Source organism: Coregonus clupeaformis, unplaced genomic scaffold, assembly GCF_020615455.1.
Source record: "Coregonus clupeaformis isolate EN_2021a unplaced genomic scaffold, ASM2061545v1 scaf1392, whole genome shotgun sequence".
NCBI classification, from domain to species: domain Eukaryota; kingdom Metazoa; phylum Chordata; class Actinopteri; order Salmoniformes; family Salmonidae; genus Coregonus; species Coregonus clupeaformis.
The window spans coordinates 34,634-106,722 of record NW_025534846.1 but is presented as its reverse complement, the minus strand read 5'-3'; the positions used below and the strand labels follow the sequence as shown (position 1 = coordinate 106,722).

The following is a 72,089-nucleotide window of genomic DNA, read 5'->3' as shown; positions in this document are numbered from 1 at the left end:
CGTGTGTGAACTCCCATGCTATTGTGAAACATTCAAACTAATTTGATTTGTAACAGGGCCCATTGTCAGATATTAAAGTCTCTACAATGCCATGCCTGGCAAAGGCTGCTTTCAGCTTGTGTATCACAGCTGCAGATGTGGTGCTGTGAAGCTTGTCGAGTTCTAAGTATCTGTTGTAGTAGTCCACTGTTATAATGTAGTCCTCGTTGTTCCAGGTGAACAGATCGGTTGCCACGACCTGCCAGGGTCGGTCTGGGATACGGTGAGATAACATTGGCTCTTTGGTGTTTGAGGGGCGTCGTACAAGACAGGTGGGGCATTTACCAACCATGTCCTCTATTTGTTTGCACATTCCGGGCCAAAACAAAATGTACTGTCCAGCATGGATCTTTGTCAAAATCTCTTCTCTGAGACTGGTAGGAATTATGATTTTCTCTCCTTTGAAAAAGATTCTGTTGATCTGTGATAGTTCGTCACGATGGTTCCAGAACTCTGAGACGCTCTGAGGGCATTTTCTCCTCTCCTCAGGCCCATCCTGACTGAATGACTTTCCTCAGCTGTGTGAGTTTTGTGTCTTTTTCTGTTTCTGCTCAGATTTCCTTCCGTTTTGTGTCACTAACTGGTAAGTTGCGGTACACAGTGTGCACCTGCATGTCCATGCCTTCACTGAGGCTGCTGTCCTTGTAGGTAAGAAACTTCCTGGAGAGTGTGTCTGCGACAGGGATTTCTTTGCCTGGACGGTGAGTGATTGTGAAGTCGTATTTCTGTAGTTGAAGGATCATTCTCTGTCTGCGGCTAATGGTTTCCTCATGATTGACTCGAGGGGCTTGTGGTCTGATTCCACAATGACTTGTCGTCCATAGACATACTGATGGAAACGCTTACATCCAAACAGAATGGCGTACAGCTCCTTTTCGATTTGAGCGTAGTTGATTTCACAGTCTGTGAGAGATTTGGAAGCGTAGCCGATGGTTTTCCTTCTTGTAGTAGCACTGCACCTAGTCCATACTTCGACGCATCCACCTGGAGTCTGAGCTCTTTGTTGGGGTCGTAGTAGGCAAGGATTGATCCTGATTCTCTCATGATCAAGTCTTTCACTTTTTGGAAAGCGATGTCATGTTGCTTGTCCCAGAGGAACTCACTGGACTGCTTTAGCAGCTGACGCAGGGGTGCATTAGCATTGGAGAAGCTGGGTGCGAACTTGGCTAAGTAGTTCACCATGCCAAGCACTGTTTCCAGCTCTGCGATGGAAACAGTCTCTTTTGGTGGCTCCATTTATTTTATGGCTGAGATCTTCTGCGGATCTGGCATGATTCCATTCGCTGTGAGAAGATGTCCGAAGTAGCTGACCTCTGTAGCGCCGACTGTGCTCTTCACGGGGTTGAGCCAGACTCCTCTCTCGCGGGACCTTTGCAGCATCGCTCTGAGGTTTCTGTCGTGTTCCTCTTTGGTTCGACCATAGACAAGGATGTCGTCCACAATTGCCACAACTCCATCGAGGCCTTCGTACACCTCGTCAATCTTTTGCTGAGATAATCCCAAAAGGCAGGCGACGAAACATGTGGCGTCCAAACGGTGTGTTGAACGTTGTGAGCTCAGATGACTCTTCTGTGAGCTTGATAGCCCAGTAGCCTGATCTGGCATCCATGACACTGAAGTAGCGTGTTCCCGCTAGCTTGTTTGTGATGCCATCTAGCGTCGGTAAGGGGTTTTGATAGCCTTGTTCAAGTCTCTTGGGTCGAGACATACTCTGAGCTTGCCTGTGCGTGGTTTCTCCACCACCACTAACGCGTTGACCCAATCCGTCGGTTCTGTAACCTTGGTGACGGTGTCAGATTGCTCCCTGCTCTCCAACTCTTTCTTCAGACGGGCGCGGAGAGCAAGTGGAATCTTTCTAGGTGGGTAGACCACAGGGGTTGCATCTGGGTCAAGGTGAATGGTACATTCTCCTGGGAATAGTCCTATTCCTGTAAAAACATCAGCAAACTCGTCCATGACATTCTCCATCTCTACTGGTGCTGTCACTGATAAAACTAGCTTGATGAGGTCCATGTCTAAACATGCTTTAAGACCTAGCACTGCAGGTGCTCGAGTGTCAACAATGTAAAAGTCCAACATCATGTCACTTGTATTTGCATTTGAAAGTGCATGGGCCTTTTACTGGGAGCTGTTCACCACCATAACCAGTCAGTCTGCATGTGGTGGGCTGTAGCTCGCACTCAGATGTCAAGCTTTGGTACTTATTCAGAGGAATAATGTTTACTTGTGCACCAGTGTCTAGTTTGAACTTTAGCTCTGCGGCTTGTGTTCCTATGTCAGCAAAAGCTTGCTTTGTCTCTATCTGACTTTTCTGTGTCACTGAATCAATAAACAGTTCATCAGCAATTGACTCTTTGATTGACATTTCATCCTCACTCACTGTATGTACGGTTTTTCCACGTTAAGCTCTGCACACTTTTGCAAAGTGATTCCATTTCCCACATTTAGTACACTGTTTGCCTTTAGCTGGGCAATTTCCCTGTTCGCCATTTTATTTAATTTTTATTTCACCTTTATTTAACCAGGTAAGCCAGTTGAGAACAAGTTCTCATTTACAACTGCGACCTGGCCAAGATAAAGCAAAGCAGTGTGATAAAATTTCGTATTAACACTGGAATGATAGATGTGCAAAAGATGATTTGCAAATAGAGATACTGGGGTGCAAATTAGCAAAATAAAAAACAATATGGGGATGAGGTAGTTGGGTGGGCTAATTTCAGAATGGCTGTGCAGGTGCAGTGATCGGTAAGCTGCTCTGACAACTGACGCCTAAATTTAGTGAGGGAGATAAGAGTCTCCAGCTTCAGAGATTTTTGCAGTTCGTTCCAGTCATTGGAAGCAGAGAACTGGAAGGAATGGCGGCCAAAGGAGGTGTTGGCTTTGGGGATGACCAGTGAGATATACCTGCTGGAGCGCAGACTACGGGTGGGTGTTGTTATGGTGACCAGTGAGCTAAGGTAAGACAGCGATTTGCCTAGCAGTGATTTATAGATGACCTGGAGCCAGTGGGTTTGGCGACGAATATGTAGTGAGGGCCAGCCAACAAGAGCGTACAGGTCACAATGGTAGGTAGTATTGTCACGATCGTCGGGAACAGAGGAGGACCAAGGCGCAGCGTGGAATGCGAACATATTTACTTATAGATGATCACACGAACAAAACAACAAAACGAAAACGTGACGTCCCTGGTTACATTCACAAACCAACACGGAACAAGAAACCACAATGAATGAATGCCTAACGGCTACCTAAGTATGACTCCCAATCAGAGACAACGAGCTACAGCCGTCTCTGATTGGGAGCCACCCTGGCCAACATAGATATACAACAACTAGAACCAACACACATGAAAACTCACACCCTGGCTCAACATACTAGAGTCCCCAGAGCCAGGGCGTGACAAGTGTATGGGGCTTTGGTGACAAAACGGATGGCACTGTGATAGACTACATCCAATTTGCTGAGTAGAATGTTGGAGGCTATTTTGTAAATGACATCGCCGAAGTCAAGGATCGGTAGGATAGTTTTACGAGGGCATGTTTGGCAGCATGAGTGAAGGAGGCTTTGTTGCGAAATAGGAAGCCGATTCTAGATCTACCTTTTGATTGGAGATGCTTAGTGTGAGTCTGGAAGGAGAGTTTACAGTCTAACCAGACACCTAGGTATTTGTAGTTGTCCACATACTCTAGGTCAGACCCGCCGAGAGTAGTGATTCTAGTCGGGTGGGCGGGTGCAAGCAGCGTTCGATTGAAGAGCATGCATTTAGTTTTACTAGTGTTTAAAAGCAGTTGGAGGCTATGGAAGTAGTGTTGTATGGCGTTGAAGCTCGTTTGGAGGTTTGTTAACACAGTGTCCAATGAAGGGCCAGATGTATACAAAATGGTGTTGTCTGCATAGAGGTGGATCCGAGCTTCACCAGCAGCAAGAGCAACATCATTGATATACACAGAGAATAGAGTCGGCCCGAGAATTGGACCCTGTGGCACCCCCATAGAGACGGCCTGAGGTCCAGACAACAGGCCCTCCGATTTGACACCTTGATCTCTAACTGAGAAGTAGTTGGTGAACCAGGCGAGGCAGTCATTAGAGAAACCAAGGCTATTTAGTCTGCCAATAAGAATGCGGTGGTTGACAGAGTCGAAAGCCTTGGCCAGGTCGATGAAGACGGCTGCGCAGTACTGTCTTTTATCGATCGCGGATAAAATATTGTTTAGGATCTTGAGCGTGGCTGAGGTGCACACATGACCAGCTCGGAAACAGGATTGCATAGCGGAGAAGGTACGGTGGGATTCGAAATGGTCGGTGATCTGTTTGTTAACTTTCAAATACTTTCGATAGGCAGGGCAGGATGGATATAGGTCTGTAACAGTTTGGATCTAGAGCGTCACCCCCTTAGAAGAGGGGGATGACCGCGGCAGCTTTCCAATCTCTGGGGATCTTAGACGTTACGAAAGAGAGGTTGAACAGGCTAGAAATAGGGGTTGCGACAATTTCGGTGGCTAATTTTAGAAAGAAAGGGTCCAGATTGTCTAGCCCAGCTGATTTGTAGGGGTCCAGTTTTTCAGCTCTTTCAGAACATCAGCTGTCTGAATTTGTGTGAAGGAGAAACGGGGGGGACATGGGCAAGTTGCAGCGGATGGTGCAGAGCTGGTAGCCGGGGTAGTGGTAGCCAGGTGGAAAGCATGGCCAGCCGTAGCAAAATGCTTGTTGAAATTCTCGATTATTGTAGATTTATCGGTGGTACACTGTTTCCTAGCCTCAGTGCAGTGGGCAGTTGGCAGGAGGTGGTCTTATTTTCCATGGACTTTACAGTGTCCCAAAAGTTTTTGGAGTTAGTGCTACAGGAGACAAATTTCAGTTAGAAAATGCTAGCCTTTGCTTTCCTAACTGATTGTGTATATTGGTTCCTGACTTCACTGAAAAGTTGCATATTGCGGGGGCTGTTCGATGCTAATGCAGTACGCCACAGGATGTTTTTGTGCTGGTCAAGGGCAGTCAAGTCTGAGGAGAACCAGGGGCTATATCTGTTCTTAGTTCTGCATTTTTTGAATGGGGCATGCTTATTTAAGATTGTTCTTTAAAAGTGCTTTCCTCTCAACAAAGCATCCTCTACTGATGGAATGAGGTCAATATCCATCCAGGATACCCGGGCAAGGTCAATTACAAAGGCCTGCTCGTGTTATAGGGAGCGTTTGACAGTGATGAGGGGTGGTCGTTTGACTGCGGACCCATTACGGACGCAGGCAATAAGGCAGTGATCGCTGAGATCCTGGTTGAAGACAGCGGAGGTGTATTTAGAGGGTCAATTTGTCAGGATGATATCTATGAGGGTGCCCATGTTTACAGATTTAGGGTTGTACCTGGTAGGTTCGTTGATAATTTGTGTGAGATTGAGGGCATCTAGTTTAGATTGTAGGTTGGCCGAGGTGTTAAGCATATCCCAGTTTAGGTCACCAAGCAGTACAAACTCTGAGGATAGATGGGGGGCAGTCAGTTCACATATGGTGTCCAGGGCACAGCTTGGGGCTGAGGGGGGTCTGTAGCAAGCGGCAACAGTGAGAGACTTATTTCTGGAAAGGTGGATTTTTTGAAGTAGAAGCTCAAACAGTTTGGGCACAGACCTGGATAGTACGATAGAGCTCTGCAGGCTATCTCTACAGTAGATTTTAACCCCACCCCCTTTGGCAGTTCTATCGAGACGGAAAATGTTGTAGTTGGGGATGGACATTACTGAATTTTTGGCTATATGGTGGCCTTCCTAAGCCAGGATTCAGACACTGCTAGGACATCAGGGTTGGCGGAGTGTGCTAACGCAGTGAATAACACAAACTTAGGGACGAGGCTTTGGATGTTAACGTGCAAGAAACCAATGCTTTTATGGTTACAGAAGTCAACAAATGATAACGCCTGGGGAGTAGGCGTGATACTGGGAGCTACAGGGCCTGGGTTAACCTCTACATCACCAGAGGAACAGAGGAGGAGTAGAATAAGGATACGCCTAAAGGCTTTAAGTACTGGTCTTCTAGTGCGTTGGGTACAGAGAAAAAAAGGGGCAGGTTTCCGGGCGTTGTAGAATAAATTCAGGGCATTATGTACAGAAAAGGATATGGAAGGATATGAGTACAGTGGAGGTAGAACCTAAGCGTTGGGTAACGATGAAAGAGATAGCATCACTGGAGGCACCGATTGAGTCGGTCTCCGCGTGTATGGGGGGTGGGACACAAAGGAGCTATCTATGGCAGGTTGAGCTGGGCTGGGGGATCTACAGTGAAATAGTACAATAAGAAATAACCGAAACAGCAATAAGCAAGGCATATTGACATGGGAGAGAGGCATAAAGCAATCACAGGTGTTATTCGAGAGAGCTAAGACAACAGCTGGTAATGGCGACAAAGTTTGGGCTGAGGCTAAACATAAACAGTATGCGGTACCGTATAAAGGAACAGTCCAGCAGGCATCAGCTGTATAGCTGAGTTATCATAAGGTCCGGTGAACAGCAATAGGAGAGTTCGGAGGTAGTTCGAGGGCTGCTATAGCACTGGCGAGCAAGAGGCCACGGCTAGCGTGTGCTAGCGGTCCGGGGCTAGCAGATGGATCTTCGTGGTCGACGTCGTAACGGGAAACCTGTTGTAATCGCATCAGACGATTTCGTCGGCAGACCAGTCGTGTTGGATTGGCGGGGCTCCGTGTCAACACTAGGAGGTCCCGTCTGGTTGACAGAGAGGTAGATAGCCGGGAGAAGGGCTCGCGGCTAGCTCAAGGCTGATTAGCCAACAACAACATCCATTTGATTGCAGCTATCTAGCTACGATGATCCGGTGTTAAAGGTCCAGTGAATCAGTGATTCCGGCAGAAAAACCGATATGTTCTGGGTCGATAACGCGCTGTGCAGACAGTGCAGACTGGCCGATAATAGTCCAGGCTAGAGCTGGCTGGTAGGTAGGTAATGCAGGCCACGGACAATGGTGAGAAACCGCTAGCGGTGGCTAATGGCAAGTAGCTAGTTAGCTGGCTACTCCCATCCGGTAGACAGAGAGGTAGATAGCTGGGATATGGGCCTGGCTCAAGGCTAACAGGTGCTTGCTTCAGGGGCAGTGGTGATTAGCCAATAAGCAACATCCAATTCTGTTGCAGCTAGCTAGTTGCGATCCGGTGTTAATGTCCAGTGATTCAGTTATTCCGGCAGAAAATCCAATGTTCTGGGTGAAAACCGCTAACGGTGGCTAATAGCAAGTAGCTAGTTAGCTGGCTAGCTGGTATCAACTGGAGATTCTAGATAAAAGGTAAGTCAATATTAGAATCCGTTCCACATTGAGTGAGGCGGGTTGCAGGAAAGTATATTTTGTAGAAGGATGAAAAGTGTGATAGTGAAATATGTACGAAAAATACAAACAATACAAAAAACAGGCTATTTACACAGACACACAACAAAGAACACGATCGCACTGCTATGTCATCTTGGAATAGGATGCATGTCAGAAATCAGCTCAATGTAATTGAAGAATCCATACACTAACGACTTCTGGGAAAATTGGAAAACACTAAACAAACAACAACACGAAGAGCTATCTATCCAAAACGGAGATGTATGGGTAAATGCACTTTGTATCCACAATATCCTAATTTTTTGGGGCATTTGGAGACTGTGTCGCTCTGTCTCTCTCCATTCTGAAACATGCTCTCTAAGCACCTGAGTTGTGCTTGGATGTCTGCGTACACTGCTTGTTCACGTGATGCGCTCGTGCTGCTGCCCGAAATGGTTTTCATCTGAACTTGTGCTAGCTCGTGAGATCTGGCTATGTCGATAGCTTTGTCCAGCGTTAGCTCATACCCAACATTCAAAGGTTTCTCTCTCACTCGCGGTGAATGTATTCCAAATACAATACGGTCCCTGACCATCTCATCCTTATTTGCATAATCACAGTCTTTCACAAGCAGACACAGCTCAGTGACAAACTGTTTAAACGATTCGCTAGCTCCCTGTACTTTCTCATGGAATTTGTACCTAGCGGAAATTGTATTGGTCTTTGGCACAACATATGCTTCAAAATGATCGTAGTATGTTTTCAGTACCTTTGATTCAGCCTCGGTAAGTGTCCATGTGTTGTAAATGTCTCTCCCTTTTTCACCAATCCAGAGGAGCAGGTAGCTGCACTTTTCCTCCTCTCCTCTTTCCTTCAGAGGACCCGTGAACATTAGCTCCACATGCTGTTTGAACTTACGCCATGCATCGGGTAGATTTGTAGACCCCCAATCCATTTGAGGTGAAGGAACTCCATCTTTTAGTCCTTTTACTCTGACACCATGTCTTGTTTTGTATGCTTTGTACAAAATAATCAAATGCAACACGACAGGCTCTTTATAAACAAAGCTCTTTATTAGCTAGCTATAACTAGCATGTTCATGTGTCTCCGGCCATGATCATCTTGAAGAATGACCTCACCACCTGGGTGGTCTTAACCAATTCTAGCGCAGTATGGTACGACGGTAGAATGCATCCAATTACAATTCAGTATGCTGACACATTAATATTACAGAGAGGACATTTCTTACAGTAAATAACAAGGTATCTTAACAGGGACCAACTCTACTCTCATACCATTTGTTAATCACACATTCTCTATCGAAGCTCTCAAATGGGCAGCAATACGAAACATCGCAGAGAAGCGGGGGAAATGTTAGAGGTATTTTGACATGCATATAGTGTTACGTTCCCCAGCTAGAAAACCAAAAATGTCACTCAACTTGAAGGGGGAACTAACAAAGAGTCACTGACCAACAACCAAAACGAAACAGGTGGAGTTTTAGGAGGAGTTCTGAAAGACACTCATGGGGGTGTCCACTGAAAGTTGACTAGCAACAACAACTGGAACCTAAGACACCCACCATGAGCGCACACTAAATTTGACCAAGAAGCAGCAACCAAAAGAAAAACCCACACCAAACTTAAAGACAGGAAGCAAACCAAAAAGGTTGCGTACAATGAAATCAGATAAAGGATTGTTTTTCTAGAAATCAAAATAAGGTACGCCAACTAAAGGTGTTGACTCTCACATCACTCAAGACAACTGGAGCACTGGGCCAGCCACTCTTAAATAGCACCTGGGCCAGCACAGGTGAAACACCTTCCCACTAAGGAGATGGCAACCAGCACATGTGTAACAAATACTGACTAATGAGTTGACACCAATCGGTGCGCCCTACGTGCTAACGAGCTATATGTGCTAAAGTCCAACCCCAAAACGTAAATGGAAAAACCAAAGCCTGTAGCAATAGACAGCGCAGAGAAACGGGGGAAATGTTATAGCGGTATTTTTGACATGCATAGGCGAGACTTGCTTTGATAATGCAACCTATGGGTTAAATAATACAGTTAGGCATTTTCATGCTAGACAGGAGTCAGGATTTTGGGTTTCAGTGGGATTAGGATGATAGGAAAATAGCCTGTGACCCTTCCCCAGCCTCCCTACTCAGTCCGGGCTCAGACATGAAAGAGCTGTGCTCCAAAGGACTGTGGCCAGAGTCCACCATAAATCGATAACTCAGAATATCGGCAGAAAGTCAAAAAAAAAGTCCATTGTGTTCAAATCAATCATGGTTGACAAGACAAAACGTCTGTTTCTAATGACGGCATAGAAAGAACAGGGGTTCTTGTAAACTTCTGAAATATGTTGACAAATTATAATTATATAACAGTTGAGAGGGGTGGTTTTACTGGATAAAATGCGCTTGAAAATGGATGCAATTTATGAAATATTTCAGGGAAGAAATGCCTGTTTTTAGGAAAGGTTGAAAAAAGTTGGACTGCCAAAGCATATTGCATGTCTAATTGATCTCTATTCATTCAGATCTCCCTACTCCCAAGAGTGACACACAGTGTCATTAGAATATTGTAAGCTCTCAGTGGATAATTGGCTGATTGGCCACCCATACAGGAGCATGAAGGAAGTGCATAGTAGCAGGATACCTCCAGTGTGTCTGTCAAACAGCCAATTAAGCTTATTGTGCAGGATCCTCTGTCTTACTCAATAAAAGAGCTCACTAAAGGTAAAGAGAGGGACAAGAAGATTAATCCAAACACTGCACTGTTAAGTGGCCCCCTATCTTACTGTAGGCATAACTCCTTATTCGTTTTTGTCACTGGTATAAAAGATCACCACAGGTAAGACAAATTAGGGGGTGGTCTATATGTGGAGTTGCTTCCACATACACTACATGACCAAAGGTATGTGGACACCTGCTTGTCGAACATCTCATTCCAAAATCATGGGCATTAAAATGGAGTTGGTCCACGCTTTGCTGCTATAACAGCCTCCACTCTTCTGGGAAGGCTTTCCACTAGATGTTGGAACATTGCTGTGGGGACTTGCTTCCATTCAGTGACAAGAGCATTAGTGTTTGTCAGGCACTGATGTTGGCCGATTATGCCTGGCTCGCAGTCTGCATTCCAATTCATCCCAAAGGTTTTAGATGGGATTGAGGTCAGGGCTCTGTGCAGGCCAGTCAAGTTCTTCCATACCGATCTCGACAAACAATTTCTGTATGAACCTCGCTTTGTGCATGGGGGACCATTATTGTGCACGGCAGACCATTATTCCTCCTCCACCAAACTTTACAATTGGCACTATGCATTCGGGCAGGTAGCGTCCTCCTGGCATCCGCCAAACCCAGATTCGTCCGTTGGGCTGCTAGATGGTGAAGCATGATTCATCACTCCAGAGAAAGCATTTCCACTGCTCCAGAGTCCAATGGCGGCGAGCTTTACACCTCTCTAGCTGACGCTTGGCATTGCGCATGGTGATCTTAGGCTTGTGTGTGGCTGCTTGGCCATGGAAACCCATTTCATGAAGCTCAACCCATTTCATGAAGCTCCCGATGAACAGTTCTTGTGCTGCCGTTGCTTCCAGAGGCAGTTTGGAACTTGGTAGTGAGTGTTGCAACCGAGGACAGATGATTTTTATGCGCTACGCGCTTCAGCACTCAGCGGTTCCATTTTGTGAGCTTGTGTGGCCTACCACTTCGCGGCTGAGCCGTTGTTGCTCCTAGACGTTTCCACTTCATAATAACAGCAAATCCACTAATTTGAAATCCACTAACTTTTGTGTATATATAGTGTACTTCAAAGTCTCCCTGAGGAATAGTGTGCAAAAAGATCAATATGCCGGGACTATTATTATTATTACTATCATTAGCATTGATGATACTGGGGACTGCTTGGCTGTCGTAAGTCAGCCAAAACTCTAATAAATCTGAAATGTATAAAATAATATAGCAACTATTGAGCTGAAGAACAGTGTGTGTCCAAGGACAACCATCATCATAACCAGTAAACGTTAAAGTGTGAGACATGCCCATTGCTGCCAGGGTCAAAACTCTTTGAAAGAAAAAAGTGAGACAGAAGTTGACATATTTAGTTAATGTGATATTCCAATCTACAGGTAACTGCCTAAATAAAGGAATCACCAATATAACGTCCCTTAAAAGTCTCTTAATAGGGCATTGGGCCACCACGAGCCAGAACAGTTTCAATGCACCTTGGCATACATTCTGCAAGTGTCTGAAACTCTATTGGAGGGATGCGACACAATTCTTCCACGAGAAATTCCATCATTTGGTGTTTTGTTGATGGTGATAATAAACGCTGTCTCAGGCGCCGCTCCAGAATCTCTACAAAGTGTTCAATTGGGTTGTGATCTGGGGACCGAGACGGCTATGGCATATGGTTTACATCATTTTCATGCTCATCAAACCATTTATTGACCACTCGTGCCCTGTAGATGGGGGCATTGTAATCCTACAGGGACAAAGCCATGGTAGCCAAAATAATGGCCAAAGTAATGGCCTGCCCAGCATTTTTTTTTATACATGACCCTAAGCATGATGGGATGTTAATTGAGTAATTAACACAGGAACCACACCTGTGTTGAAACACCTGCTTTCAATATATACGTTGTATCCCTCATTTACTCAAGTGTTTCCATTGTTTTGGCAGTCACCTGTATCTCCTGTGACCACTCTGTCAATATACTGTACATCACAATTTAGGAACATTTAGTCATATGGAACGAATGTAGAGAGATCATTTGTGGTTAATGCAAACAGTTACTAGCAAATATGATAATATTTTAATAATACCCACAATGTATGGGTATATGATAAAGATACGTTAAAGATACTGAGGATTTATGTTTGAATTAGATCATCAACCAAGGAAAAGTATGCATCGAATGCCTACGGATTCATCAGTTCAGTTGAAAATGCAGAAATATTCATTACATGGTTCAGGAGTTTTCACTTGTAGCTTGTATTGATCCTGCTTCGCCTGTACCAATGGCTGTATTGATTCCCTTAACTAGTTTTCACATACTGTACTGTGCAGGGATTTTTTGGTTTTGCCGTAGACATTATTTTAGGTGTGTCAGAATTGCATTCAATCAAATTATTACTTATCAAATTTAGTGGCTTGGTAGGAAAGTATCTTAAAGATCCAAACTATCATTGTAGCATTAGTGCATTGCAACATTTTCTACTTTTGTTTGTTTTGGATTTCCTTCTCTCTCATCGTTTTTGTTCCATTATGTTGTTACCCTGTTCAAGATAGCACAAATGAGTGCAAAAAAAGTGTACACTGAACAACAATATAAACGCAACATGTAAAGTGTTGGTCCCATGTTTCATGTGCTGAAATAAAAGATCACAGACATTTTCCATAAGCACAAAAAGCACGTTTCTCTGTTTACATCCCTGTTAGTGATAATTTCTCCTTTGCCAAGATAATCCATCAACCTGACAGGTGTGGCATATCAAGAAGAAGCTGTTTAAACATCGTGATCATTACACAGGTGCACCTTGTGTTGGGGACAATAACATGCCACTCTAAAATGTGCAGTTTTGTCACACAACACAATGCCACAGATGTCTTAAGTTTTGAATTGAATGCTGTTGCCAGAGAATTGAATGTTAATTTCTCTACCATAAGCCGCCTCCAACGTCGTTTTAGAGAATTTGGCAGTATGTCTGACCAGCCTCACAACCGCAGACCACGTGTAACCACACGAGCCCAGGACCTCCACATCCAGCTTCTTCACCTGCGGGATCATTTGAGACCAGCCACCCGGACAGCTGATCAAACTGTGGGTTTGCACAACCAAATAATTTTTGCTCAAACTGTCAGAAACCTTCTCAGGGAAGCTCATCTGCGTGCCCGTCGTCCTCACCAGGGTCTTGACCTGACTGCAGTTCGGCGTCTTAACCGACTTCAGTGGGTAATTGCTCACTTTCGATGGCCACTGGCACGCTGGAGAAATGTGCTCTTCACGGATGAGTCCCGGTTTAAACTGTACAGGGCAGATGGCATACAGCGTGTATGGTGTCGTGTGGGCGAGCGGTTTGCTGACGTCATGGTTGTGAACAGAGTGCCCCATGGTGGTATGTACGACAGCATGCTCCAGTTCCCAACAAATCCAGCAACTTTGCACAGCCATTGAAGAGGAGTGGGACAACATTCCACAGGCCACAATCAACAGCCTGATCAACTTTATGAGAAGGAGATGTGTCGCGCTGCATGAGGCAAATGGTGGTCACATCATATACTTACTGGTTTTCTGATCCACATCCCTACATAAAAAAAAAAGGTATCTGTAACCAACAGATGCATATCTGTATTCCCAGTCATGTGAAATCCATAGATTAGGGCCTATGAATGTATTTCAATTGACTGATTTCCTTATATGAACTGTAACTCAGTAAAATCTTAGAAATTGTTGCATATACTGTATATGTTTGTTCAGTGTATTTGCTTTGTGTACCATATGGGGATCTTTTTAATATCAGCATCATTACTAAGAAAAAGCTTTAAAAGTCAGTCCATCCCCAATTTTTTTTCTCAAGTTTTGGTGATGTTGCGCAGTTAGTAAAATGTTAAAACTAAACAATTGCATTATGTTCACAGGAAAACTCATGAAATACTTTTGCCACAACTTTATACAGTTTGTCTCATAGGAAACCTACAGCAATGTTGTTTGTTTTCCTTTGAGAGCATGGGGTTTTTGGGTGCTCTAGATATTTTTCATAGTTCGCTTTAAGACTTCCTACATTCTTAATATAATTTGCCTACTTACCATCCTGGTATATTTTTGGTGTGTGCCCAATTCAGGTCAAGGCAACCACATAACTGTTATGCCTTATTGATGACGCATTGAGTATCACTTCCATCTAAATTGAGGTAAACTACATAAATCATATCCGACTCTCATATTTAACCTCATCCAACAATCCTAAACATTTTCAAAACATTCCTTTATTATAAATAAAGTATTTGTATAAAAATGTGCATGCTTAAACCATGGCATTAACAGATTTCACAACTCAAGGCTACAATTCAGTTAGCCGACACAGAGACAAACTCATCTCGTAATGCAGTTCAGACGACATGAGACAAGAATGAGAAATCTTTACAACCACAAAATACGTATAATTAGAATAACTAACTAACTAACTAACATGGTTGATCCCAACAATTTCTATTTAAATGATCTAAAATTGTTTAGTGACCATTCATTTAGTTTTGTCCGCTTATAGGAGGCCCATTAGCTCTGTCTGTGAACATGAAAGAGCAGGCATATTTATGTTGACTGCCACGCTCTCAGTCGTCATTTGGACTCTGAGCAATATCAATGTCTCATGCTTGTTGGAACGCCCTGTCATGTGTGAATCTGACACATCCAAGTCTGCAAGTGGAATTCCTCAGTAATCCTCTATTCAGTGCTTCTCTCTTCAGATGGCATGATTGGTGTAGCTGACATACGTTGTTTTGGATGATGGCACTGTAAAGGCAAAGAATAGAGAATATGTTAGTTTCCTGGAGTGTAGTGATTCCCTCTGTACTCAATGTATTGTTTCAGTCCTTCCCTCAATGCATTACCCCATAACTGGACAGTCTTGATGAAATGTTGAGGATACTATGGCTTTCTACCATCAACCTAAACTAGTACAGTTGGCTATGTGGACTAATCACTCACAATGAAGTTACATTTTGAAATGTATTCATGTATTTATTTGAGAAATTCTCCATAATTAGGGAAAAAGGCAACAAATTAGAAAGCAGCTTAGAGGTTCAGTGAAATGAGAAACTGATGAGATATGAAATTAAATAAAGTTTTAGAGATCAAACTGTGCAGTCAGCACAATCATGATAAGTAAACAGCAGGATGCTTGCCTGTATGAAACTTCTGCTAACGGAATCTGAAATGGCTTTGAAGTCTAAATCTGAGCGATGAACAGTTATGCATAATCTGTTCTCAAATTATATTCAACAAGCTGATTTCAACAACAATATTTCAGATACTGTAGCTATAGCTGAGTAACTGTGGTTTATTTTACTGTATGTAGAAAGCCTTTTACCTGTTGCCTGTGGTTGTACCTATCATATGCTACAGTGAGGGAAAAAAGTATTTGATCCCCTGCTGATTTTGTACGTTTGCCCACTGAAAACCATTACCATAATGTAATACCATTAAAATTATAGACTGATCATGTCTTTGTCAGTGGGCAAACGTACAAAATCAGCAGGGGATCAAATACTTTTTTCCCTCACTGTATACTCCGCACAAAAATAAACATATTGGTGAAAAAAACGGGGGCAGTGTTGCGAAGTGAGGGGATCACGTCTTTATACTCACTGCTGGCATCCACGCCCTCGCAGAAAACGGGGGCAGTGTTGCGAAGTGAGGGGATCACGTCTTTATACTCACTGCTGGCATCCATGCCCTCACAGAAAACGGGGGCAGTGTTGCGAAGTGAGGGGATCACGTCTTTATACTCACTGCTGGCATCCATGCCCTCGCAGATTTCGGTCTGCACCTCTCCGTTGGGTCGCTCGGAGGCCAGCTGGGACAGCTTGCTGGTCATGGTGGCGATGGTGACGATGGCCTTGAAGCTGCGGTTGCGCTTGGGGACATTCTGCTCCGGGTGGAAGATGATGATGTAGACCTTGGGCATGTAGAGCATCCCCAGAGAGACGCAGGCGCTCAGGCTAAGGGAGACGGTCAGCGTGGCTGTCTGGATGTACATCTGACGAGAGAGAGAGAGAGAGAGATAAGTGAATGAGTCTGAGGTGCTTCAAAGAGAGTCCTGGGGAGAGGAACCTGTGATCCCTGACACAACACACTTAGAAAAAACGGTTCCAAAAGGGTTATTCGGCTGCCCTCGTAGAACCCTTTTTGGTTCCAGGTAGAACCCTTTTGGGTTCCACGTAGAACCCTCTTTGGAAAGGGCTCTTCACAGAACCCCAAAAGGTTCTACCTGAATCCAAAAAGGGTTATTCAAAGGGTTCTCCTATGGGGACAGCCAAAGAACCCTTTTAGGTTCTAAATAGCACCTTTTTTCTAAGAGCAGATTTAATTTGTATTTTGGCACATGCTCTTTTCTGAGGACACTTATTGTCAGTGAGCTCATAATAGTGAGGTCTATTGAACATACTGGGATCAAACTCAAACCACCAGTACACAACCTAGTTGCTGTTCACTTGTCATGCACAGTGTGTTCCAACCTAGTATCACGGATTATTGTGAAATAGACACAAAATGCTTATTGGATTTTTTTTCTTCTTCGTGTTCAGTACACAACTTTGTATTCAGTGCATTCCAATCACAGATAAAGAGAGTAGGTTACTTAAGACAGAAATGATAGGCCAGAGGTTGGTCGGGGAGGATGGGTGGGCATATAATGCAACCTTCTATCAACGCAAACGTTGCGTGTTAGAATCACATCATGGACAACTTTAGCATTTTAGCTACTTAGCTAGCATGTTAGCTAACCCTCACCCTAAACTAACCCTTTTACTACGTAGCTAGCATGTTACCTAACCCTAACCTTAACCCCTAACCATAACCCCTAAACCTAACCCCTAACCTTACCCCTAGTTTAGCTAACATTAGCCACTTAGCTAACCTAGCTAATATTAGCCACAGCAAATTGGAATTTGTGTAATGTACAAAAATATGTTATGAAGAATGAAAATCGAAATGTGTTTAGAAGAAAATAGTGTAATACACACAAAAAAGTGTGCTTGTTTCGTGTGCCTGTCACACATTTTAAATAAGTAATTTGTGTCTATTTCACAATAATCTGTGATAGTGTGTTGGTGTGTTCACGTGGAACATTCAAACTTGCAGTACACTATTCAGGTTTCTTATAACCACTTAAAACAAACCCATTCCAACCACTGACAACCCAGGTGAGGTACCCCGACCGTCATGTACACACTTCTACTCTTCTCCCACCTGTTGTGCATAACCAGGCATTATAATTTCATGTTTCATTGACTACTTTCCAATGTTACAGTCCCCCCCCCCCCCCGGCAAGGTCTGAGCAAGGGCCCCTTAGCTGTTAACTTCCTACAATTATGTACATGTTGCCATGGGGCAAAGAGAAAAGTGTGCAGTTGTATAGCTAATATCATGCTATTCTACACATTCTGCCAAGAGGCTGAGAGAAAATAACCGCTGACGTGAGCACACCTGCTTAGACACCGCCTGAGTAGTCATAGCAAAAGCGTTTAGAAACTTCAACACAATTAATGGCGCTCTCATTGAGCGGTAAACTGACAGTGAGAATTCTCAGAGGGTATTTGCTCAGCCATATCTGTACATTTAGTATGGTAGAGAATGAAGAGGAACTGGCAACAGGTGGCACATCTCCCTTGAGTCTGAACAATACATTTACATTTTAGTCATTTAGCAGATGTTCTTATCCAGAGCGACTTACAGTTAGTGAGTGCATACATTTTTCATCCTGGCCCCCATGGGAATCAACCCCACAACCCTGGCGTTGCAAGTGCCATGCTCTACCAACTGAGCTACAGTGGAAGCCATTCCATCATAAATCAAGGTATCATTCTGAAAATATATGGTAGACGTTCAAGCATAAAGCCATTTAGAGGGCCTCTAGACAAACATTTAGGAATTATTTATATTGTGAGAGCAAAGCTTATATGACACACTCTCTGTCGGGCATGGATTTCAAGGTCAGCCATATTGGTTCACAAATATAAAGCCACTTATAAAGGTGATATTATTATCTTGTGGCTCAAACCCCTTAAGGTTATCTTAAAGGCCCAGTGCAGTCAAAAACACGATTTTCCTTTGTTATATATATATATATCTTTCCACACTATGAGGTTGGAACAACACTGAAATTGTGGAAATGATGATAATGCCCTTTTAGTGTAAGAGCTGTTTGAAAAGACCGCCTGAAATTTCAGCGTGTTTTTGTGGGATGGAGTTTTGGCCCGCCTGGTGTTTCTAGTTAATAGACCAATAAGAAAGAGAGTTCCAAAGTGTGGCTGCAGAGTGTTTTCCAGTGGGTCTCCAGGTAGGGCTGGTGGCAAGTCCTAGTTTGAACCAGTTCAGCAGCATCTTTAGATCTATAATAAGAGTGAAGGGGTCGGTTTCCAAAGGCAAGAACTGAGGAACAATCACCCTCGCTTTTAGGTCAGCCAGGAATCTGGGGCATGAAGCTCAGTGACATTTATCACCTGAACCTGCTGAGGTGGCTATGGCAGAGATAGGAGAGAATGACTAATAAACACATCACAAGCACATGGTCATATGCACACTGTTTGGAATAGTAGTGGGGGGGGAGGGGTTAGCAGGAGTCTAATTGAATGTACCGGTAGGTAGAGATATACACTGAACAAAAATATAAATGCAACATGCAACATGTAAGGTGTTGGTCCCATGTTTCATGAGCTGAAATAAAAGATCCCCGGAATTTTCCATAAGCACAAAAAGCTTATTTCTCTAAAAGTTTGTGCACAAATTTGTTTACATCCCTGTTAGTGAGCATTTCTCCTTTGCCAAGATAATCCATCCACTTGAAAGGTGTGGCATATCAAGATTAAGCTGACTAAACAGAATGATCATTACACAGGTGCACCTTGTGCTGGGGACAATAAAAGGTCACTCTAAAATGTGCAGTTTTGTCACACACAACAATGCCACAGATAGCTCACGTTTTGAGGGAGTGTGCAATTGGCGTGCTGACTGCAGTAATGTCCACCAGGTATCTGTGACCAACAGATGCATATCTGTATTCCCAGTCATGTGAAATCCATAGTTTGGGCCTAATTAATGTATTTCAATTGACTGATTTCCTTATATAAACTGTAATTTTGAAATTGTTGCATGTTGCATTCATATTTTTGCTCAGTTTGGTATGAGGATGAGATTTGCTTTTGACATTATACTAGACTTCAGTCTTCTGCTGTAAAAAAAACATTATGTTTTATAACTTCCCTATCATAGTCTATCAAAGTATTTACCTCTTAAAACCTCTTAAGGATCGGATCCTTTTTTTCACTTTTCGCCTAAAATGACATACCAAATCTAACTGCCTGTCGCTCAGGACCTGAAGCAAGGATATGCATATTAGTGATACCATTTGAAAGGAAACACTTTGAAGTTTGTGGAAATGTGAAATTAATGTAGGAAAATATAACACATTAGATCTGGTAAAAGATAATACAAACAAAAAAACATGCGTTTTCTATTATTTATTTTGTTCCATCATCTTTGAAATGCAATAGAAAGGCCACAATATAATATTGCAGTTTATGCGCAATGTAGATTTTGGCCACTAGATGGAAGCAGTGTGTGTGCAAAGATGCAGATTGATCCAGTGAAGCTTTGCAATACTGGACTATTTTGTATCAAGTCTGCCCAAATGTGCCAAATTGGTCAATTGATACATTTTCAAGTACATAACTATAGAGAACTATAGGATTCTATTGCTGAATCCTCCTCCTCCTCCCCCTCCCTCCTCCTTCTTTGTGGATGACTTCGTCAACCATTTTGAAAAGAAGGTTGACGACATCCGATCCTCATTTATTAAGTCAAATGACACCGCTGGTCCTGCTCACACTGCCCTACCCTATGCTTTGACTTCTTTCTCCCCTCTCTCTCCAGATGAAATCTTGCGACTTGTGACGGCCGGCCGCCCGACAACCTGCCCGCTTGACCCTATCCCCTCCTCTCTTCTCCAGACCATTTCCGGAGACATTCTCCCTTACCTCACCTCGCTCATCAACTCATCCTTGACCACTGGCTATGTCCCTTCCGTCTTCAAGAGAGCGAGAGTTGCACCCCTTCTCAAAAAACCTACACTCGATCCCTCCGATGTCAACAACTACAGACCAGTATCCCTTCTTTCTTTTCTCTCCAAAACTCTTGAGCGTGCCGTCTTTAGCCAACTCTCTTGCTATCTCTCTCAGAATGATATTCTTGACCTTCAGTCAGGTTTCAAGTCTGGTCATTCAACTGAGACTGCTCTTCTCTGTGTCACGGAGGCTCTCCGCACTGCTAAAGCTAATTCTCTCTCCTCTGCTCTCATCCTTCTAGACCTATCTGCTGCCTTTGATACTGTGAACCATCAGATCCTCCTCTCCATCCTCTCCGAGTTGGGCAACTCCGACGCAGCTCACTCTTGGATTGCGTCCTACCTCACAGGTCGCTCCTACCAGGTGGCGTGGCGAGAATCTGTCTCCGCACCACATGCTCTCACGACCGGTGTCCCCCAGGGCTCAGTTCTAGGCCCTCTCCTATTCTCTCTATACACCAAGTCACTTGGCTCTGTCATATCCTCACATGGTCTCTCCAATCATTGCTACGCAGACGACACACAATTAATCTTCTCCTTTCCCCCTTCTTATAACCAGGTGGCAAATCGCATCTCTGCATGTCTGGCAGACATATCAGTGTGGATGACAGATCACCACCTCAAGCTGAATCTCGGCAAGACGGAGCTGCTCTTCCTGCCGGGGAAGGACTGCCTGCTCCATGATCTCGCCATCACGGTTGACAACTCTGTTGTGTCCTCCTCCCAGAGTGCAAAGAACCTTGGCGTGACCCTGGACCACACCCTGTCGTTCTCCGCTAACATCAAAGCGGTGACCCGATCCTGTAGGTTCATGCTCTACAACATTCGTAGAGTACGACCCTACCTTACACAGGAAGCGGCACAGGTCCTAATCCAGGCACTTGTCATCTCCCGTCTGGATTACTGCAACACGCTGTTGGCTGGGCTCCCTGCCTGTCCCATTAACCCCCTACAACTAATCCAGAACGCTGCAGCCCGTCTGGTGTTCAACCTTCCCAAGTTCTCTCATGTCACCCCGCTCCTCCGCACACTCCACTGGCTTCCAGTTGAAGCCTGCATCTGCTACAAGACCATGGTGCTTGCCTACGGAGCTGTGAGGGGAAAGGCTCTGATCAGTCCCTACACCCAAACGAGGGCATTGCGTTCATCCATCTCTGGCCTGTTGGCCCCCCTACCTCTGCGGAATCACAGTTCCCACTCAGCCCAGTCAAAACTGTTCGCTGCTCTGGCACCCCATTGGTGGATCAAGCTCCCTCATGACGCCAGGACAGCGGAGTCACTCACCACCTTTCGGAGACACTTGAAACCCCACCTCTTTAAGGAATACCTGGGATAGGATAAAAGTAATCCTTCTACCCTCCCCCTACCCCACCCCCCAAAAAAAAAATATATATATATATATATATATTGTAAAGTGGTTGTCCCACTGGCTATCATAAGGTGAATGCACCAATTTGTAAGTCGCTCTGGATAAGAGCTTCTGCTAAATGACGAAAATGAAATGAACATACAAAAATGATATGGTAATACAAAATGTATGTTTACACACTCCCAGGAATGTCATATATGATGGATCATTAGCTTATACACTAACTTTCACACATCTAGATGGCCGGGCAGGGTGGGTGAAGAGCCAGAGACAGCAGGGGTTCAAACTGTAGAACCCAGTTCCTACATTTGAATATAAAAATTGATTTTATCAAACAAAACTATGCTACATTTTATCTCTGGGACCCTTAGGATGAACAAATCAGAGCAAGATTACTTGCTCCCCTTCTCAAAAAACCAACACTCGACCCCACTGATGTCAACAACTACAGACCAGTATCCCTTCTTTCTTTTCTTTCCAAAACTATTGAGCGTGCCGTCTTTAGCCAACTCTCTTGCTATCTCTCTCAGAATGACCTTCTTGATCCAAACCAATCAGGTTTCAGGACTGGTCATTCAACTGAGACTGCTCTTCTCTGTGTCACGGAGACTCTCCGCACTGCTAAAGCTAACTCTCTCTCCTCTGCTCTTGTCCTTCTAGACCTGTCTGCTGCCTTTGATACTGTGAACCATCAGATCCTCCTCTCCACCCTCTCCGAGCTGGGCATCTCCGGCGCGGCTCACTCCTGGATTGCGTCCCTACCTGACCGGTCGCTCCTACCAAGTGGCGTGGCGGGAAGCTGTCTCCGCACCACGTGCTCTCACCACTGGTGTCCCCCAGGGCTCGGTTCTAGGCCCTCTGCTTTTCTCCCTATACACCAAGTCACTTGGCTCTGTCATATCCTCACATGGCCTTTCCTATCATTGCTACGCTGACGATACACAACTAATCTTCTCCTTTCCCCCTTCTGATAACCAGGTGGCGAATCGCATCTCTGCATGTCTGGCAGACATATCAGTATGGATGACGGATCACCACCTCAAGCTGAACCCTGGCAAGACGGAGCTGCTCTTACTGCCGGGGAAGGACTGCCCGTTCCATGATCTCGCCATCACGGTTGACAACTCCGCTGTGTCCTCCTCCCAGAGTGCGAAGAGCCTAGGCGTGACCCTGGACAACACCCTGTCGTTCTCCGCCAACATCAAGGCGGTGACCCGCTCCTGCAGGTTCATGCTCTACAACATTCGGAGAGTGCGACCCTGCCTTACACAGGAAGCGGCGCAGGTCCTGGTCCAGGCACTTGTCATCTCCCCGTCTGGACTACTGCAACTCGCTGTTGGCTGGCCTCCCTGCCTGTGCCATTAAACCCCTACAACTCATCCAGAATGCCGCAGCCCGTCTGGTGTTCAACCTTCCCAAGTTCTCTCACGTCACCCCCCTCCTCCGCACACTCCACTGGCTTCCAGTTGAAGCTCGCATCCGCTACAAGACCATGGTGCTTGCCTATGGAGCAGTGAGGGGAACGGCACCTCTGTACCTTCAGGCTCTGATCAGTCCCTACACCCAAACGAGGGCATTGCGTTCATCCACCTCTGGCCTGCTGGCTCCCTTCCTCTGCGGAAGCATAGCTCCCGCTCAGCCCAGTCAAAACTGTTCGCTGCTCTGGCACCCCAATGGTGGAACAAGCTCCCTCACGACGCCAGGACAGCGGAGTCACTCACCACCTTCCGGAGACATTTGAAACCCCACCTCTTTAAGGAATACCTGGGATAGGATAAAGTATTCCTTCTAACCCCCCCAAATTGTAAAGTGGTTATCCCACTGGCTATAGGGTGAACACACCAATTTGTGAGTCGCTCTGGCTAAGAGCGTCTGCTAAATGACGTTAATGTGCCCTTGAGCAAGGCACTTAACCCTAATTGCTCCTGTAAGTCGCTCTGGATAAGAGCGTCTGCTAAATGACTAAAATGTAAATGTAAATGTACTGAATGTAAGTAAATTATTTACCTCCAGAGGTGAATGTATCAAACAGTTGCCGTGCTAAGTTTTTTGTTGTTGTGCACTCTCCTCAAACAATAGCATGGTATTTTTTTCACTGTAATAGCTACTGTAAATTGGACAGTGCAGTTAGATTAACAATAATTTAAGCTTTCTGCCCATATAAAACATGTCTATGTCCTGGAAAGTTTGCTGTCACTTACAACAGTCATTTCTGAAGATTATTATAATTATTTATTTCATGTGATTAGTGATTCATTTACATCTGTCCCTCATTTTAATGTCAACCCTGTTATGTGAACTGAACTCTCAATTTAATATGGTGTTTCAATATTTAGTTCAAAAGAAAGATTGAACATCTAATAGTCAAATCATCGTGTAAAAGCAGGTGAGCTGGTTCTACTATTTTTGGGCATTTTCTGGTGTTTTGTTGTGAAAAACTGAGCTGGTCGAGCATAACACGTTTTTTAATTTTTTTTATTTATTTATTTTTTACCTTTATTTAACCAGGTAAGCCAGTTGAGAACAAGTTCTCATTTACAACTGCGACCTGGCCAAGATAAAGCAAAGCAGTGCGATAAAAACAACAACACAGTTACATATGGGGTAAAACAAAACATAAAGTAAAAATACAACAGAAAATATATAATAATAATAATAATAATAATAATAATATGCCATTTAGCAGACACTTTTATCCAAAGCGACTTACAGTCATGCGTGCATACATTTTTTTGTGTATGGGTGGTCCCGGGGATCGAACCCACTACCTTGGCGTTACAAGCGCCGTGCTCTACCAGCTGAGCTACAGAGGACCACAGTGTGTGCAAATGTAGCAAGTTATGGAGGTAAGGCAATAAATAGGCTATAGTGCAAAATAATTACAATTAGTATTAACACTGTAATGATGGATGTGCAAGAGATGATGTGCAAATAGAGATACTGGGGTGTAAATGAGCAAAATAAATAACAATATGGGGATGAGGTAGTTGGGTGGGCTATTTACAGATGGGCTGTGTACAGGTGCAGTGATCGGTAAGCTGCTCTGACAACTGATGCTTAAAGTTAGTGAGGGAGATAAGAGTCTCCAGCTTCAGAGATTTTTGCAATTTGTTCCAGTCATTGGCAGCAGAGAACTGGAAGGAATGGCGGCCAAAGGAGGTGTTGGCTTTGGGGATGACCAGTGACATATACCTGCTGGAGCGCATACTACGGGTGGGTGTTGCTATGGTGACCAATGAGCTAAAATAAGGCGGGGATTTGCCTAGAAGTGATTTATAGATGGCCTGGAGTCAGTGGGTTTGGCGACACGTCAACCTTGTTACCCATAGATAGACAGGCTAGAAATGTTGTAATAATAAAATAAAATAAATGTGAATCTTGCATTCAATTGCCCCTCCCTGTTGCACACAATAAGCTTCCATTCCCTATCACAAGGGGATTCATGGATGATTTAACTAGTTTACTAGTTGGAGGGCCGTTCAAGTGGATTTATCCCAGATGTGGTAAATCCCCACTTCCTACTTGGTACGAACGCACCATAACACTGCTAACCATCCACTGTAGAGCTGTAAAATATCACTCATTGGAAGCACAAGACCTAGCATATTGTGGAGCATTGTATGATGTATAGTTTTTGTTTCAATCAATAAAAACAAAGAAAAAAAAATAACAACAGCCTTGTGCCCAATTTTGGGCATTAGATTTATTTCATTATTTAATTAAGCTGGAGAGAGGCACTTACTATAGTACTTTTTTTTTTTTTACCTCTTGCGATGGGATAACAATTTTGTTATGAAGTTGAACATGTGCTCTTTATGAAAGAATTAGGTGAAATCCAAAGTTATTTTTTCAGCATCACAATTTAAATTATATCACTGCCAAAGTTTTGTCTTGGTGGCCAACAAAAATTACCTGTACTGATCAATACTTAATCCTTAAGAGTCTATTGACGCACACACGCGGAAGTCTAATTATCATAATAAAACAATACCCCATCAAAATCTGTCAGTTTAAACTAGAGATATCTGTTTTTTTTGCATGGGCTGCATCTCAATCCATTACATCCGTTTATGTCGGTCTTCTGCATCTGCTGTGGAAGGTGGCCAAGCTACAGCGGTGTTTGTCAGACCATGAGACATCCGGAAAATCGTTCTTCCCACAAAAACATTTGTAGCATCTGAACGGTTTGGACTACAAACTAATATGACACTCTATGGAAAGGTTAGACTCCCCCTCACTCAATGGTGTCCTCTATTTTGCTCAATGATCCCCCACAAGTGTCACAGTAACCAGGTACTAGTGTAAAAAATGAATGGCAGTATGGAGGTAGTTTTGTGCCAACAAAAAAAAGGGGTTAAATATGTGTCCAAAAAAACACAAAAATTTAGATCTCCTAGATACAGTGGGGGAAAAAAGTATTTAGTCAGCCACCAATTGTGCAAGTTCTCCCACTTAAAAAGATGAGAGAGGCCTGTAATTTTCATCATAGGTACACGTCAACTATGACAGACAAAATGAGATTTTTTTTCTCCAGAAAATCACATTGTAGGATTTTTTATGAATTTATTTGCAAATTATGGTGGAAAATAAGTATTTGGTCAATAACAAACGTTTCTCAATACTTTGTTATATACCCTTTGTTGGCAATGACACAGGTCAAACGTTTTCTGTAAGTCTTCACATGGTTTTCACACACTGTTGCTGGTATTTTGGCCCATTCCTCCATGCAGATCTCCTCTAGAGCAGTGATGTTTTGGGGCTGTCGCTGGGCAACACAGACTTTCAACTCCCTCCAAAGATTTCTATGGGGTTGAGATCTGGAGACTGGCTAGGCCACTCCAGGACCTTGAAATGCTTCTTACGAAGCCACTCCTTCGTTGCCCGGGCGGTGTGTTTGGGATCATTGTCATGCTGAAAGACCCAGCCACGTTTCATCTTCAATGCCCTTGGTTTTCACTCAAAATCTCACGATACATGGCCCCATTCATTCTTTCCTTTACACGGATCAGTCGTCCTGGTCCCTTTGCAGGAAAACAGCCACAAAGCATGATGTTTCCACCCCCATGTTTCACAGTAGGTATGGTGTTCTTTGGATGCAACTCAGCATTCTTTGTCCTCCAAAGACGACGAGTTGAGTTTTTACCAAAAAGTTCAATTTTGGTTTCATCTGACCATATGACATTCTCCCAATCCTCTTCTGGATCATCCAAATGCACTCTAGCAAACTTCAGACGGGCCTGGACATGTACTGGCTTAAGCAGGGGGACACGTCTCCACTGCAGGATTTGTGTCCCTGGCGGCGTAGTGTGTTACTGATGGTAGGCTTTGTTACTTTGGTTTCAGCTCTCTGCAGGTCATTCACTAGGTCCCCCCGTGTGGTTCTGGGATTTTTGCTCACCGTTCTTGTGATCATTTTGACCCCACGGGGTGAGATCTTGCGTGGAGCCCCAGATCGAGGGAGATTATCAGTGGTCTTGTGTGTCTTCCATTTCCTAATAATTGCTCCCACAGTTGATTCCTTCAAACCAAGCTGCTTACCTATTGCAGATTCAGTCTTCCCAGCCTGGTGCAGGTCTACAATTTTGTTTCTGGTGTCCTTTGACAGCTCTTTGGTCTTGGCCATAGTGGAGTTTGGAGTGTGACTGTTTGAGGTTGTGGACAGGTGTCTTTTATACTGATAACAAGTTCAAACAGGTGCCATTAATACAGGTAACGAGTGGAGGACAGAGGAGCCTCTTAAAGAAGAAGTAACAGGTCTGTGAGAGCCAGAAATCTTGCTTGTTTGTAGGTGACCAAATACTTATTTTCCACCATAATTTGCAAATAAATTCATTAAAAATCCTACAATGTGATTTTCTGGAAAAAAAAATCTCATTTTATCTGTCATAGTTGACATGTACCTATGATGAAAAGTACAGTCCTCTCTCATCTTTTTAAGTGGGAGAACTTGCACAATTGGTGGCTGACTAAATACTTTTTTCCCCCACTGTATAGGAAAGACACTTCAAAACCTTATTCCTTATGATTTATTTTTTGACTGTCTTGTTTTGCCATTTATGAATGTGTTATTCAATGCGTTTCTATGGGCCAAACTCAATATTTCAATGTTTTTATTTGATCAAAAACATTGGCTCCTAAAAAATTCAAAATCAAATAGCTAAATTATCCTTGGCATCTTAAAACAATTCCATGTGTTAGCTTAGTAGACCCCCCCCCCCCAAGCTTTAAAGCTTGAGTGACTTTCAGTTTTCTGTGATATGATATGTGTACACTATAACAAATATATGATGTGTTTTGCTCCTTTCACTCCTATCAATTTATTTTTCTTGCTTTTTCCAAAGTCTCTGAATGTGCGGATTAGCTTCGGTCCACTGCATATCGTTCTCATACGCCTTGAACTTGTCGAAAGTCAATACGAAGCACATTGTTATTGTCACCGTCCATAGCTATTATTTAAGCTCCAGTTTCATTTTCACTGAAAAGACAGGTTGCCCTGAGTCAAATGAGAGAGAACATATTATTCGTTTTCACTGAGAAGAATTGAAAGAGTTGAAACTTTACTTTCAGCAAATGTGCTCTTTCTCACAAGTTTGAGGACAAAACACAAGGAATACTAATGCCAAACATGACAGCTTATAATTAAATTATCATATTTTGGCATTGCTATACTTCATAGGGCTTTGAAGAATTTCCCAGCGTAATGTCAATTCAATGATAATGGGTTTGTTGGTTCAGTATCATGCTCAACCAAACTCAGTAGCCTGGTGGTTAGAGTGCACGCTCTGAGACAGGAAGGTTGGGTGTTCGATCGGTCGAGTCGTACCAAGGATTCTAAAACTGGGACTCGATGCCTCTCTGCCTGGCACTAAGCATTAAGAAGATGGATTGGGTGTAAGGCCCTACGACAGACTAGCTTTCTGTCCAGGGTGTGTACTTGTACATCAAGTTTCGTCATGCTACAGAATCAGGAGATGTATTTCCAGCAATTCTACACATCTTGCCACGGGGCGTAGAGACATTTCTGCAATTTTATAACACATTTCATGCAATTCTACTCATTTTTCCATGGGGCAGAGAATTTGTTTTGCAGTTTTAAAGTGAATTTCCTGCAATTCCACTCATTTTGCCATGGGGTGGAGAATTTGTTTGGGCTGTTTTACAGCTAATTTCCTGCGATTCTACACATTTGTTACTGATATCTGAGTGAGAGTGACTGACAAAATCAATGGGGGCCCCCTGGAGGTCAGGGCCCCTTGGCACGTGCCCTTCATGCCCGGTCGGTATTCGGCCATGGTTACTACAAATTTAGATAACTGGCTAGAATAATTTACCAATCTAAAAATTGTTAGCTGACATGGCTAATTGAGTGACAAGAGAAAAAACTGCACAACCAGATATAGAACTTGCACCTTGTGTATTCAACTATTCTAACTCTCAACAGTAAGTTGAGACCGCGACTGAGTTCCTCCCTCTTCGGGGAGCCCTAGCAGCCGGGAGCCCTAAGCGACCGCTTATGTCGCTTATGCCTGGAGACGGCCCTGGAATTAGCCTAAGTCAAGGTTTCCCAAACTCGGTCCTGGTGCCTCCCATTGGTGCACGTTTTGGTTTTTGCCCTAGCACTCCACAGCTGATTCAAATCATCAACTCATCATCAAGCTTTGATTATTTTAATCAGCTGTGTAGTGCTAGGGTAAAAACCAAAACGTGCAACCCTGGGAGCCCCCAGGACCGAGTTTGGGAAACCCTGGACTAAGTCATACACACACTGCATAAATGATGTGTAGTAAAGTAATGCTGAGATGTGACGATAAATGCACCCCTTACAACATGTGAATATGGAAATTGAGGCGACAGTATCAGCTCAAAACAAAATGATCATATGAGGGATTAACAACCAGTAGGGTGCAACCATGAAACCATTAGTGGGTGCAAAAATGACAAATACTAGACAGGTGGCAATCTCAGCAAGGGAACGTGCACACACCCCATACAAGAGTATTACCTTTGTGACGAGAGTGGAAGTAAGAAGCATCTCTTTCTAAACTGACAGAGCTGGGGCATTTATCCAGCTATTAAACAGCTTGATCTGATCAATGGGGAAGACTGTTAATCAGTGGAGTAATGGTCATGTGCTATATTAGAATGACTTTATATTTTCTCCAGGGACACCGTTCACACAGATGTCTTCTTATGAACATTAAGCCATGTGTGTCAGTAAATGATAATTTGAATAGGATTTATTTGATATTACTGCCAGAGAATGATAGGATGCTCCCTCGGGACAGTGTAACCTAAGGGACATTGATTAAGCATTTTCTGAAATATGAATAGGCTACAATGCTCCTCCTTTTTTCCTATTCCACAATTAAAGGGTTAGATGTGTGTGGTGTTTGCAGTCCTCTAAGAAAGTGATGCCGGTAGAGGTGATTTTTCAAAGGGCCAGTAAGGCAAGTAATTCTCTAAAGATTAATACCGTAAAATCCTAGACCGTTTAAGACCTGGACATCTACTCTTGAGACAAAATCATAAACTATCAATCTATTGGTAAGTTTCATACATCCTGTCCAGAGCTACAGCAAGGATGTGCAAGATGCTAGTAATTGAAACAATGTTTCAGGAGGGGTGATATTTCATTCATAAGTAGACTTACAATTGAATTCTGAATTATTCTGGACATACAACAGAATTCCAGTCATTCATTGATTTTTGTTTTATGCACTATATCATGCTATTAGCATATGTTTACACTACATATAGGTGGGATTGGTGCATAAATTCCTAAAGAAGGGGTGACAAAAAAGTAAATACCTTTAGCCATAGCTGTGTTTCTTATTTCAGAGCTAAGCAGAAACAACATATCACTCTGAATAATAAACAAGATCAAGGTGTTTGTCAGGTTTCTCATAGTCTCAGTAAACAACCCAGTCTTTGTTCACCACAGATTAGACACAATTCCCTATAGCTTGAAAAAACAACAACATTGACATATAATACTGGCTCAATATAAGAGACTAGCATCATATTTTATTTGTAGAATAAGGTCCTTTGCAAACCTGATTTACAAAGCTACCATTTCAGTCATCCTGTTTTATTCTACGAGAAAGTTTCACCGAGCCCAAATCATGTTTCAATCATTAAAAGAAGAAAAGCTGTCCTTGAACTAATACTATATTAGATAATACTATAATGCAATCTTTCTTGTCTTGTTAAACCCATAATATGGCTCTCACCTGCAGTAGCCAGCAACTCCCCTGTTCTTCCCACTTTGCCCAATTGGTAAAAGACTCTGATACTACTTTCACAAAGTCTTCACGGTATGTTGCCTGTAAAAACAATTGTTTATATGATCCCCTTTTACCTAATACAGAAACAGTAGGAGGGAGGTTGGTCCTAGCTAATGTTAACCACCTATCTAACGTTAGTTACAACGAATTGAATTTGTTATGAAGAAAATGGTGTACTGGACACGAATGAGTTATGAAGAAAATCGTGTGGTGGACACACATTTCTTTTGGGGGTGTGCCTGTCACGAATTTCTAACAAGTCATTTCATGATTATCTGTGATAGTGTGTTATTCATATACTGTATAAAGACAAGTTGGCAAAAAGTTGGCAGCAAACCTTGGTTTGAAAGGTGTATGTCACGCCCTGGCTCTGGGGACACTGTTATGTTGAGCCAGGGTGTGTAGATTTCTGTGTTGTAGTTCTAGTTGTTTCATTTCTATGTTGGCCAGTGTGGTTCTCAATCAGAGGCAACGAGTGTCAGCTGTGGCTTGTTGTCTCTGATTGGGAACCACATTTAAACAGGCTGTTTTCCCACAGTAGTTGTGGGATCTTGTTCTAGTTGGTTTGTGTTAGACCGTGGACTGTCACGTTATTGTTTTGTTGTTTTGGTCGTGTAATCACTAAATAAAGAGTATGTTCGTCTTCAACGCTGCGCCTTGGTCCTCCTCTGTTCCCGACGATCGTGACAGTGTATGAGAAACTTATGACCAAGAACCACCTGCAATTCTGTAACTTCAGGCAGTGCTAAAAACCTTGTCACCAACAGTGTCATGTCCAATTACTTTAATTGGTTGTGTGACATGATGTTCAATAGATGTTTTTTCTCTCTCTGAAAAAAGTGAGATGATCTCATAAATATCTCAATACTCTTAAGCTTGTGTTTTTTTTTTAAGGCCGCAACCAGGGTTTGAGGTTTAGTGAGGTCCGGAAGGCCCCCCGACAATACATTTTTAGAAAGTTAAAGCATATTTACTGCATTTCTATACAATAATAATATATATATTTAATAATATTTGGAGAACAGCAGAAATGACCCCAGCCATTATCACCTTGGCTGCTGTAGGTTCATTCACTTCAGTCAGTCTACAAACACATAGCCTATTAGCTATGCAATTGTAATGTTATACTCCTGAAAGGGGTAAATATGAGAAATGATTCATACTGAATTTATGAATTCATAGAATGATTCATAGCTTTAGTGACTGTTCAGTCAGTTGTAATGATGAATTGCATAGCATCATCAACATCATCTAATTTACATAAATATATATTTTCAGAAATTACATAGCGTTCACATTTGAATTCCTAGGCATTACTAATCAAGCTCTGCACAAACAGACATCAATGGAAAACACAGATGATCGTATTATCAGATTCACATGAATTATTAGAATATTACTTACGATTCTGTATTAATATCATTGATGTAGTGGTAAAAAAAAAAAGGTGGGTAATGGGTAAACTATAAACTCCAGTGGGCGATCGAGATAAGACGAACAACCACCAATATAAACGAAAAGGTATGACCATTTTAGAACTGTATTGTTTGCATTTTGATTGCATTTTAATGGAGGCCTAGGCCATGGCGAGATGTTCATATTGAAACATATATTCTTTTTTTAAAGTTCCTAACCTGTTTGATAAGATTAGTACAGATTTTCTCAGGGGACCCCATATAGGGCCCCAACCCCAAGTTTGGAAACCACTGTACTAACCAATCTCTCTGCTTGCTTCCTCTCTCTGTCTCCTCTGCTTCCTCCAGCATGCATTGCAGCCTGCCTCAGCCTCACCACTGAGAGCCACATTACTGTCTGTCTCAGTAGCCTATTCACTGTAAAGCAAGCAGAGGTAGTCTCAGTTTAACGTTTGCTTCTTACTTAATCTTTCTAGTAATACAGTGAGGGAAAAAAGAATTTGAACCCCTGCTCATTTTGTACGTTTGCCCACTGACAAAGACATGATCAGTCTATAATTTTAATGGTAGGTTTATTTGAACAGTGAGAGACAGAATAACAACAAAAAAATCCAGAGAAACGCATGTCAAAAATGTTATAAATTGATTTGCATTTTAATGAGGGAAATAAGTATTTGACACCTCTGCAAAACATGACTTAGTACTTGGTGGCAAAACCCTTGTCGGCAATCACAGAGGTCAGACGTTTCTTGTAGTTGGCCACCAGGTTTGCACACATCTCAGGAGGGATTTTGTTCCACTCCTCTTTGCAGATCTTCTCCAAGTCATTAAGGTTTCGAGGCTGACGTTTGGCAACTCGAACCTTCAGCTCCCTCCACAGATTTTCTATGGGATTAAGGTCTGGAGACTGGCTAGGCCACTCCAGGACCTTAATGTGCTTCTTCTTGAGCCACTCCTTTGTTGCCTTGGCCGTGTGTTTTGGGTCATTGTCATGCTGAAATACCCATCCACGACCCATTTTCAATGCCCTGTCTGAGGGAAGGAGGTTCTCACCCAAGATTTGACGGTACATGGACCCGTCCATCGTCCCTTTGATGTGGTGAAGTTGTCCTGTCCCCTTAGCAGAAAAACACCCCCAAAGCATAATGTTTCCACCTCCATGTTTGACGGTGGGGATGGTGTTCTTGGGGTCTTAGGCACATTCCTCCTCCTTCAAACATGGCGAGTTGAGTTGATGCCAAAGAGCTCGATTTTGGTCTCATCTGACCACAACACTTTCACCCAGTTCTCCTCTGAATCATTCAGTTGTTCATTGGCAAACTTCAGACAGCCCTGTATATGTGCTTTCTTGAGCAGGGGGACCTTGCGGGCGCTGCAGGATTTCAGTCCTTCACGGCGTAGTGTGTTACCAATTGTTTTCGTGGTGACTATGGTCCCAGCTGCCTTGAGATCATTGACAAGATCCTCCCGTGTAGTTCTGGGCTGATTCCTCACCGTTCTCATGATCATTGCAACTCCACGAGGTGAGGTCTTGAATGGAGCCCCAGGCCGAGGGAGATTGACAGTTATTTTGTGTTTCTTCCATTTGCGAATAATCGCACCAACTGTTGTCACCTTCTCACCAAGCTGCTTGGCGATGGTCTTGTAGCCCATTCCAGCCTTGTGTAGGTCTACAATCTTGTCCCTGACATCCTTGGAGAGCTCTATGGTCTTGGCCATGGTGGAGAGTTTGGAATCTGATTGATTGATTGCTTCTGTGGACAGGTGTCTTTTATACAGGTAACAAGCTGAGATTAGGAGCACTCCCTTGAAGAGTGTGCTCCTAATGTCAGCTCGTTACCTGTATAAAAGACACCTGTGAGCCAGAAATCTTTCTGATTGAGAGGGGGTCAAATACTTATTTCCCTCATTAAAATGCAAATCAATTTATAACATTTTTGACATGCGTTTTTCTGGATTATTTTGTTTTTTTTCTGTCTCTCACTGTTCAAATAAACCTACCATTAAAATTATAGACTGATCATTTCTTTGTCAGTGGGCAAACGTACAAAATCAGCAGGGGATCAAATACTTTTTTCCCTCACTGTATCTATAAGCGACTATTTACCAGTTGTGCACTCATTCTCCGAGAGTCGGTTTGTTTGGGGGATGTCTGTAGACAAGGCAGTAGTCGCGGGATGGTTTTAAAATTGCCTTTGTCCGGCATCTCGCACACACACTCTCAGCAGCATCTCTAGTTGACTACTTTAGCCGACTCCGAGCTGGGGTAGTTCGTTTCACGTCTCAGGCTCTTGGCCTTTGCCGCAAGAAGGCGGAATTAGCCGTTAGAGAGAGTGGTGAATGTGCTGCTAAAAAGGCAAATCTGGGAGGCAAATCCTGGGGACGCAGGTGAACATAACAAACAAACCACTGTTCATGATTCCACTCGTTCGCAGAGGCAAGCGCGATTAGAACTCAGTCAGGTCAAGAGTATAAGCGTTCTGACCTTTGATCAACGGTGGGAGCAATATTAATTTTCTTTATTGTGTACTATATACAGTATATTTTTAAAAATATTGTAAAAAATAAAAAAATACAGGTCCGGACCTCGGTGTCCTCTGATGTGGTTATGGCCCTGACCACAGTCTACTACTGCACCTCACTCCGTGCAGACTGCAACCAGCTCTACCAATAAAGATACAATGATGAGGTATATTCACCATCTGTCAAAACAGTAATGGGTACGCTTACAGATGTAAGAGACTTAAAAAATGATAACTAGTTTTGATGATTTATTTGGTCCCCATTGAATTGCTCTCATGGGGTATAGTCTATATAATAAGCTTACCATTGAACAGTAAGGATTGTAAACCATTTGTATCTTACATTAAATTGGAAGAACATTACACAAATTGATTAGGACTACGTATAGCTTGGCTAGTAAAGACCTTCTATAACGCAATCATAGTTTGCAATACTTGTGACTTATGTAAGCCAATGTTCAGCTATCAAATGCCTGGCCACATCTACTCAAAGCCGTCATTTCCTAAATGTTCCAGTCACACTTTTAATGAGGAAACATAGAGGTCTACACTTTCTGAATGCATTGGAGGCTGTTTGTGTAAAGTAAAAACACAAAATATGCTACATTACTGTCATGGTTTCTGTATTAATTATTAGAAAATGTCTTAATTGTTGCAGACCACCCATTGTTTCACACCATCCAACAACTGTAACGAAGTGAGAAGAGATTCCTAACGCACCAGAACTGTACTAATGAGATATGGTCCAAAAATAGTGGGGGAAGAAAACAAAGCCTTTCTTCGCTAAACCAGATGCTCCACTCAGTGTCTCAATTTAATAGACTGATGCAGCTTCCAGTAGAAAACTTCAATGGAAAAATCACTCTTTGAATTCATCCATCCTTACTATATACTGCAACCTATGAAATCATTTGAAATTGTCCAGTTTGCTACAGTATTTGGACCAATTGAACGTTTTGTATTGCCATGGGATTTGCTGGATCATGATGTGTGGTATGACACTGACTGAAAATGTGCATTGTAATCCCATGGGAAGATAAAATAGGCAATATGAAGATTGAGGTAGAGGTTCCTCAGCTTATTCACAGATACCATGCTTTCCAAGTGTGACTGATGACCTATGTACATCCCGGAAAATCATATGCAGCATTCTAATGGTGAAAATTGTTGAGAACAACCATATCATTAGCAATTTAATTTTCACATGTCATTACATGGCCAACATTCAGTGCCGAGAACTGAAGTGATGGTACTTAATTAAGTTGATTGGCTAGTAAACAGCAGGGGTCAAAATAATTACTGACCTTAAAGGGTGATACAACATGACACTGACCACAGACTCTGTCCATTGCCTACCACCTCTATCAACAAAGAGCCTCTGAGGTTCACAACATATTAGCCAAATGAGAGATGAATTCCGCACAATGGATTACAGACAATTACACTGTAGACAACACATGTTGTGTTCCCATTAGTCATAGAACTGATGAGGATTACAACTGTCTGATGACAAGCCAAACCTCACACCTGAGCCAGCACTTCATATTAAAGACCACATCTACGCATCAGTAAGCCATCCTTTTCTGTCCAATAAAGAGCTAAGAACCCCCACTAGCTCCTGGCTCAACAGCAACTAGTCTCACTACAGCAAGGATCTCTAGGTAAAAGTAAAATAATCATATTCAGTTTTACATTTTATCAGATCGCATCTTATTCCCTTCTGTATGAGGTGCAGGCGCCAGTCAATGCATACAGAATAAGATGAACAGCATATCTGACTATGTTACATAGCCTAGACATGTAGGCCTACAGTTGATATATAGTGAGGGAAAAAAGTATTTGATCCCCTGCTGATTTTGTACGTTTGCCCACTGACAAGGAAATGATCGGTCTATAATTTAAATGGTAGGTTTATTTGAACAGTGAGAGACAGAATAACAACAAAGAAAATCCAGAAAAACGCATGTCAAAAATGTTATAAATTGATTTGCATTTTAATGAGGGAAATAAGTATTTGACCCCCTCTCAATCAGAAAGATTTCTGGCTCACAGGTGTCTTTTATACAGGTAACGAGCTGAGATTAGGAGCACACTCTTAAAGGGAGTGCTCCTAATCTCAGCTTGTTACCTGTATAAAATACACTTGTCCACAGGAGCAATCAATCAATCAGATTCCAAACTCTCCACCATGGCCAAGACCAAAGAGCTCTCCAAGGATGTCAGGGACAAGATTGTAGACCTACACAAGGCTGGAATGGGCTACAAGACCATCGCCAAGCAGCTTGGTGAGAAGGTGACAACAGTTGGTGTGATTATTCACAAATGGAAGAAACACAAAATAACTGTCAATCTCCCTCGGCCTGGGGCTCCATGCAATATCTCACCTCGTGGAGTTGCAATGATCATGAGAACGGTGAGGAATCAGCGCAGAACTACATGGGAGGATCTTGTCAATGATCTCAAAGCAGCTGGGACCATAGTCACCAAGAAAACAATTGGTAACACACTACGCCGTGAAGGACTGAAATCCTGCTCCGCCCGCAAGGTCCCCCTGCTCAAGAAAGGAAATATACAGGCCCGTCTGAAGTTTGCCAATGAACATCTGAATGATTCAGAGGAGAACTGGGTGAAAGTGTTATGGTCAGATATCAAAATCGGGGTCTTTGGCATCAACTCAACTCACCGTGTTTGGAGGAGGAGGAATGCTGCCTATGACCCCAAGAACACCATCCCCACCGTCAAACATGGAGGTGGAAACATTATGCTTTGGGGGGGGGGGGGTTTCTGCTAAGGGGACAGGACAACTTCACTGCATCAAAGGGATGATGGACGGGGCCATGTACGTCAAATCTTGGGTGAGAACCTCCTTCCCTCAGACAGGGCATTGAAAATGGGTCGTGGATAGGTATTCCAGCATGACAATGACCCAAAACACACGGCCAAGGCAACAAAGGAGTGGCTCAAGAAGAAGCACATTAAGGTCCTGGAGTGGCCTAGCCAGTCTCCAGACCTTAATCCCATAGAAAATCTGTGGAGGGAGCTGAAGGTTCGAGTTGCCAAACGTCAGCCTCGAAACCTTAATGACTTGGAGAAGATCTGCAAAGAGGAGTGGGACAAAATCCCTCCTGAGATGTGTGCAAACCTGGTGGCCAACTACAAGAAACGTCTGACCTCTGTGGTTGCCAACAAGGGTTTTGCCACCAAGTACTAAGTCATGTTTTGGCAGAGGGTTCAAATACTTATTTCCCTCATTAAAATGCAAATCTATTTATAACATTTTTGACATGCGTTTTTCTGGATTTTTGTTGTTGTTATTCTGTCTCTCACTGTTCAAATAAACCTACCATTACAATTATAGACTGATCATGTCTTTGTCAGTGGGCAAACAAAAAAAACTAAATCAGCAGGGGATCAAATACTTTTGTCCCTCACTGTAGGTGTATCAAATTCAATCACACAATCAAAACACACTCACCCTTTCTGCTGACTGTGCCGTCCCAAAGAAGATAGGTATAAAAGCTAACCAAATTATACACGTAGTATACATAGTAAATCCAATAGGCTTAGCCTCGTTGAAGGTCTCTGGCACTCCCCTGGTCTTGATGGCGTAAACAGTGCATGTGACCATCAAGAGAATACTGTATCCAAGCGAGCAGATGAGTGAGAGGTCTGAGATGTCACACTTGAGCACCCCACGGGCGTTCTCAGGGTCCTGTGTGCGCTGCTCGCCATAGTCCACCACCATGTGCGGCGGGTCGGCGGTGAACCACACAAAAACACCCAGTAACTGAACTGAGATCAGGCTGAAGGTTATGACCAGCTGGGAGGCCGGGGAGATGAACCGCGGTGCTGTCACAGCCTTCTTGCCCTGCTCGAAGATGCGGTGGATGCGGTTTGTTTTGGTAAGCAGAGCTGCATAGCTGAAACACATCCCCAGGCCCAGGAAGATGCGCCTTATGGAGCAAACGGCAACGTCAGGGGCTGCGATCATGGGGAAGGTGATAGCATAGCACAGGAAGATACCTGTGAGCAAAACATAGCTCATCTCCCGGCCCGAGGCTCGGACAATGGGAGTGTCGTGGTAGCGCACAAAGGTGATGATGACGAAGGTGGTAACCAGAATGCCCAGGACAGAGATGAAGACTGGCACCACTGCCCAGGGTGAGTGCCACTCCAGCTTGATGATGGGGATAGGTTGGCACCCAGTGCGGTTCTTGTCAGGTCGTTGCTCATATGGGCACAGCTCGCAAATGAACTCACTGGCCTGGAAGTGGTAGCCCTCACAGCGCTCGCAGTGCCAGCAACATGGTACTCCCTTCACCACCTTCTTTCTCTCACCCATCTTGCAGGGCAGGCTGCACACAGAGGCGGGCACAGAGGGGTCTCCACTGGTCCACTGCATGGCATCCATCTGAGTGGGGCAGAACATGTGTTACATTGATCTTAGAAATGGCCAAGAACTAAAAGAAGATGACTCATTAACATCGACTTGATTTATCAACATCATCATCATCATCGTCCCGTGTGGCTCAGTTGGTAGAGCATGGCGCTTGCAATGCCAGGGTTGTGGGTTATATTCCCATGGGGGACCAGTATGAAAATGAAAGTATGAAAATGTGAGCACTCGCTACTCGCTCTGGATAAGAGCATCTACTAAATGTCTACAAATGTGTTTTTTTTTATTGTCATCGTCATTAAATTTCAAATCTTATTTTTTCAACTTTGGCAAATTAGTTAAATTGATTGTATGACAGTTATTTGATAGGTATTGTGGAAAATGAGTCCCCATGGATATTAATGTGATTTATTAACAAGTAACATTATTAAGACTTGCATACAATAACAAGACAAAGCAGTTACCTAACATTTATGGAAATGGTAGTAACGCCATTCGTCCTTACATTTAGGTGTAGCTGGTCGGTCCAGTGGCCAATGACCTTGTACTCTGCTGTTGACCTGTTGTTGATCTGGTACTGAAAGATGTCGTAGCGTCCTGGAGCATCGCCATTCTCATTAAATGTGACAGGAGTCCCAGCACTTCCTGTAAAACAGGAAACACTATTAACTTTATTGAAAAATATACATACATTTAGAGAAAATATTACTAAAACAATGAACTTGGCTGGTGGTGTTATCACAACATAAATTATCTTCAGTGTTTACCCATGGGTATGATTACTAAACATATACAAATCAAATAATATGAAGACAAAATGTTTTGTGACAAAACAGATGGAGAATGCACTGCAATTGTAATATGCAAGTATCTCTAGAGGTTGTTTATCAGTGTACTTGTCACAGATACAGCCAACAAAATGAATTATCTGTCATTATTGACTACAATCTACACTGCCAAGTTCCAAATTCCTTTCAAGTAGCTATCTTGTCTCTCAGATGACCTGCTTAGAGTAACATTGCTCACGTACCACCTCGGGTCCATAAAACCAGCAAAATCCAACACAGTTAAAAATATACAAAGCCATGTATTATTACATTTGCTGCAGAGAAGTCGGGAGGATTGTGCCTGAAAACAGCACCCACAGTTCTGTCCAGATGTTTCGCTTCCTGTGTCTGTCTATGATAAATTAATCCATTCACACACTTTGCTGCAGCACGCACCTATCACCCTCTTCCCTTTGTGCAGCGGCTTGGGAGAGAGATGCAAATTAAAACGGAAGAATAGCTCTGATTGTTTGTCCCTGCACAGCACATCTAGCTGCCTCTCGCTGCAGACCACAAGTCTTAATTAGACACAGGAGGAAATCCTCCAGTCTGTAGATATCCCTTCATATTTTGGGGCCCTTTCAAGTCAGTACATACATTGTATCACTGATAAAGTTCATAAGATGAGATTTGTACATTTTCGATTGTATTTTAATGACCAATTAAGGTTAGAAAATGCATTAGGGATTGGCAGCATAGAAACATTTGCAATAACCAAGAATCCACAGTGATATGTTACTGAAATATGAAACATGTATGCACTCACTAACTGTAAGTCGCTCTGGATAAGAGCGTCTGCTAAATGACTAAAATGTAAAATGTAAATGTAAATACCCACATTATACTTTTATAGTCATATATGTGTACGTTGACTTAGATTAGACATCTAGCTGACTGATAAACCAGCAACAATTAGCTTGCCTTGTGTATCACTGCCTTTGACATGATATACTTTCATATATAAAGTGAATCAATATCTAGCACCAACAAGATATGGCTGTGTATAGGTTCAAGTGGTGTTACAGAACGGAACCACCTGTGACTTAAACAATATTCTCACAATGTCCAAGTCAAAACACAACAATAGGCATCCTCATTCCTAACCTTTCTGCACTCCAATCAGCCCCTTGATTGTAATTTATTTGATAGTGCGACTCTGTGGCTCTTTACATAGATGATTAGGTGGTTGGGCGATGCGTTGATTGAACCAATCCTAGACATAATCACGGGTTGACCCACTCTCAAGCCTCCAATTACCCACGCAGACTCCAAAGTAGATTCCTTTAGAAACTAAATCCAGAGCAACAGCATATTGTAATGAAAGAGCAGACACCCTCTGTAATTTATGATAAGTGGGTGGGTGCAAGTTTTGATTATATCCAAGCCCTACTTTCTACAACATTAATAAATGCATGGCAAAATCATGTTGATATGAAGTCAAAAATATTTCCGAAATATTTCTCGATTTGATGATGGCACGTGCAATCTGGTACCATATTTCAGTATTTAGTATTTATTAGGATCCCTATTAGCTGCTGCAAAGGCAGCCCCTACTCTTCCTGGAGTCCAAACAGGAACAAAACAACACATCACAACAAAACAATAGTCAACATCATCAATAAAACAATACATAACACAAGATATTGTGCACTATAAAAATGTACACTGCTCTATCATTATAAATGTACAATATAAAATGTACAATATTACAACAATACAATAATACAATATTACAATGTCTGTGTTGTTTTATGTTTTTTTTTTATTTATTAGATTTTACTGCTAGCTTGAGTTACCGGATGTGGAGAGAGTTCCATGTGGCCATGGCTCTATTTAGTACTGTGCATTTTCCCAGCCTCTGTTCTGGACTTAGGGACTATGAAGAGACCCCTGGTGGCATGTCTTGTGGGGTACGTATTGGCGTCTGAGCTGTGTGTTAGCTGTTTGAACAGACAGTTCTGTGCTTTCAACATTCAGTGTCGCAGTCAATCTCTCCTCTACTTTGAGCCAGGAGAGATTGACATGCATGTTCTTGATATTAGCCCTCTATGTACATTTTAAGGGCCAGCCGTGCTGCTCTGTTCTGGGCCAACTGTAATTTGCTTATGTCCTTCTTTGCAGCACTTGACCATATAACTGGGCAGTAGTCCAGGTGTGATAAAACTACACTCTTAGAAAAAAGGGTTCTTTGGGGTTCTATATAGAACCTTTTGGATCTTTGGATGAGATTAAAGAACCCTTTACTAAAAAATGATATATATACAGTACCTAAAGAACCTTGAGGGTTCTATCCCTACCCCAGAGTGGAATGGGGAATCGAATTTTAGAAAACAACAGCTAACAAAAGCTAACCCAGTCACATCAAACTCTGAAATGACAGCTAACATTCCCTTTGAACTTGTTTCTGCTGTTTTACATGTATATTCATTTAATAATGCTGCTGCATGATTTTGCCTGGTCAGAAAAATGGCAACCAACTAATTGCAGCATTACAGTGACAATGGAAGAGGGAAGTGGAAGGGGACAAATGTAAGGAACTTGTCTCTCGGCCCTGCATTAAAGACCAAAATTGGTTAAAGAAAATTGTGATAAATAAAAAAATTTACCAGTTTAATTTAATGACAAAAAAATTGACAACTGTGCCATATAGATTGCAAAATTGCAAAAAGTTGGAAAGAGATTTTCGATGTACCGATTCCATGGCACATGGTTAATGAACTGATACGCAAAACGACACTGGATTCAAACCTTAGAATTTTTCCATTTAAATTATTATACAAAATTCTTGCAACCAATAGAATGTTATATATATATATATATGGGGGATACAACCTTCCCAGCTCTGCAGATTAGATCATTTATTTTGGTACTGTCCATATGTCCATATGGTACTGTCCATATGTAGGAATGGCTGAAGAATTGCAACATTTACCTGGAGCTAACGCTGCAGATAGCAATACTGGGTGATTAGAAAACTCATAGTCAATCAATCAATAATATAATAATAATTTTAGCAAAAAAAATTATCTTTAATTTACAATCTGTAGAAACTATGAGAATAGAAAGATTCAGAACTTTTCTGAAGCATCACAGCACAGTTGAAAAATATATGGCAAAAAGAAAACCAATAATGATAGTGTTAAGAAATAGATGGGAGGGGTTGAATGGAGCTGAAGGTAGGACAAATAACAACAAGATAACAAATGTAAAATATACTGTGTCTGTAAAATATATATAGGTTCAGAACTTTTGTGAAACAGCACAGTTAAAAATATATGGCAAATAGAAATCAAACTGGATGGACATCAGAAATAGATTAGAGAGGTTGAGGGAAGAGGAAAGACAGGAGTAAAAACAAAAAAATATAACTATTGTAAAATAGAATGTGTCCTTAAAATATATATAGTATGTATAAGAAGGAAGTAGAAGCCTAAGTGTTGTTGTTCATTAGTTTACTCCAATTAGGGGAGGTGTGGCAGGGTTAGCGGAAAATAATGAAGGAAAATATATTTTAAAAAGATATGTATATCTGCATGTATATGTATATGTATATGTGTATATATATATATATATATATATATATATATATATATATATATATATATATATATATATATATATATATATATATATATATATATATACAGTGAGGGAAAAAAGTATTTGATCCCCTTCTGATTTTGTACGTTTGCCCACTGACAAAGAAATTATCAGTCTATAATTTTAATGGTAGGTTTATTTGAACAGTGAGAGACAGAATAACAACAAAAAAATCCAGAAAAACGCATGTGAAAAATGTTATAAATTGATTTGCATTTTAATGAGGGAAATAAGTATTTGACCCCCTCTCAATCAGAAAGATTTCTGGCTCACAGGTGTCTTTTATACAGGTAACGAGCTGAGATTAGGAGCACACTCTTAAAGGGAGTGCTCCTAATCTCAGCTTGTTACCTGTATTGTCACGCTCTGGCTCCGGGACTGTGTATTTTGAGCCAGGGTGTGTTCATTTGGTTGTGTTTGGTATTGGTTGTGTTGTATTTGGTTGTGTTTCCTTGTTTGGTCGTGTGACTCCCAATCAGTGGTAACGAGTGTCAGCTGCCGGCTCGTTATCTCTGATTGGGAGCCATATTTAAACTGTCAGTGTTCACCTTAGTGTTGTGGGTTTTTGTTCCGTATCAGTCATTGTAACTGAGGACTTCACGATTCGTCATTGTTTGTTGTTTTGTATTGAGTACTTTAAGTAAATAAAGTCATGTTCGTATCGCACGCTGCGCCTTGGTCCACTCACTTAGTAGACGTTCGTGACAGAAAAACCCACCGTACCAGGACCAAGCAGCGTGTCCAGGAGCCAAGGGTCTGGACATGGGAGGAGATTTTGGATGGTAAAGGGTCTTGGACTTGGGAGGAAATCCTGGATGGGATGGATCGCCGGCCATGGAGTAAAACAGTGGAGAGGCGACTGAGAGAGGAGCAACGGCGTCAGCAGGGCCATCGTCGGAAGGACGAGAGGCAACCCCAAAAAGTTTTTTGGGGGGGGCACATGGCTTGGGCGGCAGGGCAGCAGGAGGCTGCCACAGGGAGACGTGGAGAGAAGGCTACCGGATTACGGGAGCCATTGGCGAGTAGAGGGAGGGAAGTAGTTGAGGCACGGCGTGAGAGACTGAGGTGTGTTACCAGTCCGGTCCGGCCCGTTCCTGATCCCCGGTTAAGGCCAGTGGTGTGTGTTCCCAGTACGGACCGGCCTGTTCCTACTCCACGCACCAAACCCACGGTGTGCGTCGCCAGCCCAGCCCGACCTGTTCCTGCTCCACGCACAAAGCCTATGGTGTGCGTCGCCAGCCCTGCCCGGCCGGTTCCTGCTCCACGCACTAGGTTTACGGTGTGCGTCGCCAGCCCTGCCCGGCCTGTTCCTGCTCCACGCACCAAGCCTACGGTGTGCGTCGACAGCCCTGCCTGGCCTGTTCCTGCTCCACGCACGAAGCCTACGGTGTGCGTCGCCAGCCCAGCCCGGCCTGTCCCTGCTCCACGCACAAAGCCTACGGGGTGCGTCGCCAGTCCAGCCCGGCCTGTCCCTGCTCCACGCACAAAGCCTACGGTGTGCGTCGACAGCCCAGCCCGGCCTGTTCCTGCTCCACGCACAAAGCCTACGGTGTGCGTCGCCAGCCCAGCCCGGCCTGTTCCTGCTCCACGCACAAAGCCTACGGTGTGCGTCGCCAGCCCAGCCCGGCCTGTTCCTGCTCCACGCACAAAGCCTACGGTGTGCGTCGCCAGCCCAGCCCGGCCTGTTCCTGCTCCACGCACAAAGCCTACGGTGTGCGTCGCCAGCCCAGCCCGGCCTGTCCCTGCTCCACGCACAAAGCCTACGGTGTGCGTCGCCAGCCCGACCCGGCCTGTTCCTGCTCCACGCACAAAGCCTACGGTGTGCGTCGTCGGCCTGGTCCGGCCCGTTCCTGCTACTCGCACCAAGCCAAGGGTGCGAGTCGTCAGCCTGGTCCGGCCCGTTCCTGTTACTCGCACCAAGCCAGGGGTGCGAGTCGTCGGCCTGGTCCGGCCCGTTCCTGCTACTCGCACCAAGCCAAGGGTGCGAGTCGTCAGCCTGGTTCAGCTCGTCCCTGCTACTCGCACCAAGCCAAGGGTGCGAGCCGTCAGCCTGATCCAGCCCATTCCTGCTACTCGCACCAAGCCAGGGATGCGAGTCGTCAGCCTGGTGAGGCCCGTTCCGGCTCCACGCATCAAGCCTAGGGTGCGTATCGTCAGCCAGGTCCGGTCCGTTCCTGCCTCACGCGCCAAGCCAGGGGTGCGCGTCGTCAGTCCAGATCCTACCAGCTGGGTCAGATCGGACCGGGGGGCGCTACGGGGGATTGAAGAAGGGTGGTGGTCAAGCCCGAAGCCGGAGCCGCCTCCGAGGAGCAACACCCACCCAGCCCTCCCCTGTTTGGGGTGTAGGCGCGGTCGGAGTCCGCGCCTTTAGGGGGTGGGACTGTCACGCTCTGGCTCCGGGACTGTGTATTTTGAGCCAGGGTGTGTTCATTTGGTTGTGTTTGGTATTGGTTGTGTTGTATTTGGTTGTGTTTCCTTGTTTGGTCGTGTGACTCCCAATCAGTGGTAACGAGTGTCAGCTGCCGGCTCGTTATCTCTGATTGGGAGCCATATTTAAACTGTCAGTGTTCACCTTAGTGTTGTGGGTTTTTGTTCCGTATCAGTCATTGTAACTGAGGACTTCACGATTCGTCATTGTTTGTTGTTTTGTATTGAGTACTTTAAGTAAATAAAGTCATGTTCGTATCGCACGCTGCGCCTTGGTCCACTCACTTAGTAGACGTTCGTGACATGTATAAAAGACACCTGTCCACAGAAGCAATCAATCAATCAGATTCCAAACTCTCCACCATGGCCAAGACCAAAGAGCTCTCCAAGGATGTCAGGGACAAGATTGTAGACCTACACAAGGCTAGAATGGGCTACAAGACCATCGCCAAGCAGCTTGGTGAGAAGGTGACAACAGTTGGTGCGATTATTCGCAAATGGAAGAAACACAAAATAACTGTCAATCTCCCTCGGGCTGGGGCTCCATGCAAGATCTCACCTCGTGGAGTTGCAATGATCATGAGAACGGTGAGGAATCAGCCCAGAACTATACGGGAGGATCTTGTCAATGATCTCAAGGCAGCTGGGGCCATAGTCACCAAGAAAACAATTGGTAACACGCTACGCCGTGAAGGACTGAAATCCTGCAGCGCCCGCAAGGTCCCCCTGCTCAAGAAAGCACATATACAGGCCAGTCTGAAGTTTGCCAATGAACATCTGAATGATTCAGGGGAGAACTGGGTGAAAGTGTTGTGGTCAGATGAGATCAAAATCGAGCTCTTTGTCATCAACTCAACTCGCCGTGTTTGGAGGAGGAGGAATACTGCCTATGACCCCAAGAACACCATCCCCACCGTCAAACATGGAGGTGGAAACATTTTGCTTTGTGGATGTTTTTCTGCTAAGGGGACAGGACAACTTCACCGCATCAAAGGGACGATGGACGGGGCCATGTACCGTCAAATCTTGGGTGAGAACCTCCTTCCCTCAGCCAGGGCATTGAAAATGGGTTGTGGATGGGTATTCCAGCATGACAATGACCCAAAACACACGGCCAAGGCAACAAAGGAGTGGCTCAAGAAGAAGCACATTAAGGTCCTGGAGTGGCCTAGCCAGTCTCCAGACCTTAATCCCATAGAAAATCTGTGGAGGGGAGCTGAAGGTTCGAGTTGCCAAACGTCAGCCTCGAAACCTTAATGACTTGGAGAAGATCTGCAAAGAGGAGTGGGACAAAATCCCTCCTGAGATGTGTGCAAACCTGGTGGCCAACTACAAGAAACGTCTGACCTCTGTGATTGCCAACAAGGGTTTTGCCACCAAGTACTAAGTCATGTTTTGCAGAGGGGTCAAATACTTACTTCCCTCATTAAAATGCAAATCAATTTATAATATTTTTGACATGCGTTTTTCTGGATTTTTTTGTTGTTATTCTGTCTCTCACTGTTCAAATAAACCTACCATTAAATTATAGACTGATCATGTCTTTGTCAGTGGGCAAACATACAAAATCAGCAGGGGATCAAATAATTTTTTCCCTCACTGTATATATATATATATATATATATATATATATATATATATATATATATATATATATATATATATATATATTTTTTTTTCAGTACCAGTCAAATGTTTGGACAAACCCACTCATACAAGGGTTTTCTATATTTTTACTATTTTCTACATTGTAGAATAATAGTGAAGACATCACATCTATGAAATAACACATATGGAATCATGTAGTAACCAAAAAAGTGTTAAACAAATCAAAATAAAATGTTATATTTTAGATTCTTCAATGTAGCCTCCCTTTGCCTTGATGACATCTTTGCACACTCTTGGCATTCTCTCAACCAGCTTCATGAGGAATGCTTTTCCAACAGTCTTGAAGGAGTTCCCACATATACTGAGCATTTGTTGGCTGCTTTTCCTTCACTCTGCGGTCCAACTCATCCCAAACCATCTCAATTGGGTTGAGGTTTGGGGGATTGTGGAGGCCAGGTCATAGGATGCAGCACTCCATCACTCTCCTTCGTGGTCAAATAGTCCTTACACAGCCTGGAGGTGTGTTTTGGGTCATTGTCCTGTTGAAAAACAAATGATATTCCCACGAAGCGTAAACCAGATGGGATGGCGTATCGCTGCAGAATGCTGTGGTAGCCATGCTGGTTAAGTGTCCCTTGAAATCTAAATAAATCACTGACAGTTTCACCAGCAAAGCACCCCCACACCATCACACCTCCTCCTCCATGCTTTATGGTGGGAAACACACATGCGGAGATCATCCGTTCACCTAAAAGTGATTTTAATCTTAATCTAAGGCTAGGAAGAATATTTTTTGTAAAAGGAATGCGTTGACCGATGACACTGAACTGTAGATGGGCTTGATGATCTGTAAAAAAGTAAAATAACACATACATATTGCGAATGGTATACCGTGTTATGCTTCATAAATGGGTTATTGTTACAAGGCCTTCCAAACCCATGACAATCTGATGTGTGCAGTCACGAGACTACAGCAGATATAATCTCCTCACTAAACTCTTCCGGATAACACTGTATGAAAACAATATTTTTGTTTGGTTGAAGGAGCGCTACAGCTACATTGTCAATAAAAATGTAGGTCATATATTTTACATTTCATTTCCTATATTGGCAGTGCAAACAAGCCATGGCACTGCCAATATACAATATACAATATATCCAAAATAATGGGCGGAAAAATAGTTTTTTCTAGCTTGTGGTGGCCCAACGCCCTATTAAGACACTTTATGTTGGTGTTTCCTTTATTTTGGCAGTTACAGTGGCTTGTGAAAGTATTCACCCGCCTTGGCATTTCTCCTATCTTGTTTCCTTACAACCTGGAATTAAAATTGATTTTTTGGGGGGTTTGCATCATTTGATTTACACAACTTGCCTACCACAACAATATGTTTTATTGTGAAACAATAAAAAGCCACCTTTTGCAGCATTTACAGCTGCAAGTCTCTTGGGGTATGTCTCTATAAACTTGGCACATCTAGCCACTGGGATTTTTCCCCATTCTTCAAGGCAAAACTGCTCCAGCTCCTTCAAGTTGCATGGGTTCCACTGGTGTACAGCAATCTTTAAGTCATACCACAGATTCTCAATTGGATCGAGGTCTGGGCTTTGACTAGGCTATTCCAAGACATTTAAATGTTTCCCCTTAAACCACTCGATTGTTGCTTTAGCAGTATGCTTAGGGTCATTGTCCTGCTGGAAGGTGAACCTCCGCCCCAGTCTCAAATCTCTCGAAGACTGAAACAGGTTTCCCTCAAGAATTTCCCTGTATTTAGAGCCATCCATCATTCCTTCAATTCTGACCAGTTTCCCAGTCCCTGCCGATGAAAAACATCCCCACAGCATGATGCTGCCACCACCATGCTTCACTGTGGGAATTGTGTTCTCAGGGTGATGAGACGTGTTGGGTTCGCGCCAGACATAGCGTTTTCCTTGATGGCCAAAAAACTCAATTTAGTCTCATCTGACCAGAGTACCTTCTATCATAGGTTTGGGGAGTCTCCCATATGCCTTTTGGCGAACACATGCCAATGGCTTTTTTCTGGCCACTCTGTGGAGTGTACGGCCTCTCTGATTAATGCCCTTCTTGTCTGGACCGTGAGTTTTGGTGGGCGGCCCTCTCGTGGCAGGTTTGTTGTAGTGCCATATTCTTTCAATGTTTTAATAATGGATTTAATGGTGCTCCATTACTATTTTGTATATGTCCATTACATGAAATCCAAATAAAAATATATTTAAATTACAGGTTGTAATGCAACAAAATAGGAAAAATGCCAAGGGGTGTGAATACTTTTGCAAGGCACTGTATATTCTCAGCTACACTTTCCTCATTAAATTGCCGACAGTGTCATGGTTCAAGTATCTAATGCCAGCCCTGCTGTCAGTAAATAAGGTAAGAGTAGTCATTGCCAAGAGGCTTAATGTTCTATTAATTCACAGATTGTGATTTAATAGATCCCAGACTGAAGTGACATTCTTTAGGACACTGACAGGCAGTGGGCATTAGGCCTGATAAATGGCAGTGGGAGATTTCTAGCTTATTGAATTAATCTCCCACTATTGATTGTGCCTTGGCTGCACAGAGGGCTCAGGGGTGGGAGAGGAAATGTGTTGTTCATTCTGCAACATGCTACATAGGGTTAGCAACCTGTCAGTGACTTAATTTGTTTGTTTGTTTGTTTGTTTGTTTGTTCATTCATCAAAAGGAAAGCGTGAATAATGTGATAAAGCAAAATACCCCCAAACTGCAAATGGACTTTTATCACCCTTTAATTAAAATTAATGTAAACTAATGCAATAAATCACCCCGATGGCTATTCTGTTTTTCTTTGCTTTAGTAATCATGTTCAAAACAAGGCACAAAAGCCACAAATAGTCCTGTATGCTCCTTCTCTATTAGCCTCTCAATGCTAATATAAAATAAGCGTATGCAAATGGGAAAGTTGTTGTGTTAGCAATTAGCCTCTGGCTATAGTCAAAGTCACTGTCAAAGTGCTGCTTGGAAGTCGGATTTGGTCCATTACAAACTCTGATTATGGTCTGCTCACAGAAAACTAGTGTGGGAAAAAAACCTGTGATGACGCTCATATGTGATGTGTGTGTGTGTGTTCATATGGCACTCATACAGGCTAAATCAAGCATGGTATACAGGAACATATACACACATATAGACTATAAAATACCCAAAGGCATCCTCCTGGAATATTTTATGTATTTCATACACTCAGGCACCCCTGCAGGCTCAATCAAGCGTAGCACACATAAACACACACACACACACAAACTGTTTTCCCACATCCCTTTCCCCTCTTCTCTTGAACCTATCAATCTGCATTATTTATTAAAAGATTATCCGGCAAAACGTTCATCCTACACTTAGAATTGAAAATGCAAGCATGCATCACTTTTTCCTCTTTTTGTTTCCCTACTTTTTATTTAATTTAATGATCAAGGCACACACAAAATATAGTGTTTCATCATTCAACGCAGCAGTAACGTGGGTTTGACTTAACACAGGCTTGCAATTTCAGCCCCGCGGTCATATTCATTGCTAATTCAATGTTTTTCCCCCCTAAAATAACACAGTGCAGTTCCACATTCATCAAGCTTGGCAGAGATATGAATCCCTTCAAGGTCTGAAGATTGTTAAAAAGTCTACTGAAGCTTTACTAGTTCTGCATGTTTGCCATGAAAACCAAGTGAGCATGCCTATTTCCCTGCTCCATATCGCTCCCTAACCCATCGCCTGAGAAGAAGATAACATAATTATTCAAATCTGCCTTTCCCTCTCAGGTAGGGAGCTGGAAGGAGAGGCACTTGGAGATATATAGAAACTTTCCCGACTGAGTTATTAAAACTTTGAGGCAGATCAAGGCAAAGTGTGCCTAACAGGATACAACATAGTCTGGTCTTAGTTTAAGGACTGAGAAATATTACCAAATTGAGATAGGGCCTTTGTGCTGAAAGGATGGGCTACATTCTTGAATAAAAAAAATACTATTTCTGCCTTTGTATGTGTGTCTACAGTACAATACAGACAGATGGCTAGGGTTGAATAGTGCACATTGATTAAATAACTGAGTCATTCAGCACCACAAGTATAAAGAAAGCCATTTCAAAACCTTAGCTTCCACAGAGTGTGTATTATTTATTTATACCTTTATCTAAGCAAGTCCATCTCACCACACGCTTTGAAAAGGATGTCAACCTTGAAAGTCTATGCAGAAATAATAGGCAAGAGATGAAGGTGTCCCAGCTTTATCTAGCCTCTCATCAAACCCATTCAAGAGGTACTTTGGTGTAGAATTACAAAAGTACTGGGCCAACATTAAATTAATCACACTGTTATCACACACCACTGAACAGGAGCTGTCTTCAGCTCTGCATGTGTTCCAAGCTGAAGAGATAGAGGGACATATAGACGACTGTATCTAAGTTGTATCTGTGAATCATCAGTCTAGCAAACATGACAAAAACACAATAGCAGGAGAAAGCCATTCCTATCTGCCCAATAGTTACTGTATAACCTTGTAAATAATACAATGTTTCCATAGAGGAGTCGAATAATGGAACACCCAATATTGTCCATTGTAGGGATTGTAATAAAATAAAATAAAAATAATACAACAAAATAAATTAAATACTGGGGCCTCCAGAGTGGCACAGTGGTCTGAGGCACTGCATCGCAGTGCTAGAGGCGTCACTACAGACCCGGGTTCGATCCCGGACTGTATCACAACCGGCCGTGATCGGGAGTCCCATAGGGCGGCGCACAATTGGTCCAGTGTCGTCCAGGTTAGGGGAGGGTTTGGCCGGGGTGGGGCTTTACTTGCCTCATCGCGCCCTAGTGACTTCTTGTTGCGGGCTGGGCGCCTGCAGGCTGACCTCGGTCGTCAGTTTCCTCCGACACATTGGTGCGGCTGGCTTCCGGGTTAAGCGGGTGGGTGTTAAGAAGCGTGGTTTGGCGGTTCATGTTTCGGAGGACGCATGACTCGACCTTTGCCTCCCGAGCCCGTTGGGGAGTTGCGGCGATGAGACAAGATCGTAATTGTGGAGAAAAAGGGGGTAAAACAATAATTTAAAAAATACAACTACACTATACCATTCAACATAGGGAATGTTGTAAAATAATTACTAATCGACTTTCTATTCATAGTATTTATAAATATATAAAAGACAGCATTAGAATAAATTATACAGCTTCAAATATAAGGAACTGGTAGGAATCAACATGGTAGGGATAAAAACACAGCAAAGAGAGGACATAGAAGGCACAGTCTGTGGGTATGTGTAGGTGTATTGTGATGGAAGGTGGGGTGTGTGTTTTTGTGTTTGGAAAAGTGTGGAGTTAAGTGAGTGAAAAATAAAAATGGTTGCAAATGCCAGAGCCCATGTGTGTCTGTCTGCGAGCAGGAGTTGTGACAGAGAGAGCTTTCAATTTTGTGCAGATATGGGATATACATTTGAAAATTAACTATACATTTTATTTATTTATTTATTGTCCTATCATGATGGAACGGTCCCCAACCCTATACCCTAGACACCCACATGAGCGACCCACACCCTAAGGAGAAGTCCTTATCTGTTTTATAGGCCTACTGCAAGTTGCCTATACACAGCCAAGACAGAAAGATAAACGTGGTCAGAGACCCACTAAAGCAGCACTGCCCCCTCAAGAGTCTGAGCCTGCCTGGCAGGGTTGGTCCAACAAAGCCAAAGTCCTCGGATGGGTGAGCATTATATACAAGGAGTTTCTCAAAGCTGCTAATGAGAACCTTGATGACCTTGTCCCTAGCCGGTGGGAATTTCGGTGGGGTGCCCCCACCCAGGTAGTGGTCCACACCCACCCAGGTAGTGGTCCACCCCCACCCAGGTAGTGGTCCACCCACACAGACAGTGTGGTGAAGAAGGCACAACATCTCTTCAACGTCAGGAGGCTGAATACATTTGGCCTGTCACCTAAAACCCTCACAAACTTTTACAGATGCACAATTGAGAGCATTATGTCGCCCACAACCGCAGGGCTCTCCAGAGGGTGGTGCGGTCTACACAACGCATCACCGGGGGCAAACTACCTTCCCTCCAGGACACCTACAGCACCCGATGTCACAGGAAGGCCAAAAAGATAATTAAGGACAACTACCCCGCTATCATCCAGAAGGTGAGGTCAGTACAGGTGCATCAAAGCTGATACCGGGAGACTGAAAAACAGCTTTTATCTCAAGGCCATCTGACTGTTAAACAGCCATCACTAGCACACAGGCGCTGCTGCCTACATACAGACTTGAAATTCACTGGCCACTTTAATAAATGGAAGACTAGTCACTTTAATAATGCCACTTTAATAATGTTTACAAATCTTTCATTGCCCATCTCATATGTATATACTGTATTCTATACTATCTATTGCATCTTAGGCTATGCTGCTCTGACAATGACATTGCTCATCCATATATTTCTATATTGTTGTTCCATTCCTTTTCTTAGATTTATGTGTATTAGAAATTTGTTGTGGAACTGTTAGAAATTACTTACTAGATATTACTGCACTGTCGGAACTAGAAGCACAAGTATTTCGCTACACTTGCAATAACATCTGCTAACCATGTGTATGTGACCAATACATTTTATTTTAGTTAGATTTTGATGCTGGCAACACTACTGCAGTGACCCATGGGGATGGGGTCACACTCTGACAATCAGAGAGGGGGGAAATTATTGTGGCCCTGGTGGCACAAAATAATCAAAAGGTCTGACTGCACAGAGATACTAGGGATAATGGTCACAATGGGGGACCAGAGTGTGTGTGTTTCAGGATAGGGGGGATCTGAGCTCCATCAGCTAGGACTTGACATTGGTTAAGCAAATCTCCCCATTCTTGCTCAATAATTGCCTGCCTTCTCAAAAAGTGTATATGCATTCGCACATCAAGTCTTCTCTTGAGTTGGTCTCGGGGATGGAACAACTGTTAAAAATTTGAGCTTGTGGTTATAATAATAATAATATGCCATTTAGCAGACGCTTTTATCCAAAGCGACTTACAGTCATGCGTGCATACATTTTTGTGTATGGGTGGTCCCGGGGATCGAACCCACTACTTTGGCGTTACAAGCGCCGTGCTCTACCAGTTGAGCTACAGAGGACCTCCCCACCCTTCCCCCTGGTTGTTTGAGGGGGAAGGGTGGGGATTGTGTATGAGTGTGTGTGTGTGTGTGTGTGTGTGTGTGTGTGTGTGTGTGTGTGTGTGTGTGTGTGTGTGTGTGTGTGTGTGTGTGTGTGTGTGTGTGTGTGTGTGTGTGTGTGTGTGTGTGTGTGTGTGTATCCCACATCTGTTACAATGGGGTAATGATGTTAGGGACAATACAGGATGAATCACAATGCTTGTTTGCCTAAATAAGAATTGCTTGCCAAAAATGTAATTTTTGTAATGACAATCCTGGTTATAGGTAACAATCCTTCGTATGAACTACCTACATTATTACACATATTATTCATAAATTAAGATGTGCAATATTTTTTAATATACAGTACCAGTCAAAAGTTTGGACACACCTACTCTATCAAGGCTTTTTCTTAATTTTTACTATTTTCTGCATTGTAGAATAGTAGTGAAGACATCAACACTATGAAATTACACATATGGAACCATGTTTTAACCAAAAAAAGTGATAAACTATTCCAAATATATTTTATATTTGAGTTTCTTCAAAGTAGCCACACTTTGCCTTGATGACAGCTTTGCACACTCTTGGCATTCTCTCAACCAGCTTCATGAGGTAGTCACCTGGAATGCATTTCAATTAACAGGTGTGCCTTCTTAAAAATTAATTTGTGGAATTTCTTTCCTTCTTAATGCGTTTGAGCCAATCAGTTGTGTTGTGACAAGGTAGGGGGGGTATACAGAAGATATCCCTATTTGGTAAAAGACCAAGTCCATACTGGCTTACCTTTATTTAACCAGGTAAGCCAGTTGAGAACAAGTTCTCATTTACAACTGCGACCTGGCCAAGATAAAGCAAAGCAGTGCGATAAAAACAACAACACAGAGTTACATATGGGATAAACAAAACATACAGTCAATAACACAATAGAAAATCTATATACAGTGTGTGCAAATGTAGTACGTTATGGAGGTAAGGCAATAAATAGGCCATAGTGCAAAATAATTACAATTTAGTATTAACACTGGAATGATAGATGTGCAGAAGATGATGTGCAAATAGAGATACTGGGGTGCAAATGAGCAAAACAAATAACAATATGGGGATGAGGTAGTTGGGTGGGCTAATTACAGATGGGCTGTGTACAGGTGCAGTGATCACTAAGCTGCTCTGACAAATGATGCTTAAAGTTAGTGAGGGAGATAAGAGTCTCCAGCTTCAGAGATTTTTGCAGTTCGTTCCAGTCATTGGCAGCAAAGAACTGGAAGAAATGGCAGCCAAAGGAGGTGTTGGCTTTGGGGATGACCAGTGAGATATACCTGCTGGAGCGCCTACTACGGATGGGTGTTGCTATGGTGACCAATGAGCTAAAATAAGAAAGGGAATTGCCTAGCAGTGATTTATAGATGACCTGGAGCCAGTGGGTTTGGCGACGAATATGTATTGAGGGCCAGCCATCGAGAGCGTACAGGTCACAATGGTGGGTAGTATATGGGGCTTTGGTGACAACATGGATGGCACTGTGTTAGATTACATCCAATTTGCTGAGTAGAGTGTTGGAGGCTATTTTGTAAATTACATCGCCGAAGTCAAGGATCGGTAGGATAGTCAATTTTATGAGGGCATGTTTGGCAGCATGAGTGAAGGAGGCTTTGTTGTGAAATAGGAAGCCGATTCTAGATTTCACTTTGGATTGGAGATGCTTAATGTGAGTCTGGAAGGACCAGACACCTAGGTATTTGTAGTTATCCACATATTCTAGATCAGACCCGCCGAGAGTAGTGATTCTAGTCGGGCGGGGGGGTGCAAGCAGCGTTCGATTGAAGAGCATGCATTTAGTTTTACTAGCGTTTAAGAGCAGTTGGAGGCTACGGAAGGAGTGCTGTATGGCATTGAAGCTCGTCTGCGTAGAGGTGGATCTGAGAGTCACCAGCAGCAAAAGCGACATCATTGATATATACAGAGAATAGAGTCGGCCCGAGAATTGAACCCTGTGGAACCCCCACAGAGACTGCCAGATGTCCAGACAACAAGCCCTCTGATTTGATACACTGAACTCTATCTGAGAAGTAGTTGGTGAACCAGGCGAGGCAGTCATTTGAGAAACCAAGGCTGTTTAGTCTGCCAATAAGAATGCAGTGATTGACAGAGTCGAAAGCCTTGGCAAGGTCGATGAAGATGACTGCATAGTACTGTCTTTTATCGATCACAGTTATAATATCGTTTAGGACCTTGAGCGTGGCTGAGGTGCACCCATGACCAGCTCAGAAATGCATAGCGGAGAAGGTACGGTGGGATTCGAAATGGTCGGTGATCTGTTTGTTAACTTGGCTTTTAAATACTTTTGAAAGGCAGGGCAGGATGGATATAGGTCTGTAACAGTTTGGATCTAGAGTGTCACCAACTTTGAAGAGGGGGATGAACGCGGCATCTTTCCAATCTCTGGGGATCTCAGACGATACGAAAGAGAGGTTGAACAGGCTGGTAATAGGGGTTGCGACAATGTCGGCGGCTAATTTTTTGGTCCAGATTGTCTAGCCCAGCTGATTTGTAGGGGTCCAGATTTTGCAGCTCTTTCAGAACATCTGCTATCTGAATTTGGGTGAAGGAGAAGCGGGAGTGGGGGGGCATGGGCATGGGCAAGTTGCAGCAGAGGGTGCAGAGCTGGTGGCTGGGGTAGGGGTACACAGGTGGAAAGCATGGCCAGCCATAGCAAAATGCTTGTTGAAATTTTCGATTATCGTAGATTTATTGGTAGCGACAGTGTTTCCTAGCCTCAATGCAATGGGCAGCTGGGAGGAGGTGCTCTTATTCTCCATGGACTTTACAGTGTCCCAAAACCTTTTGGAGTTAGTGTTACAGGATGCACATTTCTGTTTGAAAAAGCTAGCCTTTGGTTTCTTAACTGATTTTGTATATTGGTTCCTGACTTCCCTGAAAAGTTGCATATCGCAGGGGCTGTTCGATGCTAATGCAGTACGCCACAGGATGTTTTTGTGCTGGTCAAGGGCAGTCAAGTCTGGGGTGAACCAGGGGCTATATCTGTTCTTAGTTCTGAATTTTTTGAATGGGGCATGCTTATTTAAGATGGAGAGGAAAGCACTTTTAAAGAACAACCAGGCATCCTCTACTGACGGAATGAGGTCAATATCCATCCAGGATACCCGGGCCAGGTCAATTAGAAAGGCCTGCTCGCTGAAGTGTTTGACAGTGATGAGGGGTGGTCGTTTGACCGCGGACCCATTGCGGACGCAGTCAATGAGGCAGTGATCACTGAGATCTTGGTTGAAGAAAGCGGAGGTGTATTTAGAGGGTAAATTAGTCAGGATGATATCTAAGAGGGTGCCCATGTTAACGGATTTAGGGTTGTACCTGGTAGGTTCCTTGATATTTTGTGTGAGATTGAGGGCATCTAGTTTAGATTGTAAGACGGCCGGGGTGTTAAGCATATCCCAGTTTAGGTTATCAAGCACTACAAACTCTGAGGATAGATGAAGGGCAATCAATTCACATATGGTGTCCAGGGCACAGCTCGGGGCTGAGGGTGGTCTGTAGCAAGCGGCAACAGTGAGAGACTTATTTCTGGAAAGGTGGATTTTTAGAAGTAGAAGCTCAAACTGTTTGGGCACAGACCTGGATAGTATGATAGAGCTCTGCAGGCCATCTCTACAGTAGATTGCAACTCCGCCCCCTTTGGCAGTTCTATCTAGATGGAAAATGTTGTAGTTGGGAATGGACATTTCTGAATCTTTGGTGGCCTTCCTAAGCCAGGATTCATACACTGCTAGAACATCAGGGTTGGCGGAGTGTGATAACGCATTGAATAACTCAAATTTAGGGAGGAGGCTTCTGATGTTAACATGCAAGAAACCAAAGCTTTTGCGGTTACAGAAGTCAACAAATGATAGCGCCTGGGGAGTAGGAGTGATACTGGGGGCTACAGTGCCTGGGTTAACCTCTACATCCCCAGAGGAACAGAGTAGGAATAGAATAAGGATACGGCTAAAGGCTTTAAGAACTGGTCTTCTAGTGCGTTGGCTACAGAGAATAAAAGGGGCAGATTTCCGGGCATTTTTTAATAGATTTAGGGCATTATGTACAGACAAGGATATGGAAGGATATGAGTACAGTGGAGGTAAACCTAAGCGTTGGGTAACGATGAAAGAGATATTATCACTGAAGGCACCGATTGACCCGGTCTCCGCGTGTGTGGGGGGTGGGACAAAGGAGCTATCTGAGGCAGGTTGAGCGGGACTGGGGGCTCTACAGTGAAAAAGTACAGTAGGAACTAACCGAAACAGCAATAGGCAAGGCATATTTACATGGGAGAGAGGCATAAAGCAATCACAGGTGTTATTCGAGAGAGCTAAGACAACAGCTGGTAATGGCGACAAAAGTTTGAGCTGAGGCTAAACAGATAAAATGGATGCGGTACCGTATAAAGGAACAGTCCAGCAGGCATCAGCTGTGTAGCTGAGTGATCATAAGGTCCAATGAAAATCAATAGCTGAGTCTGTGAGCAGTTCAGTGGCTGCTACGGCACAGGTGAGCAGGAGGCATCGCTGTTGATTGCGTGTGCTAGCGGGCCGGGGCTAGCAGATGGATCTTCGTGGTCGTCACAACGGGAAGCCTGTTGAAACCACATCAGACGATTACGTCGGCAGACCAGTCGTGATGGATCGGCGGGTCTCCCTGTCAACACTAGGAGGTCCCGTCCGGTTAACAGAGAGGTAGATAGCCGGGAGATGGGCCTGGCTCGAGGCTAGCTCAAGGCTAACTGGGGCTTGCTTCTGGACAGTGGTGATTAGCCAACAACAACAACAACAGCCATTCGGTTGCAGCTAGCTAGTTGCGATGATCCAGTGTTGAAGGCCAGTGATTCAGTGATTCCGGCAGAAAATCCGATATGCTATGGCTCGATAGCGCGATGTGCAGACTGGCCGGTAATTAGCCAGAGCTGGCTGGTAGGTAGTGCAGGCCACGGACAATGGTGAAGACCGCTAACGGTGGTTAATAGCAGGTAGCTAGTTAGCTGGCTAGCTGGCTAGTTTCAGCCGGATGTTCTAGATAAGAAGATATAAAGAAATAACAGAATCCGTTCCACAGTGGGTGAGGCGGGTTGCAGGAAAGTATATTTAATTAAAGGATGGAAAGTGAGATTGACAAATACATACGAAAAAAAAAAAAAAAAAAAAAAAGAACAAGCTATTTACATGAGGACACTACAGGAAACACGACCACACTGCTACGCCATCTTGGACAATGACAAATAAGCAAAGAGAAATTACAGTCCATCATTACTTTAAGACATGAAGGTCAGTCAATACGGAACATTTCAAGAACTTTGAAAGTTTCTTCAAGTGCAGTCGCAAAAACCATCAAGCGCTATGATGAAACTGGCTCTCATGAGGACCGCCACAGGAAAAGAAGACCCAGAGTTACCTGCTGCAGAGGATAAGTTCATTAGAGTTACCAGCCTCAGAAATTGCAGCCCAAATAAATGATTCACAGAGTTCAAGTAACAGACACATCTCAACATCAACTGTTCAGAGGACACTGCGTGAATCAGGCCTTCATGGTTGAATTGCTGCAAAGAAACAGGACAATGACCCAACACACCTGCAGGCTGTGTAAGGGCTATTTTACCAAGAAGGAGAGCGATGGAGTGCTGCATCAGATGACCTGGTCTCCACAATTACCCGACCTCTTACTAATTGAGATGGTTTGGGATGAGTTGGACCTCAGAGTGAAGGAAAAGCAGCCAACAAGTGCTCAGCATATGTGGGAACTCCTTCAAGACTGTTGGAAAAGCATTCCAGGTGAAGCTGGTTGAGAGAATGCCAAGAGTGTGCAAAGCTGTCATCAAGGCAAAGGGTGGCTATTTGAAGAATCTCAAATATAAAATATATTTTTATATTTTAAACACTTTTTGGGTTACTACATGATTCCATGTGTTATTTCATAGCTTTGATGTCTTCACTATCATTCTACAAGGTAGAAAATAGTAAAAATAAAGAAAAACCCTTGAATTAATAGGTGTGTCCAAACTTTTGACTGGTACTGTATATTTATTTTAAATAACTGCATACAATAAAATCGAGGTGAGTGCGGTGGAAATGCTTTTGGCAGTTAATCTGCTTCTGTTCTGTAGGTGGCACTGTGTGCTCTTTTTAAAGGATGGGTCTCAATCTCTCAATGTTCCTAGGATACAGGTGGACAGGGGTGGTCTGCCAGTCCGTGGGGAGAACAATTGGAGGTTTACTCAGTAGCAATGCAAATACCATGGTATTTGGCTATATGGACACTCAATCATTATGGTAATTTTTAATTGTAAGTTTACAAACATATATTATGATAAATAAAATGTAAACTTGTATCTCATTATGGTAAATGGTGAAATAAGTATAGCCAGTTATAATTGTAATGGCATAGTAGATAATAAGAAAAGATTATCAGTATTTTCCTGGCTAAAAGAGAAGGAATATACAGTCGTGGTCAAAAGTTTTGAGAGTGACACAAATACTAATTTTCACAAAGTCTGCTGCCTCAGTTTTGATGATGGCAATTTGCATATACTCTAGAATGTCATGAAGAGTGATCAGATGAATTGCAATTAATTGCAAAGTCCCTCTTTGCCATGAAAATGAACATAATCCCATTTCCACTGCATTTCAGCCCTGCCACAAAAGGACCATGTCAGTGAGATCACTCTGTCATGTTGATTGAGTTAGAATAACAGACTGGAAGCTTTAAAAGGAGGGTGGTGCTTGAAATCATTGTTCTTCCTCTGTTAACCATGGTTACCTGCAAGGAAACACGTGCCGTCATCATTGCTTTGCACAAAAATGGCTTCACAGGCAAGGATATTGCTGCTAGTAAGATTGCACCTAAATCAACCATTTATCGGATCATCAAGGACTTCAAGGAGAGAGGTTCAATTGTTGTGAAGAAGGCGTCAGGGCGCCCAAGAAAGTCCAGCAAGCGCCAGGACCATCTTCTAAAGTTGATTCAGCTGCGGGATCGGGGCACCACCAGTGCAGAGCTTGCTCAGGAATGGCAGCAGGCAGGTGTGTGTATCTGCACGCACAGTGGGGCGAAGACTTTTGGAGGATGGCCTGGTGTCGAGAAGGGCAGCAAAGAAGCCACTTCTCTCCAAGAAAAACATAATGGACAGACTGATATTCTGCAAAAGGTACAGGGATTAGACTGCTGAGGACTGGGGTAAAGTCATTTTCTCTGATGAATCCCCTTTCCGATTGTTTGGGGCATCCGGAAAACACCTTGTCCGGAGAAGACAAGGTCAGCGCTACCATCAGTCTTGTGTCATGCCAACAGTAAAGCATCCTGAGACCATTCATGTGTGGGGTTGCTTCTCAGCCAAGGGAGTGGGCTCACTCACAATTTTGCCTAAGAACACAACCATGAATAAAGAATGGTACCAACACATCCTCTGAGAGCAACTTCTCCCAACCATCCAATAACAATTTGGTGACGACCAACCATGAGGCAAAAGTGATAACTAAGTGGCTTGGGGAACAAAACATCAACATTTTGGGTCCATGGCCAGGAAACTCCCCAGACCTTAATCCTGTTAAAAACTTGTGGTCGATCCTCAAGAGGCGGGTGGACAAACAAAAACCCACAAATTCTGACAAACTCCAAGCATTGAATGGGCTGCCATCAGTCAGGATGTGGCCCAGAAGTTAATTGACAACATGCCAGGGCGGATTGCAGAGGTCTTGAAAAAGAAGGGTCAACACTGCAATATTGACTCTTTGCATAAACTTAATGTAATTGTCAAAAAAAGCCTTTGACACTTATGGAATGCTTGTAATTATACTTCAGTATACCATAGTAACATCTGACAAAAATATCTTAAAACACTGAAGTAGCAAACTTTGTGAAGACCAATACTTGTGTCATTCTCAAAACTTTTGACCATGACTGTACAGTATACAGAACAAAAATACAGTTAATACAAGGAAATCAGTCAATTGAAATAAATGAATTAGGCCCTAATCTATGGATTTCACATGACTGGGCAGGGGCGCAGCCATGGGTGGGCCTGGGAGGGCATAGGCCCACCCACTTGGGAGACAGTCCCACACACTGGGGAGCCAGGCCCAGCCAATCAGAATGAGTTTTTCCTCACAAAAGGGCTTTATTACAGACAGAAATACCCAGTTTCATCAGCTGTCCGGGTGGCTGGTCTCAGATGATCCCTCAGGTGAAGAAGCCGGATGTGGAGGTCCTAGGCTGGTGTGGTTATACGTGGTCTGCGGTTGTGAGGCCAGTTGGACGTACTGCCAAATTCTCTAAAACAGCGTTGGATGCGGCTTATGGTAGAGAAAGGAACATTACATTCTCTGGCAACAGCTCTGGTGGACATTCCTGCAGTCAGCATGCCAATTGCATGCTCCCTCAAAATTTGAGACATCTGTAGCATTGTGTTGTGTGACAAAACTGCACATTTTAGAGTGGCCTTTTATGGTCCCCAACGTAAGGTGTACCTGTGTAATGATCATGCTGTTTTATCAGCTTCTTGATATGCCACATCTGTCAGGTGGATGGATTATCTTGGCAAATAAGAAATGCTGAATAACATGGATGTAAACATGGGCAGAACATTTGAGAGAAATAAGCTTTTTGTGCATATGGAACATTTCAGGGATCTTTTATTTCAGCTCATGAAACCAAGACTTTACATGTTGCGTTTATATTTTTGTTTAGTAGAATATTTATTGTTTACAGGAAACTCATTCATTAATCTATACGGTCCAAATAATGATGATCCACACTACTTTGAAAAAATATATAATAATTTATCAAGCCTACAAACTCTATTATTATGGTGGGAGATTATAATACCGTTTTAAATACCTCAATGGACCGTAAAGGAAATCACACTACAAACTATCACCCTTATGCACTTAAGGAAATCACGAATATCATCATATATTAGATCTAGTGGATATATGGAGGCTTAAATATCCTTACCTAGTGAGATATACATGCGGAAGCTCAATCAATCTAATCGTCTTGACTACTTTGTTATGTCATTCTCGCTGGCACCAAAAGTTAAGAAAGTGTTGATAGGGGACAGAAAGCGGTGAAACCATCAAATAATTGGCTTATACATTACTCTTACAGAATTTCCACATGGGCGAGGATATTAGAAATTTAACCAAAGCCTATTGGATGACAACTTGTTTTTAACCAGGACATAATAATTCATAACTGACTTTTCCCCGACATAATATAGGTACAGCAGATCTCCTTAATATATGGGACATAAATGTGCCTTTAGAGGCCATGCAATTCAATAATCATCTTCAGCAATTTGGGTCAAAATAATTAATATTAACAAAGGAAATAGAGGGACTAACAGTCCAGAAAGATACAAATAAAAACTGTACCATAGAGGCACAGAATACGTTAGAGGAAAAACTAACTTATTCAAGAAAGATCAAGCGTTGCGTCGTGCCTGGACACAGCTCTTAGCCGTGATATATTGGCCATATACAGTGGGGGGAAAAAGTATTTAGTCAGCCACCAATTGTGCAAGTTCTCCCACTTAAAAAGATGAGAGAGGCCTGTCATTTTCATCATAGGTACACGTCAACTATGACAGACAAATTGAGGAAAATAAATCCAGAAAATCACATTGTAGGATTTTTAATTAATTTATTTGCAAATTATGGTGGAAAATAAGTATTTGGTCACCTACAAACAATCAAGATTTCTGGCTCTCACAGACCTGTAACTTCTTCTTTAAGAGGCTCCTCTGTCCTCCACTCGTTACCTGTATTAATGGCACCTGTTTGAACTTGTTATCAATATAAAAGACACCTGTCCACAACCTCAAACAGTCACACTCCAAACTGCACTATGGCCAAGACCAAAGAGCTGTCAAAGGACACCAGAAACAAAATTGTAGACCTGCACCAGGCTGGGAAGACTGAATCTGCAATAGGTAAGCAGCTTGGTTTCAAGAAATCAACTGTGGGAGCAATTATTAGGAAATGGAAGACATACAAGACCACTGATAATCTCCCTCGATCTGGGGCTCCACGCAAGATCTCACCCCGTGGGAGTCAAAATGATCACAAGAACGGTGAGCAAAAATCCCAGAACCACACGGGGGACCTAGTGAATGACCTGCAGAGAGCTGGGACCAAAGTAACAAAGCCTACCATCAGTAACACACTACGCCGCCAGGGACTCAAATCCTGCAGTGTCAGACGTGTCCCCCTGCTTAAGCCAGTACATGTCCAGACCCGTCTGAAGTTTGCTAGAGTGCATTTGGATGATCCAGAAGAGGATTGGGAGAATGTCATATGGTCAGATGAAACCAAAATATAACTTTTTGGTAAAAACTCAACTCGTCGTGTTTGGAGGACAAAGAATGCTGAGTTGCATCCAAAGAACACCATACCTACTGTGAAGCATGGGGGTGGAAACATCATGCTTTGGGGCTGTTTTTCTGCAAAGGGACCAGGACGACTGATCCGTGTAAAGGAAAGAATGAATGGGGCCATGTATCGTGAGATTTTGAGTGAAAACCTCCTTCCATCAGCAAGGGCATTGAAGATGAAACGTGGCTGGGTCTTTCAGCATGACAATGATCCCAAACACACCGCACGGGCAACGAAGGAGTGGCTTTGTAAGAAGCATTTCAAGGTCCTGGAGTAGCCTAGCCAGTCTCCAGATCTCAACCCCATAGAAAATCTTTGGAGGGAGTTGAAAGTCCGTGTTGCCCAGCGACAGCCCCAAAACATCACTGCTCTAGAGGAGATCTGCATGGAGGAATGGGCCAAAATACCAGCAACAGTGTGTGACAACCTTGTGAAGACTTACAGAAAATGTTTGACCTGTGTCATTGCCAACAAAGGGTATATAACAAAGTATTGAGGAACTTTTGTTATTGACCAAATACTTATTTTCCACCATAATTTGCAAATAAATTCATAAAAAATCCTACAATGTGATTTTCTGGATTTTTTTATTTCTCATTTTGTCTGTCACAGTTGACGTGTACCTATGATGAAAATTACAGGCCTCTCTCATCTTTTTAATTTGGAGAACTTGCACAATTGGTGGCTGACTAAATACTTTTTTACCCCAAGGTATCACAAACCCCTGAGGTGCCTTTTTGCTATTATAAACAGGTTACCAACATATACCACGGCTATCAGCCAATCAGCATTCAGGGTTTGAACCACCCAGTTTATAATATAAAAATAAAGTGAGCTGGATGGAATATGGGGAAAAATGCACCATTTTTTTATTTTTATCTTTAACATAGAAATGTTACCAAAAATAATTTACTGAAACGTCTTAGAAATGACAGTCACCAAATGATATTTTGAAAGAGGAACAAAGTACTTTCAGCATATGTTTTCGTTTCAGTCTCCTCCATCTCCACTAACCAAAGTTAATTGTAAGGATATTGTTTCTATTACTAATGTAAAATTAACAGCTGTACAGAAAGACTCATGTGAAGGCCAAATTACAGAGGATGAACTTCTTGACGCAATTAAAGCATTTAAGTCCAGGAAAACTACAGGGCTGGATGGCATACCAGTTGAGGTATACCAAACCTTTTTTGATGTACTCAGAGGACCGTTATTAGCATGTTTTAACCACTCCTATAAAATGGTAGATTATCAGATACTCAACAAGAAGGTCTGATTTCATTATTACTGAAACAGGAGCCAAGTGGTAAATATAAAGATCCAGTCCATTAAAAGAATTGGAGGCCCCTTACACTTCAGTGTTGTGATGCAAAAATTCTAGCAAAATGCATAGGGCATAGAATTAAAGAGGTATTGTCAGATATTATTCATCCTAATCAGACAGGTTTTTTAAATGGACGATACTTTGGAGATAATATAAGACAAGTACTGGAAACAACAGAACAATATGAAAAATCTGGGAAACCAGGCCTGGTATTCATTGCTGACTTTGAAAAGGCTTTTGATAAAGTATGACTGGAATTTATAGACACTGTGCATTCGGAAAGTATTCAGACCCCTTCAGTTTTTCACATTTTGTTACATTACAGCCTTATTCTAAAAAAAAACTATTTTTAGTATCCCTCATGAATCTATACACAATAACCAAAGATGAGAGGAGAAAGTAAAGGGATTGGTCAGTAATAGAAGATAATGTATGGAGAGGAAGGGGTGAAGAAGAGGAGGATGAAAGGGGTAGAAAAAGATGGACTGATCGGAAGGTGGGTTAAAAGAGTGATGGCCAGAAAAAGAGAAGTAAGGGGGAGGAAAGGAGGAGTAAGGGGGAGGGCAAGGAGAGAGAAGAGCAGAGGAGGAAAGTGCATGTTATTACAGAAATTAAGAGGTCAGGGCTAAGAGATGAATTCATGAATAGGTGCTTAAGGAAGAGGAATTGCAGTCATATCGAATAATAGATTATGGAGGTACTGTATAACAACGATGAACTGAAATCAAAGGAGAATGACAACAATGGAAATGTGGGGAGAGTTACATAATAATCATAGTGTGATGAGGAAGAATGAAAACGTTAAAGTTGAAAAAGTAAAATGAAATAGTTGAACAAGTGTATGGCATACAAAAGGCTGGGGAGGTATGATGATGATGATGATGATGATGATGATGATGTTGAAAAGAGTCCTTACCATTGAAGTTTACCGCCCGGATGAAGATCAGTAGTTCCTTGCCGTCTATGTTGGCCATGCGTGGGCACAGGCCTGGGTACCCTGAGCAGAGCTCACGGTGCATGCGGTGTAGGGCTTGGGCCATGGCATAAACCGCGTCCATCACAAACTGTACCTTCCCCTCCTGTTCATAGGTTGAGTCACGACCCACCTTCTCCAGTCCTGGACAAGAGGAGAAAAACACCAACACAGTCATGTTGTTGACTGTCAATTCCCAAGTATTCGTACTTGGACTGAGTAGGTGTACATTTAAGAATAAGGCAGACAATACATAAGACTCCCACATTTGTGATCTATTCAATATGACTGTCCCTGACTTTTTCACACAGTCCTTGTGTAAATGATTACATCTCACAAAGGAATACAACATCTCACAATACATACAGTGCCTTCGGAAAGTATTCAGACCCCTTGAATTTTTCAACATTTTGTTATGTTACAGCCTTATTTAAAATTGATTAAAATTGTTATTTTTTCTCATCAATGGAGAGCATTGATGCACAGCTATTTTCAGGTCTCTCCAGAGATGTTTGATCGGGTTCCAGTCCGGGCTCTGGCTGGGACACTCAAGGACATTCAGAGACTTGTCCCGAAGCCACTCCTGCGTTGTCTTGGCTATGTGCTTAGGGTCATTGTCCTGTTGGATGGTAACCTTCGCCCCAGTCTGAGGTCCTGACCGCTCTGGAGCAGGTTTTCATCAAGGATCTCTCTGTACTTGCTCCGTTTATCTTTGCCTCGATACTGCCACCACCATGCTTCACCGTAGGGATGGTGCCAGGTTTCCTACAGACGCAACGATTGGCATTCAGGCCAGAGAATCTTGTTTCTCATGGTCTGAGAGTCCTTTAGGTGCCTTTTGGCAAACTCCAAGCGGGCTGTCATGTGCCTTTCACTGAGGAGTGGCTTCCGTCTGGCCACTCTACCATAAAGGCCTGATTGGTGGAGTGCTGCAGATATGGTTGTCCTTCTGGAAGTTTCTTCTGTCTCCACAGAGGAACTCTAGAGCTCTGTCAGAGTGACCATCGGGTTCTTGGTCACCTCCCTGACCAAGACCCTTCTCCCCCGATTGCTCAATTTGGCCGGACTGCCAACTCTAGGAGGAGTCTTGGTGGTTCCAAACATCTTCCATTTAAGAATGATGGAGACCACTGTGTTCTTGGGGACCTTCAATGCTGCAGACATTTTTTTGTACCCTTCCCCAGACTCCAATCAAGTTGTAGAAACATCTCAATGATGATCATGGAAAAAGGATGCGCCTGAGCTCAATTTCGAGTCTCAAAGCAAAGGCGCTGAATAATTATGTGAATAAGGTATTTCTGTTTTTTATGTTTCATACATTTGGAAACATTTCTAAAAACCTGTTTTCGCTTTGTCATTATGGAGTATTGTGTGTAAATCGCTGAGGTTTTTTATTTATTTAATCCATTTTAGAATAAGGCTGTAACGTAACAAAATGTGACTCTATGTCGCGGGTCACTACTTCAGAGCAGAGCCATTTGAACGTAAACGTTGTTTTTTTATCAAAATGCATTTTTTGGCAGAAAGGGCTTCTAGAACATGTCAACTTTCATGTGCCTTAATAACAAACTTGTATGCCATCTGTAAATACGAATATTTTTTTTTAATTACGAGCCAAGTTGGGTAAGCCACAGAAAAAGACAGCAACCTTCCCACTAGCCATGATTGGCCGAGATAATGAGTGGGCTGGACATGCCGAGAGAGGAGAAAGGATTGGTCTACCATATACAGTGAGGGAAAAAAAGTATTTGACCCCCTGCTGATTTGTACATTTGCCCACTGAAAAAAGAAATGAGCAGTCTATAATTTTAATGGTAGGTTTATTTGAACAGTGAGAGACAGAATAACAACAAAATAATCCAGAAAAACGCATGTCACAAATGTTATAAATTGATTTGTATTTTAATGAGGGAAATAAGTATTTGACCCTGCAGCGCCCGCAAGGTCCCCCTGCTCAAGAAAGCACATATACAGGCCCGTCTGAAGTTTGCCAATGAACATCTGAATGATTCAGAGGAGAACTGGGTGAAAGTGTTGTGGTCAGATGAGACCAAAATCGAGCTCTTTGGCATCAACTCAACTCGCCGTGTTTGGAGGAGGAGGAATGCTGCCTATGACCCCAAGAACACCATACCCACCGTCAAACATGGAGGTGGAAACATTATGCTTTGGGGGTGTTTTTCTGCTAAGGGGACAGGACAACTTCACCGCATCAAAGGCACGATGGACGGGGCCATGTACCGTCAAATCTTGGGTGAGAACCTCCTTCCCTCAGCCAGGGCATTGAAAATGGGTCGTGGATGGGTATTCCAGCATGACAATGACCCAAAACACACGGCCAAGGCAACAAAGGAGTGGCTCAAGAAGAAGCACATTAAGGTCCTGGAGTGGCCTAGCCAGTCTCCAGACCTCAATCCCATAGAAAATCTGTGGAGGGAGCTGAATGTTCGAGTTGCCAAACGTCAGGCTCGAAACCTTAATGACTTGGAGAAGATCTGCAAAGAGGAGTGGGACAAAATCCCTCCTGAGATGTGTGCAAACCTGGTGGCCAACTACAGGAAACGTCTGACCTCTGTGATTGCCAACAAGGGTTTTGCCACCAAGTACTAAGTCATGTTTTGCAGAGGTGTCAAATACTTATTTCCCTCATTAAAATGAAAATCAATTTATAAAATTTTTGACATGCGTTTTTCTGGATTTTTTTGTTTTTATTCTGTCTCTCAATGTTCAAATAAACCTACCATTAAAATTATAGACTGATCATGTCTTTGTCAGTTGCCAAACGTACAAAATCAGCAGGGGATCAAATACTTTTTTCCCTCACTGTAGCACGCTTCTGTCTATTTGATCTCGTCAGTATGTGTAGGTAATCCTGTCCAACGCTGCTTTTTTTATATATATAGTGTTGCTCTCCACTTTCTGGAGGATCGAGTTTTGAAATCAGTGGAATTAGAGTATGATAGCTAAAGAGATGGAGAAAACATCTGTATCCGGATTACATCTTCAAACTAAGGGCAACCATGGGCATCCGTGACAAGGAGACATGTCCATCATGCATAATGTATATGGGTAAAATAGTCTAGCTAACTACATTTTCAGATATTACACCTTTCTAATTTTGACAGCAGTGGTTTCATTTCAAGTTAAAGTGTGCTGTTAGCTAGCTAGCTAATGATAGCTGGCTGGCTCGCTAGCTAACGTTACGTGTATGATCTTATTATTCGTATCTCAGAGTCATTTGCTTGCTAACATTGAACCTGGTTGGTTAGCTACCTGCAGATTCATGCAGGGTAGTAACGTCATGAGTTGGGATTATGGTTAATTGTTTACCTAGCTAGCTAGCTACATGTCTTAACAAAAGACTCCAGTATGCAAGTAATCATTTCGGGTGCGTTTGTAAATTTAGTCTGAGTATGCCAGAGCGCAGAATAACTGATGAATTTACGAACGCACAACACCCCTTGAATATGGCCAGTGTCAGTAAACGTCGGCAAAAAAGCGTAATTAAATTGTTGCCAGCAGCACAGTTACAGTCACCAACTCTCTGGATTACATGAAAACAGCCTAACCAGCTCTGCTAGGGCAAGTAAAATGGTCATTGGGGTGTTCTCTCATTTGTGTAAAATGGTCAGTGGGGTGTTTCTCTCATTAAATGAGAGAACACCGCACTGACCATTTTACTCGCCATAGCAGAGCTGGTTAGGCTGTTTTCATGTTATCCAGAGGTAAACAATGAACCATAATCCCAATTTGTGTCTGGAAGTAGCAAGCAAGCTAGCCAATGTTAGCCAGTTAGCTTGGATGCTTGACTGCTGTCACACCCTGGCTCTGGGACTCATTATGTTGAGCCAGGGTGTGTGCATTCTATGTGTTCATGTTCTATGTTGGGTGTCTAGGTTGTCGATGTCTATGTTTGTATTGAGTGACTCCCAATCGGAGGTAACGAGTGTCAGCTGTCGGCTCGTTATCTCTGATTGGGAGCCATATTTAAACTGTGTGTCTTCACCTTGTGTTTGTGGGTTTTTGTTCCTTATGCGGTCAGTGTAACCGTGGACTTCACGAGTCGTGTTTTGTTTGTTATTTAGATACTTTAATATAATAAAGTCATGTTAATTTCACAAACGCTGCGCTTTTGTGACGATCCCGGCTGTCTGAGTCGGGTCCTGTCTGGTGACTAGTGTTCCTGTTCGTATCTCCAGTTTCCCGAGGGTTCGGGAACGCTCCGGGGAGCGCTCTTGTTTTCCGCACCTGCATCCCATCAGCAATCTGCACACCTGGTCCTGATCATCACCCTTCTTAGGCTCTGGCCCAACATCCAGTTCCTGCCGGATCGTTAGCCATGAACAGTATGTTTGTCAGCGTATCAGTCTCTGAGCCATTAGTGTTAGTTTTGTTGTTTTTGCACCTTTTTGACTTGCTGTGTACTGACCTCCGTTTTGTTCTGTCTGCAGTCACTCACCCGAACCTTCACCCAACCTCTGCCTGATGGTCGGCGGCTGCCGAGCCAGTACCGGACCAACCACTGCACCTCAACAACCCATCCACGCCACCCGCTCTGTTCCCTGGATTATTCAGCCTC

The 72,089-nt window shown here is 43.2% G+C and overlaps 1 protein-coding gene across 1 annotated transcript; it reads right to left on the bottom strand.

Moving 5' to 3' along the window:
- Nucleotides 1-14,318: 14,318 nt before the first annotated feature.
- LOC121532040 (metabotropic glutamate receptor 8-like) lies at nt 14,319-67,654 on the bottom strand (the record flags this gene model as incomplete). Its single annotated transcript, XM_045218132.1, has 5 exons — nt 14,319-14,864; nt 15,864-16,110; nt 38,259-39,194; nt 39,685-39,824; nt 67,454-67,654. Coding segments are annotated over 5 exons (1,574 nt in total), but the record flags the coding sequence as incomplete, so codon positions are not given.
- Between the last annotated feature and the right edge of the window lie 4,435 nt (nt 67,655-72,089).